At 37.7% G+C, this 71,630-nt stretch overlaps 1 protein-coding gene, 1 pseudogene and 14 gene segments (V, D, J or C); 4 read left to right on the plus strand and 12 right to left on the minus strand.

The window, feature by feature from the left end:
- Positions 1 to 1,976: 1,976 nt before the first annotated feature.
- Positions 1,977 to 2,461, minus strand: LOC121913429. The segment is given in 2 exon segments: positions 1,977 to 2,320; positions 2,413 to 2,461. Coding segments are annotated over 2 exon segments (393 nt in total).
- Positions 2,462 to 6,990: 4,529 nt separating this feature from the next.
- LOC121913430 lies at positions 6,991 to 8,763 on the minus strand. The segment is given in 3 exon segments: positions 6,991 to 7,047; positions 7,281 to 7,597; positions 8,712 to 8,763. Coding segments are annotated over 3 exon segments (426 nt in total).
- A 232-nt stretch (positions 8,764 to 8,995) lies between these two features.
- On the plus strand, positions 8,996 to 10,931 carry LOC121913431. The segment is given in 3 exon segments: positions 8,996 to 8,999; positions 9,326 to 9,358; positions 10,612 to 10,931. Coding segments are annotated over 3 exon segments (357 nt in total).
- A 1,327-nt stretch (positions 10,932 to 12,258) lies between these two features.
- On the minus strand, positions 12,259 to 12,834 carry LOC121912443 (annotated as a pseudogene).
- A 3,121-nt stretch (positions 12,835 to 15,955) lies between these two features.
- LOC121913432 lies at positions 15,956 to 16,446 on the minus strand. The segment is given in 2 exon segments: positions 15,956 to 16,278; positions 16,395 to 16,446. Coding segments are annotated over 2 exon segments (375 nt in total).
- A 491-nt stretch (positions 16,447 to 16,937) lies between these two features.
- On the plus strand, positions 16,938 to 20,880 carry LOC121913433. The segment is given in 3 exon segments: positions 16,938 to 16,986; positions 19,345 to 19,377; positions 20,555 to 20,880. Coding segments are annotated over 3 exon segments (408 nt in total).
- Positions 20,881 to 22,205: 1,325 nt separating this feature from the next.
- Positions 22,206 to 22,781, minus strand: LOC121912441. The segment is given in 2 exon segments: positions 22,206 to 22,513; positions 22,730 to 22,781. Coding segments are annotated over 2 exon segments (360 nt in total).
- A 6,777-nt stretch (positions 22,782 to 29,558) lies between these two features.
- Positions 29,559 to 34,579, minus strand: LOC121913434 (signal-regulatory protein beta-2-like). The gene is made up of 4 exons (XM_042436116.1): positions 34,485 to 34,579; positions 33,964 to 34,268; positions 30,039 to 30,090; positions 29,559 to 29,913 (listed from the first exon to the last, which is right to left on the minus strand). The coding sequence occupies exons 1-4, from the start codon at positions 34,534 to 34,536 to the stop codon at positions 29,591 to 29,593; spliced, it is 732 nt and encodes a 243-aa protein (XP_042292050.1). The 5' UTR covers positions 34,537 to 34,579; the 3' UTR covers positions 29,559 to 29,590.
- Positions 34,580 to 37,314: 2,735 nt separating this feature from the next.
- LOC121913435 lies at positions 37,315 to 37,823 on the minus strand. The segment is given in 2 exon segments: positions 37,315 to 37,646; positions 37,772 to 37,823. Coding segments are annotated over 2 exon segments (384 nt in total).
- Positions 37,824 to 38,385: 562 nt separating this feature from the next.
- LOC121912448 lies at positions 38,386 to 40,022 on the plus strand (the record flags this gene model as incomplete). The annotated part of the segment is given in 2 exon segments: positions 38,386 to 38,419; positions 39,675 to 40,022. Coding segments are annotated over 2 exon segments (354 nt in total), but the record flags the coding sequence as incomplete, so codon positions are not given.
- A 5,000-nt stretch (positions 40,023 to 45,022) lies between these two features.
- LOC121913436 lies at positions 45,023 to 50,681 on the minus strand (the record flags this gene model as incomplete). The annotated part of the segment is given in 3 exon segments: positions 45,023 to 45,345; positions 45,471 to 45,522; positions 50,421 to 50,681. Coding segments are annotated over 3 exon segments (636 nt in total), but the record flags the coding sequence as incomplete, so codon positions are not given.
- A 2,810-nt stretch (positions 50,682 to 53,491) lies between these two features.
- Positions 53,492 to 54,095, minus strand: LOC121912437. The segment is given in 2 exon segments: positions 53,492 to 53,827; positions 54,044 to 54,095. Coding segments are annotated over 2 exon segments (372 nt in total).
- A 3,379-nt stretch (positions 54,096 to 57,474) lies between these two features.
- On the plus strand, positions 57,475 to 57,828 carry LOC121912451 (the record flags this gene model as incomplete). The annotated part of the segment is given in 1 exon segment: positions 57,475 to 57,828. A coding segment is annotated over 1 exon segment (354 nt), but the record flags the coding sequence as incomplete, so codon positions are not given.
- A 1,259-nt stretch (positions 57,829 to 59,087) lies between these two features.
- On the minus strand, positions 59,088 to 62,896 carry LOC121912431. The segment is given in 2 exon segments: positions 59,088 to 59,460; positions 62,819 to 62,896. Coding segments are annotated over 2 exon segments (360 nt in total).
- A 2,738-nt stretch (positions 62,897 to 65,634) lies between these two features.
- LOC121912429 lies at positions 65,635 to 66,122 on the minus strand (the record flags this gene model as incomplete). The annotated part of the segment is given in 2 exon segments: positions 65,635 to 65,945; positions 66,071 to 66,122. Coding segments are annotated over 2 exon segments (363 nt in total), but the record flags the coding sequence as incomplete, so codon positions are not given.
- Positions 66,123 to 69,619: 3,497 nt separating this feature from the next.
- On the minus strand, positions 69,620 to 70,195 carry LOC121912434. The segment is given in 2 exon segments: positions 69,620 to 69,927; positions 70,144 to 70,195. Coding segments are annotated over 2 exon segments (360 nt in total).
- Between the last annotated feature and the right edge of the window lie 1,435 nt (positions 70,196 to 71,630).

Genomic DNA, 71,630 nt, shown 5'->3' on the forward strand with positions numbered 1-71,630 from the left:
TTTTGGACGACGGTGGCAGCTGATCAGCTGTCAGTCGGTTTTAACAGCTGTAGAGACTTCTGATGGAGTTTGTGTCTACACACATGTGCACTGTGTTAACACTAATAAAGGTTCACAGTTATCACTGCCAGCAGCTGTTTTCTCTCTGCAGCCTGTTACCTGTTTAACAAACACCTGCACATGAATAAAAACCTGCATTCAGTATTTATACTGTGTCCTGCTCAGAGACACAGGAACCATTTCAACTGAATGCATTTCTATTCTTTATTCATTATTTGAGTCTGTATTTGTTTATATTCTGGTTGCAATTCATTATTTTATGATCCTAACATAATTAGGATGACCTTTGAACACTGTAAATTATTTATTAGACTAAATGTTTCAAGTAAAAAGGAAATTATATAACTCATATCACCCGATGCTCAGAGACTTTCAGCCTCACATGTGACTGAATGGAAATGACGATAAATGATGTAAAATAAAAAAGTGTTTAAAATGTGTTTCTTGCTGATAGACAGACTCTCTCTGACTTTAATTTATGTATTATAAGAGTTAATGGGGGAAATAACAGATCATGAAAAGAAAAATAAATTAAGAAAGTTGTTTATGGTTCTTTTGTTGAACAGACTGACAATTAACACAGATGTTTAACTAGATGGTGAATCAGAAAACAAATAAAATATAAAACTTGGAAGTGATACACTTGAGTTTAATCTGTAATCTGTCTCCAGTCAGTGATGTTGTGATGTATCAGATCAGTCCGATCAGCTGCAGCGTCCAATCAATGTCTGATATCCAATAAGGAGGCGTGTCAGCTGATAAATGATGCTCATGGCTCTTCAGAGATCCTTCCTCGCTCCTCGCTCCTCATAGCAGAAATAAACACCTTGAGACAACCTTCAAAACTAAAGACCGGAAGGATTTCTGGGTCTAGCGAGGAGTGAGGAGCAATCAATTAAGCGATCAATTAAGGGATCAATTAAGGGAATTGAGATGCAACTTTTGACTCATGCCTTCACACATTCTGGACTAGCTGATGCAATATCAATATGTTGGTGTTGCAGTAAAATTAAGTATTTTAAAGGCCTTTTTAAAACATCTTTACACTTTATATCAAACTATACAAGCTTTTAATAAAATAAACTATTTGTCTGTTTACAGTCAGTTGTTTGTGGGCTCATACTGTAGTCGTGGAGTGTTTGGTGTCATATAATGCAGTTTGTTCAGTGACATTTACTGAATGGATTGTGACAAAGAATACATCATGTTTGGTGTTTCTATTACTGAAAGTATTTGTTGAAGCTTCATTGTTCTGAGATTTCAGTGGAATCTGTGGACATTCATGTTTCATGTATCGTGAGTTTGTTTTGTGGGTCGACATCAGTGGAGCTCACTCTGCTGGATGTTGTTGTGGTTTTAATGGTCTGATTGGGCTTCATCACTGGATTTGTTCACTTTATTTGAGGAAACTTTCAGGATGGTGCAGGGATGGTCCATGGACATGGTCCTGTGGTTATTGCTATTATTATTACTAGTCATATCTCTATTATTATTGTTGTTGTTATTGTGTTATTGTTGTTATTGTTGTTATTATGCTTCTCTGTGTCTCTCTCCCTCCATCTTTCTTTCTCTGTCAACCCAACCAGTCAGGGCAGATGGCTGCTTGGTTCTGCTTGAGGTTTCCTCACGTTAAAGGGAAGTTTTTCCTTTCTGCTGTCACCAAGTGCTACTCATGGAGGAAAAATAAAGAGTACAGTCTAGACCTGCTATATGTGAGAAATGCCTTGAGATAACTTTTCTTATGATTTGGCGCAATATAAATAAAATAGAATTGAATTGAGTGTGTGTGTGTGTGTGTGTGTGTGTGTGTGTGTGTGTTCAGTGAACTGTATCAGTCTCTGCAGTACCTTCCAGCTGCAGCAGTCAGTTCAGTATCTGTTCAGTCTGACTGAGGGAGGTTTTTGTACGACACTTTTTCACTGTGTGAGCACAGCCTGACTGTTGATAGAGTGATGACTCTGACAGTAATAAACTCCTGAATCTTCAGCCTGAACTCCACTGATGGTCAGAGTGAAGTCAACTCCATTCCCTGCTCCACTTCCACTGAATCTGGAGGAGATTCCTGTAACTCTGTCTGATGTTCGGTGGATCAGAAGTTTAGGAACTTCTCCAGTTTTCTGATGGTACCAGGACAGCCAGTATTGTGAACCAGTGTAGTGAGTAACTTGTCTATTAGCCTTGCAGTCAATAGAGACAGTTTGACCAAGCTGCCGTGATTTGGCTGCTGGCTGAGTCAAGACAACATTTTGTCCAACAGACCCTGAGGAGAGAGAAGAAACACTGGACATGAGATGGTGAAACTCAGCTACACTCCAAATGATTTTCACATGACAGAAAAATGATTTTCCTCACCCTGAGTGAAGCAGAGGAGAGTCCAGATGAGGACGGAGATCAAAGTCATGTTTTTGATGAGGAGGATTTCTGTGGCTTCTGTTGTGATGAAGGACAGCTGTCAGTCATCTAGTGTTCAACTCTCAGGACTATAAACTCTCCCAGAGCACTGGAGCATGGTGCTGCTGATGCAAAGTGGCTCTCTATGGAAATGCTCTGACTGACTCCAACAGGGACTTGGATTACTCTGATTATGCTGTTTAATCAATGGATCAATCAGTTTATTAGAATATTATTCAGAATGTAATTTTTGCGGTTTCAGCTTTTACTCATATTTTCTTTCAGAATGTCTCATGTTTATTTATATGTATTTCTCGAGACATTAAGATCAATTTATCTTCAAAACATGAAATAAATGTACATATTCTGGAAATATCTGTCACTCAGGTGATGTTACTTGTAATTTTACTAACAGAGACTTGTTTTTTTGAGTGAGCCGTGTCTCTCTAAGGTGAGAGGTTTTTGTACGACGACTCAGTCAGTTTGTATCACTGTGGTGGACTTTTGGTGGAGGAACCAGACTGGATGTTGGAAGTAAGTTTGTACTCAAATATTACACATAATGTTGACATTTAAAGCTTTAATGTGTTTAAATGTTTGTAGTAGATACAAATATCATCTGTGTTGATTTATATCACTTATATTCTCTTCTGTTTTAATCATGATGTAACTCAGACCAGCTTCAATAAACTGGTCTTTACACATTATTGTCAAACTAAAATGTGAACAGCTTGAGAAGAAAAAAGATTAAAGAACAATACTTCTACTTTTAAAATGTTAACAAAAATTAGTATTTAAATTTCCACTTAATAGTTAACTATTATGAAGTTGAATTAAAATTTATTTCAACGATGTAAAAATGAAAAAATGTTTTCATATCTCTGATCCTCTTACTGTGATTGGTTTCTTACTGTAAGATAATATTTAGTGTGATTTATATTTTTTGGTGGTGGGAGCTGTGATTATGAAAGTTTCTGATGCTGGTTTGTGTTTTCATATTTTCTGTTAACAGGATATAATTGAGATAGATGTGATCCAGTATGAGGCCGAGGTCAAAGGTCATGACCAAGTAATTTCTAACCAAAAGTCTCCGGCCAGTCTCTCTCCTCATTGGTCAGTAAATGGGTTGATTATCATTTTAAAACATTGGATCAAATCATAATATGGTAAGAATTGATGGAGAGAAGCTGTGATGGAAAACTTAATTGATTTCCCCCGAGACAATCATTGTCCAGAAACTGTTTTCCTTAAAGTGTTCTGACATATTTTCATTTATCTTAAAAGCTGCAATGCACAAATTATTTAATCTATTTAATATGTGTGTGTGTGTGTGTGTGTGTGTGTGTGTGTGTGTGTGTGTGTGTGTGTGTGTGTGTGTTCAGTGAACTGTATCACTGTAACTGTATCAGGGAGGTTTTTGTACGACGCTTTTTCACTGTGTGAACACATGCTGACTGTTGATATATTTATAACTCTGACAGTAATAAACTCCTGAATCTTCAGCCTGAACTCCACTGATGGTCAGCGTGAAGTCAGTCCCAGATCCACTTCCACTAAAACGATCTGAAACTCCAGGCTGACGGTTTGTAGCTGCATAAATCAGGAGTTTAGTAGCTTCTCCAGGTTTCTGAAGGTACCAGTGGAGGTTAGTACTAACAGTTGAACTGGTTTTACATCTGATGGAGACAGTCTGTCCTGGAACAACAGACTGAGATCCAGGAGACTGAGTCACAGTGATTTGTCCTGATGAACCTGGAAAACATGAAAAAGAGGAGAAGGGTTATTGAGACAAATCCAGCTTGGAGAAAGATGATCAACATGAAAACAGAAGAGTATCATTTCTTTAACATGGAGAATAGATGGAAGAAGGTAAATGCTGCTTGTTTCAGTGTTTCTCCATCACAGCAGAACATCATTGTGGTGAACCTGGTTGCATCCTGAAGCAAAGTTTTCACAAGAGAGTCTCACCCTGAACAAGGAGCCCCAGGGTGGCCAGCAGTAGAGTCAGTGACATCATCATTGTGCTGCCGGCGTGTCAGTGGCTCTGAAAGGTCTGGACAGCCACTGATCAACACTGGCCTCTTAACGGCTGGGAGCAGAGAGGCAGGACAGATATGCAAACACACAGAGTCAGTCAACTGTAGCTGTCCTCAACATATCATGCTGTTTCCTCCTCACTGCTGGGAAAACTCAACATTTACATCATCCTCATGTAGATTAAAAAACTAAAGATGTTGTCATTTGTTATCCTCAACAATCAAATCCTAACAGCAAATGATCTTTTATGTGAAATTGTTTTTCTTATTTAATCAGATCAAACTCCAACAAAAAATAAATCTGGCCATGAAGGAAGCACAAAAACATTTTTACAGCATCAAACACAATACAGGCAATAAAAAGGAGCCAAGAAACCTGTCACTCATTACACTAAAAATTATATATAATATACAGTTAAATTGCACATTGTACAGATATTTTAACTTTAAACAATGGAGCTTAGCATAAGTTCAAGCAGGAAGACTATCTACTACTCATTCATTCATTCTCATTCCTCTCTCTCTCTCTCTCACTGCTTCTCCTGCTCTCGTATCAGTTGTTCATGGACGTTACTCTTAGTTAACAAATCAGATTCTGCCAGTATTTCTATCAGACTATCATGTCTTAGCTGCCAAACTTTAAATCTGATCTTCTCTCTGTCGTTGTCAGCTGACATTTCAGTGTGAATCGTTGTGACCTTCCTCCACCCTGTTCACCTCCACTTCATCACGTCAGCACACAAGATCACCAGAAGCAGCTCCTCTTCTCATCATCCAGATCCCAATATTCCCATATTCATCACCACCACCAGTGTCTAGACTCCATCGAGGGGATATCCTATTCTACTCACGCCTTAACTGCCCCTTTATAAATGACATCACAATGGGGTCTAATCACCAAAGACTTTTCACATTATGCATGTTCAATAAAATCATTGTCACTTAAAAAATTGAAGTCTCTCATGATTGAAATATTTTTAAGCAGATAACTGCATTTAACATCAATCCCACTCCCACTAAAATGATCTGAAGCTCCAGATGTAAGGCTTGTAGCTCCATAAATCAGGAGTTTAGGATCTCCTCCAGATTTCTGAAGGTATCAGTGCAGGTAGTAGGGATGTACAGAGAGTCCAGTATTTGTATTTGTATCTATATTTGTTGAGGCAGCAAAATTATTTGTATTTGTATTTGTAATCTAATAAAAGTTGAAAGAGGCTTAAAAATCCTGTTTTTGTTTTTATTACTCTTTTAATTTTAGAAAATTAAAGTGTTACAATAAGTGTTCATGAATAAACTACCTTACGATGGAGGTCCCCACACCAGGTCTCGAACTGCAGTCTCCTAGATCATAGACGACTGTGCTGACTACTGAGCTAAAACTTTACTCATCACCTCATCGAAGACAGACCTCTACCTATTTATACACCCATTATTTTTATTTCCTTCCCGACAGCACAGTGTGTAACGTATACGAGAGTACTTCAATGGCGATTCTTGCTTTCCACTTTTCATTTATTGCTTATTTTTTACAACCTAACATTTTTGAAAAGAGAAGGGGAACAACAGGTTATGGAGAGTCCCTTGAAAGCACTTCAGTAGTTCAGCTTTATCTCTGGGGAACACCCCCAACTCCAGGAGTGATGTCCAAATTAGGAAATGTGCGTCATGTAGCAGGTGGATGTGACTCCCCTCGTTGAGACCTGCTGATAGACGTAACAGCGGAGCAGAGGAGAGACACTGAGATAGTGATGTAACCGACCTGCACGCTGGTATTTGACATGTTTTTTTTTCTTCTCAAAAACAAATACTGTTTAAAATATTTGTATGGAACAAATATTCATAAACAAAAAAACAAAAAAAACAATATTTGTGCTTTGCTGAATAGCGTATTTGTATTTGGGCCCAACCCTAGCAGGTAGTCATTATATGATCTGACTTCACATGCACTGCTGGGAAAATTCACGGTTCAAATGTCTACATTGTATTTAAATGAATGAACTATAATCACATTATTTTCTTTTAGTGATTTTTGTATTGGGTTGAATACACTGTAATTAATTTGTAGCTGATACATCAGATTTTTACGTTGCACATACTGTAAATAATTGAAGTTTAAAAATCTTCAAGAGGAATGAAAGAATCTAGCTCGGGGCAGTTTACACTTCATTTAATTTTATCAGATGAAGAGTATCTGGAGCAAATTCTGCCAAGTTTACTATGTACTTTAGTTTACTAGATTGAAATGAGAGAAGACGTGAGGTAGTTTGGAAGCTTTTACAGTTGACTTTTATGAGTGAACATCATGAGATGATTATTCTATCTTGTCAGTTATGAAGTTCATCCAACTTTTTTATACAGAGAAAGATGATGAGTGTGAGATGTGTCATAACATAATGTGATGAAGAGGATTTAACAGCTGAGGTGATGATGGGGCAGCATGAAAGAACAGAATGTCTCTGTTTGATAGATTTTACATTTTTGAGTCAAGATGAATCTTGAATGATTAAATATTTGTTTGACTCAGTAAGAGGTTGTTGAGGTGGGAGGTGGACTGTTTGACCTTCAGGAGGAAAACTGATAGAGACACTATGTACATCATAAATCATCTGTGTGTGTGTGTGTGTGTGTGTGTGTGTGTGTGTGTGTGTGTGTGTGTGTGTGTGTGTGTGTGTGTGTGTGTTCAGTGAACTGTATCAGTCTCTGCAGTAGCTTCCAGCTGCAGCAGTCAGTTCAGTTTCTGTTCAGTCTGACTGAGGGAGGTTTTTCTACGACGCTTTTTCACTGTGTGAACACCCACTGACTGTTGATATAGTGATAACTCTGACAGTAATAAACTTCTGCATCTTCAGCCTGAACTCCACTGATGGTCAGAGTGAAGTCAGAATTTGATCCACTGCCTGAAAAACGATCTGGAATCCCTGATGCTCGATAGGTAGCACCATAAATGAGAAGTTTAAGAGCTTCTCCATCTTTCTGTTGGTACCAGGCTAAATAGTGGTATGGGCTACTATAATAAACATCCTGACTGGTCCTACAGCTGATGGTTGTGGATCCTCCCAGAGCAGATCTCACTGCTGCAGGCTGAGTCACTGTGATCTGGCCTCTGGACTCTGAGGATACAGAGACAAAAACATAAAGCAGCGTCATGGTTTTGATGGTTTTGATGGTTTTGTCGGCTTCATTTCAGAGGGACGGATGTTGATAGAGGAGAGGAGTTTGATTCTCTGGACTTTCCCTTTACACTTAAATGTGTTTTTGTGTGTTTAAATAACCTTTGCCTTGACTTATATGAATGATCTTCTGTTTTAATTTCAACACTTTGGTCAATTAGTTTAACTCAGACCACCTTCAATGAACTGGTCTTTACACATTATTGTCAAACTGAAACGTGAACAGCTTGAAATTAAGAAAAGATAAAAGAAAAATAAATACAATTTAAAAATGATTATCAAGTTTACTTTTATGTTTTACACTTAATACTTAACTATTATTAAGTTAGATTGAAATTAATTTCAACAATGTACATTAAAATTAAACATTTGTCCAAATCTCTGATCCACTTACTGTAATTAGTTTATTACTGTAAGATAATATTTAGTGTGATTTATATTTTCATTTATCTTAAAAGATACAACATGAGTTGTTTAATCCATTTAATGAAATGTGTGTGTTCAGTGAACTGTATCAGTCTCTGCAGTGGCTTCCAGCTGCAGCAGTCAGTTCAGTTTCTGTTCAGTCTGATTGAGGGAGGTTTTTGTACGACGCTTTTTCACTGTGTGGACACCCACTGACTGTTGGGATAGTGAAGACTCTGACAGTAATAAACTGCTGAATCTTCAGCCTGAACTCCACTGATGGTCAGAGTGAAGTCAGAGTTTGATCCACTGCCTGTAAAACGATCTGGAATCCCTGATGCTCGAGTGGTAGCACGGTAAATGAGCAGTTTAGGAGTTTCTCCATCTCTCTGTTGGTACCAGGCTAAATAGTGGTAGCTCCCAATGTAAACCTGTGGACTGGTTTTACATCTGATGGTTGTGGAGCCTCCCAGAGCAGATCTCACTGCTGCAGGCTGAGTCACTGTGATCTGGCCTCTGGACTCTGAGGATACAGAGACAAAAAACATAAAGCAGCGTCATGGTTTTGATGGTTTTGATGGTTTTGTCAGCTTCATTTCAGAGGGACGGATGTTCATAGAGGAGAGGAGTTTGATTCTCTGGACTTTACCTGTGAAGCAGCAGCAGAGGAGAGTCCAGATGAGGACGGAGATCAAAGTCATGTTTTTGATGAGGAGGATTTCTGTGGCTTCTGTTGTGATGAAGGACAGCTGTCAGTCATCCAGTGTTCAACTCTCAGGACTATAAACTCTCCCAGAGCACTGGAGCATGGTGCTGCTGATGCAAAGTGGCTCTCTATGGAAATGCTCTGACTGACTCCAACAGGGACTTGGATTACTCTGATAATGCTGCTTAATCAATGGATCAATCAATTTACCAGATTATTGATTAACTATGTGTCAGTGATCATTTTATGTGTTTCATTTATGTTCTGTGAACAGATTGTCTTCAGAAATGTCTGTTTTGATTCATTTTACATCTACAACACTCAGTTTTAATTCAAGACATAATTAAAATACAGTAAACATGAAACAAATTTATTAATTTTAGAATAAAAATATAAATTATTGGCCTACTGTTATATATTTTCATATCATCCAGTTGTGTTTCACAGACTGAGACTGTTTTTGTTGAGTTTGTTGTGTTCAAAGTCAGAGAGCCGTGTCTCTCTACAGTGAGAGGTTTTTGTACGACGACTCAGTCAGTTTGTATCACTGTGGTGGACTTTTGGTGGAGGAACCAGACTGGATGTTGGAAGTAAGTTAAACTTTTGAAGTATTTTATTTAATCCTGAGTGATATTTAGTTTTTGCACATATGTTTTCTCTAGAAATTGAAATTTCTGATTTTATATCTGAATTTCTAATTTTTGACCAACAGTTGTCCACCAGCAACAAAAATAAGAGTTTTGTGTTTGAAATTTAAATGATGAATCAATATATTCTAAGTGTTTGGTCCACAGTAGAAATCATGTAATGTTTTAGATTAAGGCTGAAATTTGAGGACTTGTAGTTTTAGTTTAATGTGACAAAGTCAGAGAGCCGTGTCTCTCTACAGTGAGAGGTTTTTGTACGACGACTCAGTCAGTTTGTATCACTGTGGTTGACTTTTGGTGGAGGAACCAGACTGGATGTTGGAAGTAAGTTTTTGCTCAAATATTAAATATCGAATCATCAGTTAAGTTTATAATTTCTGTGTCTGAACATTTGTAGTCGATATAAGTTTCCACTGAGCTGATCTAAAACACTTTAAAGTCTCAATTTTATTGTTCATTTCTCCTCTTTAACCTTGAAGTTGAACTCAAAGCAGCTTTACTGAACTTTTCTTTACATGTTCCAGTTAGTTTGTTAAATGTGAACAGCAGAAAGATTAAAGTACAACAATCCTACTTTAAACATGTTTTTCAATTTAACCTTTAAATCTCCAATTTGAGTGAAAGTTGAGTTAAATTTATTCTGAACAGTGTGGGTGATGATAAAAAAAAATGCTGAACGTCTCTCATCATTTAAAATGACAGAAATTGTCTTTTAACCTCAGTTTGAAATATTTCTTTGTTCTTAAAGATATTTGTTTCTTTAATATGTCTCAACATGTTGTGTATATTACGGCTGTCTGTTCGTTTTTCCTCATAATGTCCTTTAACACTGAATCTGATTAACTGTTGCTCATTTGATAGTTTTGTCAGTAACGTTGTTGGTATAAATTCTAAAATTAAATCAATGATGTCTAAGATATATTTACAAACTTTATATCTTTATTTTCAGTAAATAGTGTAAAATAAAATGCAGTAAAGAGTCATATGAGGACTCTTTCTGTGCTGATCTGCATGAGAGGTTTCTTGAAGGGAAGTGAAACAATGTGTGAGTGAGTGACTGGTGGAGCAGAAAAAACATCTGACAGAAACTCCTTAAAGGGGAAAATCCACTCTCACACAGTAAAGGTGTCCAAGTGTCTGGTGTTCGATTGACAGATGTGTGGTCCCTGTCCTCTAATGTGATTGGTGTATCCTAGGTGATGTCCGTCCCACCCTGACGGTGCTGCCCCCCTCCAGCGAGGAGCTGCAGCAGGGGAAGGCCACGCTCATGTGTCTGGCCAACGATGGCTTCCCCTCAGACTGGAGTCTGGCCTGGAAGGTGGACGGCAGGAGCAGCAGCAGCTTGGAGCAGAGCAGGAGCCCCGGGGTGCTGCAGAAGGACGGCCGCTACAGCTGGAGCAGCACCCTGAGGCTCCCTGCAGACCAGTGGAGGAAGGTGGGCTCTGTGACCTGTGAGGCCACCCAGGGCTCCCAGACTCCAGTCTCAGAGACACTGAGGAGAGACCAGTGTTCCTAGTCCTGACCTGACTCACTGCTACTGCTTTTACTCTGCTACTGCTCTCACTCTGATCTCTGCAACTATCTCTCTCTTTTATTTCACATGTTTCAGTAACAATATTTACTTGCTTGTTGTAATGTTTCAATATAATTTCAGTATTTCCAGACAATAAAGATCTGTTCATCAAATCACTTGTTTTCATCTTTATTATTATAAAAGTGTCTTAATTATTTTCACTTAATGGTTACAGTAATGATATTAAATCCTGATAAAAACTGAGTTATAAATGTTTCAACTGCTCTATGAAGACTTCAAAAAGAAAATGTAAGATCACATAATGTATTGATTCATATACTGTATATTAGGAAAGTATTTACACTCAAACAACACTCTTAGATATTATGTGATTAATGCTACACAGTCATGGTGGTAGTAAGTCCATAATTTGTTTTCATAGTTTACAGTAAAGTCATAAGAATTGTAGAAAATGCTTTGCTGGAGTCACTTCAGATTTGTCTGTAATAATTAGTAATTGAGTAATTTTAATGAAAGATCCTCCGATCATCTTATGTTACTGAAGTGTGTCAGTGCAAAGAGTCTAATATTTTTATTTTTTCAGATGTATTAAAAGCATATACATAAACTATTAAACAAATTCACAAAACCGTCAGAAATATGTTCTAATTCTGAAATAAAAAGCAAAATATCATCAGCATAAAGAGATATAAAATGAGTGTGATCTGACAGTTTAACCCTGGACATTTTTACAAACTGCTTCTGCTGAAGAGCTGAAACACAAAGACAAGTGAAAGAGATGAAAAAGGGAAAGAATTCAAGTTTTAATTAATTACGTAATCAATTAAATGTTTTTCGGTTTATATTATAAATACTTGCTGTTGGAATAAAAACATGCAAGATGACAAATATATGTCACATGACATGATTAGTAATTTTACAACACAAATGATAGTAAATTTTATCATGATAACATTTTGTAATTTATTTCTAAAAAATTGTATGTTTGAGTATCTATGAAAAATAGTAAGAGATGAAATAAATAAATAATAATAGTTTTAGTGTTCATGTGTTGTAGTCAGTAGATTAAACTTATTAAATAATTGAAATCATACTTCAACAGAGGTTAGATTTGTTGTTCAGCCAAATGTTTCATATTCTGTATTAATGAAAGCATTAAAATAAATCTTTTTTTGTTGTTAAATACAGAATATTTAGTGTTAAAATGTTCAAATTACATTATTAAAACCTCTGTTGTTTTTGTTTGAGTGCAGCTGTTGAGTCAGATCAGTTCCTCTTCAGCTGAGCGAGGTTTTTGTACGACGTTGTATCACTGTGTGAACGGGAAGCCGTTACTCTGCTGACAGTAATAAACTCCTGAATCTTCAGCCTGAACTCCACTGATGGCCAGAGTGAAGTCAGTGCCGTATCCACTTCCACTAAAACGATCTGAAACTCCAGGCTGACGGGATTGAGCATTATAAATCAGGAGTTTAGGAGCTTCTCCAGATTTCTGAAGGTACCACTGGAGGTCGTTATAAACTCTTGAACTGGTTTTACATCTGATGGAGACAGTCTGTCCTGGAACAACAGACTGAGATCAAGGAGACTGAGTCACAGTGATTTGTCCTGATGAACCTGGAAAACATGACAAAGAAGAGAAGGGTTATTGAGACAAATCCAGCTTGGAGAGAGATGATCAACATGAAAACAGAAGAGTATCATTTCTTTAACATGGAGAATAGATGGAAGAAGGTAAATGCTGCTTGTTTCAGTGTTTCTCCATCACAGCAGAACATCATTGTGCTGAACCTGGTTGCATCCTGCAGCAAAGTTTTCACAAGAGAGTCTCACCCTGAACAAGGAGCCCCAGGGTGGCCAGCAGTAGAGTCAGTGAAATCATCATTGTGCTGCCGGCGGCGTGTCAGTGGCTCTGAAAGGTCTGGACAGCCACTGATCAAGACTGGCCTCTTAACGGCTGGGAGCAGAGAGGCTGGACAGATATGCAAACACACAGAGTCAGTGAACTGTAGCTGTCCTCAACATATCATGCTGTTTCCTCCTCACTGCTGGGAGAACTCACTGTAATTTGTAGCCAATACCTCAGATTTTTACATTGTACATACTGTAAATAATTAGATGTAGACATGCTGATGTAATTGATGGCTTGTTTTGGGACTCTCACATGTGTTGAATCAGGTGGAGTTTATATACAGACCTTCTTGGTCAAATGCTGAGCCAGGTCACAACCAACGATCACATTCATTTTATGTGACGGTATGCTGATGATATTATGTTTTTTATTTCTAACACTACAACAGTTTCACAAGCTCACATTCGTTCAGAAGGTCAAAGACGTCATGTCAAAATGTCCTAGGTGCACTCAATAAAACATTAATGGGAGAATAATTCAGAGGGCTTCCTCTTGATGTTAAAGCACCTGATATAATAGTTTAACACACAGTATATACACAATTTTATGGCCTTCAAAAAATTGAAAAAATGTGGGATTTAACAAGTTTTCAGACCTTGAAAGACATGTTTACAATATCTGACAGTATATCACATGGAATATGTGCACTCACAAGTAACTGTATGTAGACTCTCATTGCTCTGTGTTATTTAAAACATTTCATTCAATCTGAATTTTAATACTTTCAGAGTTTCATTCTGGTTGTTTAAAATGGAATTAAATGCTATTTCCTCTTTGTGAAAGTTACATTTTTATCTCAGCCTTCATCCCTCCTCTGATGTCTCATTTGAGGTAAAATACAAGAAACATGAAGGTAAAACTCTCCATCCAATTGTTACAATTTAGAGCTGAAAACACAAAAAGTCTTAGCGGTGGATTTTTGTCTCTGAGTCTGTCTGAGTCTTTGGGTGAATCCCAATTTCCTTAAATTGCATCCACGTTTCCCTCACTTGCATCTTTTCTTTGTATCCTAGTTCTTCCCACTAAAGATGCAAGGAAAAGATGTGAGGAGAGAGGAAGTGCGAAAATATGGTTTTAGAGAAATGAGACGTCCTTTCCTCTGAAGTGTCACATGAGGCAACATTGGTTTTGGACGACGGTGGCAGCTGATCAGCTGTCAGTCGGTTTTAACAGCTGTAGAGACTTCTGATGGAGTTTGTGTCTACACACATGTGCACTGTGTTAACACTAATAAAGGTTCACAGTTATCACTGCCAGCAGCTGTTTTCTCTCTGCAGCCTGTTACCTGTTTAACAAACACCTGCACATGAATAAAAACCTGCATTCAGTATTTATACTGTGTCCTGCTCAGAGACACAGGAACCATTTCAACTGAATGCATTTCTATTCTTTATTCATTATTTGAGTCTGTATTTGTTTATATTCTGGTTGTGAATTCATTATTTAATGACTCAGAACATAATTAGGATGACCTTTGAACACTGTAAATTATTTATTAGACTAAATGTTTCAAGTAAAAAGGAAATTATATAACTCATATCACCCGATGCTCAGAGACTTTCAGCCTCACATGTGACTGAATGGAAATGACGATAAATGATGTAAAATAAAAAAGTGTTCAATATGTGTTTCTTGCTGATAGACAGACTCTCTCTGACTTTAATTTATGTATTATAAAAGTTAATGGGGGAAATAACAGATTATGAAAAGAAAAATCTTTCTAATAAATGAAGAAAGTTGTTTATGGTTCTTTTGTTGATCAGACTGACAATTAACACAGATGTTTAACTGGATGGTGAATCAGAAAACAAATAAAATATAAAACTTAGGAGTGGTACACTTGAGTTTAATCTGTAATCTGTCTCCAGTCAGTGATGTTGTGATGTATCAGATCAGTCCGATCAGCTGCAGCGTCCAATCAATGTCTGATATCCAATAAGGAGGCGTGTCAGCTGATAAATGATGCTCATGGCTCTTCAGAGATCCTTCCTCGCTCCTCGCTCCTCATAGCAGAAATAAGCACTTTGAGACAACCTTCAAAACTAAAGACCGGAAGGATTTCTGGGTCTAACGAGGAGTGAGGAGCAATCAATTAAGGGAATTGAGATGCAGCTTTTGACTCATGCCTTCACACATTCTGGACTAGCTGGTGCAATATTAATATGTTGGTGTTGCAGTAAAATTGAGTATTTTAAAGGCCTTTTTAAAAAATCTTTACACTTTATATCAAACTACACAAGCTTTTAATAAAATAAACTATTCGTCTGTTTACAGTCAGTTGTTTGTGGGCTCATACTGTAGTCGTGGAGTGTTTGGTGTCATATAATGCAGTTTGTTCAGTGACATTTACTGAATGGATTGTGACAAAGAATACATCATGTTTGGTGTTTCTATTACTGAAAGTAAGATTTCATTGCAATCTTGACATTCATGTTTCATGTATTGTGAGTTTGTTTTGTGGGTCGACATCAGTGGAGCTAACTCTGCTGGATGTTGTTGTGGTTTTAATGGTCTGATTGGGCTTCATCACTGGATTTGTTCACTTTATTTGAGGAAACTTTCAGGATGGTGCAGGGATGGTCCATGGACATGGTCCTGTGGTTATTGCTATTATCATTACTAGTCATATCTCTATTATTATTATTGTTGTTATTGTATTATTGTTGTTATTGTTGTTATTATGCTTCTCTGTGTCTCTCTCCCTCCATCTTTCTTTCTCTGTCAACCCAACCAGTCAAGGCAGATGGCTGCTTGGTTCTGCTTGAGGTTTTCTCACGTTAAAGGGGAGTTTTTCCTTTCTGCTGTCACCAAGTGCTACTCATGGAGGAAAAACAAAGAGTACAGTCTAGACCTGCTATATGTGAGAAATGCCTTGAGATAACTTTTGTTATGATTTGGCGCTATATAAATAAAATAGAATTGAATTGAGTGTGTGTTTGTGCGTGTGTGTGTGTGTGTGTGTGTGTGTGTGTGTGTGTGTGTGTGTGTGTGTGTGTTCAGTGAACTGTATCAGTCTCTGCAGTAGCTTCCAGCTGCAGCAGTCAGTTCAGTTTCTGTTCAGTCTGACTGAGGGAGGTTTTTGTACGACGCTTTTTCACTGTGTGAACACATATCCACTGTGATAACTCTGACAGTAATAAACTGCTGCATCTTCAGCCTGAACTCCACTGATGGTCAGAGTGAAGTCAGAGTTTGATCCACTGCCTGAAAAACGATCTGGCGTCCCTGACATTCGCTCATTAGTGTAGCGAATGAGGAGTTTAGGAGTTTCTCCATCTTTTTGTTGGTACCACTGTAAACAGTAAGCACTGCTACAGCCTGCAACCTGACGACTGACCCTACAGCTGATGGTTGTGGAGCCTCCCAGAGCAGATCTCACTGCTGCAGGCTGAGTCACTGTGACCTGGCCTCTGGACTCTGAGGATACAGAGACAAAAACATAAAGCAGCATCATGGTTTTGATGGTTTTGTCGGCTTCATTTCAGAGGGACAGATGTTAATAGAGGAGAGGAGTTTGATTCTCTGGACTTTACCTGTGAAGCAGCAGCAGAGGAGAGTCCAGATGAGGACGGAGATCAAAGTCATGTTTTTGATGAGGAGGATTTCTGTGGCTTCTGTTGTGATGAAGGACAGCTGTCAGTCATCCAGTGTTCAACTCTCAGGACTATAAACTCTCCCAGAGCACTGGAGCATGGTGCTGCTGATGCAAAGTGGCTCTCTATGGAAATGCTCTGACTGACTCCAACAGGGACTTGGATTACTCTGATGATGCGGTTTCATCAATGGATCAATCAGAGTATTGATTAACTATGTGTCAGTGATCATTTTTATGTGGATTTGGTTTGATAACTGCAGACAGATTTTTTTTCAGAACGTCTTCTGTCTGGTTTAATTTAATGCTAAGGGGATCAATTTTATTCTCAGACAAATTGAACAATAAATATGCAAATACCCCCACTGCTTTCTCTCCAAAAAAACTTAGGCCTCCTAAATATAAGATCCATTAGTAACAAATCTTTTATCATTAGTGATTTTATTGTCTTTAATTACTGGACTTTTTTTATGACCAGTGAGACATGGCTGTCGCAGGGGGACACTGTTCCTCTGAACGACGCCACGCCAACTGTATTTGCTTATTTTAATATATTTGGAGGAGGAGGTGGTCTTGCTGTGTTTTATAAGTCAGGTCTTAAATGCCATCTTGTTACTCCGTTCTTTTAACCTCACTCAATCTGTTCATGAGCCTACACATTCTAAGGGCCATACCTTGGATTTAGTTCTCTCTTCTGGTCTCTCTTTTGAGTATCTTAGTTTGTTGTCTTTAAAGTTCCACTCCTGATCTGCACTACTAGTCCCAACCCTACAATTAGCTCTCGCATTCTTAATGCTGGTTCCACTGTTAAATTCTGTGATGCTTTGAATTCTTTATCTTTTCATTTGTTTTTATCTTCTCTTAATCCTAATGCTCTTTTAAATTCTTTTAACGATCAGAGTCTATCCATCCTAGATCAAATTGCACCATTTAAAACAAGGACACAAGACTCAACTGGATGTTGAGCTCTCTGACAAATTTCTTGCTCATTTTATTAGCAAGGTGGAGATTATAAGGTCCCAAATCCAGCCTGCCCCCTGCATTCTCTCCATTCAACATGATACTCCTGACACTTTTACCCAGTTCCAACCCATTACATTGTCAGAGTTACATTTCCCACTGCTAGTCCTGTTATTCTGCACATTTTTAATAATTCCCTGACCTCCGGTTCTTTTCCTGATAGTTTTAAGCATGCTATTGTCCACCCTCTACTTAAAAAACCCAATTTGGACCTTCTGTCCTTAAGCAACTACAACGGCCTATCTCCAAACTGTCTTTTTTATCCAAGGTTCTGGAGAAATTCATTTAAAATCAGGTCACTAATGACCTACTTCCAGCTGCAGACAGAGGTGACTGCTCGATTTTAGTGCTTTTAGATTTAAGTGCCACATTTGACACTGTCAAATACAGTATCCTCCTAAATCGCCTGGAGACTTGGGTTGGCATCAAAGGCCCGGCTCTTAGTTAATTACGAACATACGTTCTCAATCAAACTTTTTCTGTCGCTCTGGGTATCTCCACCTCCACAACAGCTCAGTTTAATTGTGGGGTCCCTCAAGGCTCAGTTCTTGGCCTCCTTCTGTTTTCCTTATACATGCTGCCCCTTGGCCAACTTATTCGGAATCATGATGTGCTTTATCACTTTTATGCTGATGACATACAGTTATACTTACCATTAAAACCCTCAGATCCAAACAGCCTACTCAAATCTTGCCTTTCTGACATTATATCCTGGATGTCCCAAAATTTTCTTAAATTTAATGATGACAAGTCTGAGGTCATGCTGTTTGGTCTCCCAAATTCTATCAGCTCTTTTGGTGCAAACCTTGGAGATTTGTCAAACAACATTACACAGGCTGCTAGGAATCTGGGGGTAATATTTGATGCCAACCTCTGTTATGATAAGCAAGTCAAAAAATATTGTCAAGCTGTGTTTCTCTAAAATTAGGTAATTTTTATCTCTTGCCGATCCTCAAATAATTATACATGCTTTTATCTACTCTCGGCTTGATTACTGCAGCGCACTTTATTCAGGTATCAGCCAGGGCTCCTTCCTCCATCTCAAGTTGGTCCAAAATGCTGCTGCTTGTCTCATTACTGGGACTAAAAGGTATGAGCACATTACTCCTGTGCTTGCCTCCCTATACTGGCTCCCAGTTAGCTTTTGCATTGATTTTAAAATTTTATTACTCACCTTTAAGGCATTAAACAGCCTTGCTCCTTGTTACATATCTGCTTTATTGACCTGGTATGTGCCCCCTCGACCCTTCAGATCTGCAGATGGAGCCCTGTTGGTCACTCCCAGGTCACAGTTTGTGACAAAGAGTGATCGGGCTTTTACTTTTAGAGCCCCCACAGTCTGGAACTCCTTGCCTACTGAAATCAGACACACTAAGTCTCTAGTTTCTTTTAAAACTAATCTAAAATTTCTTTCTTTGTGAAAGCTTTTGGAAATGTCTGATATTTCATTTACTGTTTTTACACCTATTAATTGATCTTACTCTTTATTGTTTTTGTTTTGTTTTTTTTTTAACTTTTGAGCATTTTATTGTTTTATTATTACTATTATTGTGCATCTCTATTGTTACTTCTGTGCTTCTGTCTTTACATCTTTACTTGCCTTATTTTTATCTGCCATGTTTTGTTTTATTTTCTTTTGTAAGGCACTTTGTTACATTGTTAAAAAAAGTGTTATATGAATAAAGTTTACTATTATTATTATTTATTACATGATTAACTGTGAAACATTGGGGACTTTTTAAACAAAAATCATATAAAATAAAACAGGAACTTTCTGTAGAGTTTGTTGTGTTCAAAGTCAGAGAGCCGTGTCTCTCTACAGTGAGAGGTTTTTGTACGACGACTCAGTTAGTTTGTATCACTGTGGTTGACTTTTGGTGGAGGAACCAGACTGGATGTTGGAAGTAAGTTAAACTTTTAAAGTATTTTATTAAATCCTGAGTGATATTTAGTTTTTTGCACATATGTTTTCTCTGGAAATTGAAATTTCTGATTTTATATCTGAATTTCTAATTTTTGACCAACAGTTGTCCACTAGTAACAAAAATAAGAGTTTTATGTTTGAAATTTAAATGATGAATCAATATATTCTAAGTGTTTGGTCCACAGTAGAAATCATGTAATGTTTTAGATTCAGGCTGAAATTTGAGGACTTGTAGTTTTAGTTTAATGTGACAAAGTCAGAGAGCCGTGTCTCTCTACAGTGAGAGGTTTTTGTATGACGACTCAGTCAGTTTGTATCACTGTGGTGGACTTTTGGTGGAGGAACCAGACTGGATGTTGGAAGTAAGTTTCTGCTCAAATATTAAATATCGAATCATCAGTTAAGTTTATAATTTCTGTGTCTGAACATTTGTAGTCAATATAAGTTTCCACTGAGCTGATCTAAAATACTTTAAAGTCTCAATTTTATTGTTCATTTCTCCTCTTTAACCTTGAAGTTGAACTCAAAGCAGCTTTACTGAACTTTTCTTTACATGTTCCAGTTAGTTTGTTAAATGTGAACAGCAGAAAGATTAAAGAACAACAATCCTACTTTTAAACATGTTTTTAAATTTTAATCTTTAATCTCCAATTTGAGCGAATGTTGAGTTAAATTTGTTCTGAACAGTGTGGATGATGATAAAAAAAAATGCTGCACATGTCTCATCATTTAAAATGACAGAAATTGTCTTTTAATGTCTGTTAGTTTTTCCTCATAATGTCCTTTAACACTGAATCTGATTAACTGTTGCTCTTTTGATAGTTTTGTCAGTAAAGTTGTTGGTATAAATTCTAAAATTAAATCAAGGATGTCTAAGATATATTTACAAACTTTATATCTTTATTTTCAGTAAATAGTGTAAAATAAAATGCAGTAAAGAGTCATATGAGGACTCTTTCTGTGCTGATCTGCATGAGAGGTTTCTTAAAGGGAAGTGAAACAATGTGTGAGTGAGTGACTGGTGGAGCAGAAAAAACATCTGACAGAAACTCCTTAAAGGGGAAAATCCACTCTCACACAGTAAAGGTGTCCAAGTGTCTGGTGTTCGATTGACAGCTGTGTGGTCCCTGTCCTCTAACGTGATTGGTGTCTCCTAGGTGATGTCCGTCCCACCCTGACGGTGCTGCCCCCCTCCAGCGAGGAGCTGCAGCAGGGGAAGGCCACGCTCATGTGTCTGGCCAACGATGGCTTCCCCTCAGACTGGAGTCTGGCCTGGAAGGTGGACGGCAGCAGCAGCAGCAGCTTGGAGCAGAGCAGGAGCCCCGGGGTGCTGCAGAAGGACGGCCGCTACAGCTGGAGCAGCACCCTGAGGCTCCCTGCAGACCAGTGGAGGAAGGTGGGCTCTGTGACCTGTGAGGCCACCCAGGGCTCCCAGACTCCAGTCTCAGAGACACTGAGGAGAGACCAGTGTTCCCAGTCCTGACCTGACTCACTGCTACTGCTTTTACTCTGCTACTGCTCTCACTCTGATCTCTGCAACTATCTCTCTCTTTTATTTCACATGTTTCAGTAACAATATTTACTTGCTTGTTGTAATGTTTCAATATAATTTCAGTATTTCCAGACAATAAAGATCTGTTCATCAAATCACTTGTTTTCATCTTTATTATTATAAAAGTGTCTTAATTATTTTCACTTAATGGTAACAGTAATGATATTAAATTCTGATAAAAACTGAGTTACAAATGTTTCAACTGCTCTATGAAGACTTCAGAAGGAAAATGTAAGATCACATAATGTATTGATTCATATACTGTATATTAGGAAAGTATTTACACTCAAACAAGACTCTTAGATATTATGTGATTAATGCTACACAGTCATGGTGGTAGTAAGTCTATAATTTGTTTTCATAGTTTACAGTAAAGTCATAATAATTGTAAAAAAATGCTTTGCTGGAGTCACTTCAGATTTGTCTGTAATAATTAGTAATTGATTAATTTTAATGAAAAATCCTCCAATCATCTTATGTTACTGAAGTGTGTCAGTGCAAAGAGTCTAATATATTTTATTTGTTCAGATGTATTAAAAGCATATACATAATCTTTTAAACAAAATCACAAAACCCTCAGAAATATGTTCTATTTCTGAAATAAAAAGCAAAATATCATCAGCATAAAGAGATATAAAATGAGTGTGATCTGACATTTTAACCCTGGACATTTTTACAAACTGCTTCTGCTGAAGAGCTGAAACACAAAGACAAATGAAAGAGATGAAAAAGGGAAAGAATTCAAGTATTAATTAATTACATAATCAAATAAATGTTTTTTTGGTTTATATTATAAATACTTGCTGGAATAAAAACATGCAAAATGACAAATATATGTCACATGACATGATTAGTAATTTTACAACACAAATGATAGTAAATTTTATCATGATAACATTTTGTAATTTATTTCTAAAACATTGTATGTTTGAGTATCTATGAAAAATGGTAAGAGATGAAATAAATAAATAAATAATAATAGTTTTAGTGTTCATGTGTTGTAGTCAGTAGATTAAACTTATTAAATAATTGAAATCATACTTCAACAGAGGTTAGATTTGATGTTCAGCCAAATGTTTCATATTCTGTATTAATGACAGTATTTAAAATAAATCTTTTTTGTTGTTAAATACAGAATATTTAGTGTTAAAATGTTCAAATTACATTATTAAAACCTCTGTTGTTTTTGTTTTACTGCAGCTGTTGAGTCAGATCAGTTCCTCTTCAGCTGAGGGAGATTTTTGTACGACATTGTATCACTGTGTGAACGGGAAGCTGTTATCCTGCTGACAGTAATAAACTCCTGAATCTTCAGCCTGAACTCCACTGATGGTCAGAGTGAAGTCAGTCCCAGATCCACTTCCACTAAAACGATTTGAAACTCCAGGCTGAAGGTTTGAAATTTGATAAATCAGGAGTTTAGGAGCTTCTCCAGGTTTCTGAAGGTACCAGCCGAGGTTAGTACCAACACCTGAACTGCTTTTACATCTGATGGAGACAGTCTGTCCTGGAACAACAGACTGAGATCCAGGAGACTGAGTCAGGATTTTTTGTCCTGATGAACCTGGAAAACATGAAAAAGAGGAGAAGGGTTATTGAGACAAATCCAGCTTGGAGAAAGATGATCAACATGAAAACAGAAGAGTATCATTTCTTTAACATGGAGAATAGACGGAAGAAGGTAAATGCTGCTTGTTTCAGTGTTTCTCCATCACAGCAGAGCATCATTGTGGTGAACCTGGTTGCATCCTGAAGCAAAGTTTTCACAAGAGAGTCTCACCCTGAACAAGGAGCCCCAGGGTGGCCAGCAGTAGAGTCAGTGACATCATCATCGTGCTGCCGGCGTGTCAGTGGCTCTGAAAGGTCTGGACAGCCACTGATCAACACTGGCCTCTTAACGGCTGGGAGCAGAGAGGCAGGACAGATATGCAAACACACAGAGTCAGTCAACTGTAGCTGTCCTCAACATATCATGCTGTTTCCTCCTCACTGCTGGGAGAACTCAACATTTACATCATCCATAACATAAAGGAGGGAAAATCTGAGGGAGAGAATTTCATTTGATTTCCATCAAGCAGTTAGAAAGACTGATGTGGATTCTGTAATTTTGAGGCTTATTATAGAAAAAATGTTTTCAGTTCATCATTTTGTCTATTGTGCAATTGTTTTTTTCCAAAGTACAAAATGCGAAACTACTCGTGTGAAAGTCCTCAAAATCACCACATAGATAAATAAAAAGTTTATAGATAAATTTAGGAGTTTTCCTCATTAAAATCTATTGAATACACTCAACATTATTATTATTGGTTTTGATCTTAACAAACCTTGAGCTGAATAATGCAACGATGTACAAAAATTAAAAACATAGAAGTCATATCAGTCCGACCCTCCCTCCATCCCTCCCATTCCCACCCACCCCTTCCATCCTGGTCGCCAAAATACAACGTTGGCAGTTTACATTTCTGCAAACCACAGAAACGTTGAACATCTACGTTTTAACATGTGTAATACGTAGCATATTAACATTTCAACAATACGTATCATCTCAACATTTCTAAAGTGACATAGTTCACATGTGATCTATATGAGCTGATCTTTCCTATTATTAGGAGGAGGAGGGGTCGGTGGATGGTTAGTAAGTTCCTTGGCAGCAAGTTTGAAATCAGCAGAGAACACGGTTCGAGACCACCTCAAAACCAATGTCTGCTTCCAGTTTCAACCGACAAAAGCAGGTGTTTTTAGCGAGACGTCAGGACATTTGCAGCCGTTTTTCTGGTGAGAAAACTGGCTTTTTTTAGTGAGACATCAGCTGTTTCTATTTTATTTTTTATTTTTATTTTAACCCAAACCATGATCTTTCCCTAACCCTAGTGGTCTTTGTACCTAAACCTAACCAGACCTTAACCACAGCATTGTCACACCATAAAACATCATTATTCAACGGGTAGAAATGTTAATATGCTACGTTTGTAGAAATGTTGATATGATACGTATTACGCGTGTTGTAACGTATATATTCAACGTTTCTGTGGTTTGCAGAAACGTTCAATGCCAACGTTTTCTTCTGGTGATTGGGTTTCCCCTTCAGGTCCAACTCCTAATTACTTCAGGATATGTACCTATACAAAGAGAGAGGGATAAGTTACAACAGTTCAGACTATTAAGATGAAACAAAAAAACAGTATAGTTGCAGAGAGGGAATAGATGACAGCTCTTGTGTATCAGTTTAGTTAAAAGAGTGGGATAGAGCAATAAATAAATAAATAAAATATAAATTAAAAAAGAGGAAACAAAAAAACTGACTCACACATGACAGTTGGATTCAATACTTATGTTGAATGTTAGAAAACCTCCCCAAATCTTTTTAAACTCTCCAGGCTTTCCCTTCAAGTTATACATTATCTTTTCATTTGGTAGACACGATGCTAATTCATCAGTCCATCTAGCAGATGTAGGTGGATGTTCATCTTTCCATTGCATAGCTATACATTTGTTGGCTATGATGAGGGCAATTCTAATAAATTTGAGGTTGTTTTTATTGACTTTTATCATGGAGGTATCACCCAATAGAATTATTCTTGGTTCTGTGGGGATGGTTGTTCCTATGATGTCACTTAGCTCATTAACTATAGAGATCCAGGATGTATTTAGACATGGGCAGGACCAGAACATCAATCAATCAATCAATCAATCTTTATTTATATAGCGCCATATCACAACAGAAGTCATCTCAAGGCACTTTTCACATAGAGCAGGTCAAGACCGTACTCTTTAATTTACAGAGACCCAACAATTCCCCCATGAGCAAGCACTTGGCGACAGCGGTAAGGAAAAACTCCCCTTTAACGGGTAGAAACCTCAAGCAGACCCCGGCTCTTGGTGGGCGGCCATCTGCTTTGACCGGTTGGGTTGAGTATGTATCAGTGTTCCTGTTCCAGTTTTACATCTTGGGCAGAACTCGGAATACTGAGGTTTTATTCTGTGCAACCTGTCAGGGGTGTAGTATATTCTATGAATGAGACTGTATTGTATAATTTTATATCTACTGTTAAAAGAGAAATACTGACTACCAATACACAGTGATTCCCATTCCGCTTCTTCAAAATTACACTCAAGGTCTTCTTCCCATTTGCGTTTCACTCCTAACAATTCCCACCCTATGATTTGATAAATTCCTGAGTAAGTATATGATATAAACCCTCTTACTCCTGAATACACTTTTAAGAGAGCCAGTTTGAATGTGGGATGGAGCTGGTGAAGCAAATAAGAAATTGATTCTAGGACAGACATGAAGACATCTATCAAGTCAGACAACAGGAAAAATGATTCCAACATTCATATTGATCTGTGATATCTTTGACATCAGGGAAATACTGGAGTTGTAACTATTTTATCTCAGTTTATTGAAATGTGGATTCCAAAGGATGTAGGAAGGACGATGACAGGAAGCTTGTAGACAGATTGTGTGATTGATTGGTGTAATGCTGTACTGATGTGCTGCTGAATAATAAAGGTTGAGCGTCTATATTTACACCAGCAGATGTTTGTGCTTCATCTGTTGGAGCTCAGAGGATCATAATGTAAGTTATCTGCAACTTTTTAAACAATAATCTTCATGTAGCTGCGATTCACAACCTGTAGACACCACGAGAGCTTTGATCAGTCTGCAGCTGCTTCCACATGTTCAGTGTTCTCACTGAATATCTGCTCTTCCAGTGGATCTTTTTCTCTTCATTAATGCTGCAACAATTATATTATCCTCATCTAACAGATCCACTACTGCCAGTCCAAACTTTCTCTTCAGCAGCGTTGTTACTGCTCTGTATAACAAAGTGAATATGAGAGAAAGTAAACACAGCTAGAACAGGTAACAGGTAGAGTCTACACAGAACTGTCAATCACCTGCTGAGCTGTGGAGACACCTTGATACAGAAGATTATTTCAAGCTTTAAGGAATCTGATGTTCTCAATGTATAACTTCATATCACATTTCATATGTTTTAATAAAGGAACAAAATACCTGTTTCGCCTCTTTTTTCATTTACTTCAATGTAACTAATTTGTTTCCTTCAGTTTCTATCAGGTCATCAGTACAAAGTTGTTACTGTGTTTGTACCACTGTGAGACCAATTCGTTATTATAGACATATGAATCAATTGTCTAATGGTTTAATCTGAAAGTTGTATGTGTGTGTGTGTGTGTGTGTGTGTGTTCAGTGAACTGTATCAGTCTCTGCAGTAGCTTCCAGCTGCGGCAGTCAGTTCAGTTTCTGTTCAGTCTGACTGAGGGAGGTTTTTGTACGACGATTTTTCACTGTGTGAACACCCACTGACTGTTGATATCATGATAACTCTGACAGTAATAAACTACTGCATCTTCAGCCTGAACTCCACTGATGGTCAGAGTGAAGTCAGAGTCTGATCCACTGCCTGAAAAACGTTCAGGAATCCCTGATTCTGGAGTGGTAGCACCGTAAATGAGAAGTTTAGGAGCTTCTCCATCTTTTTGTTGGTACCAGGCTAAACAGGGGTCGGAAAAAGAACTGCCACAATATCCATAAACATTCTGACTGGTCTTACAGCTGATGGTTGTGGATCCTCCCAGAGTAGAGCTCACTGCTGCAGACTGAGTCACTGTGACCTGGCCTCTGGACTCTGAGGATACAGAGACAAAAACATAAAGAAGCGTCATGGTTTTGATGGTTTTGATGGTTTTGATGGTTTTGTCGGCTTCATTTCAGAGGGACGGATGTTGATAGAGGAGAGGAGTTTGATTCTCTGGACTTTACCTGTGAAGCAGCAGCAGAGGAGAGTCCAGATGAGGACGGAGATCAAAGTCATGTTTTTGATGAGGAGGATTTCTGTGGCTTCTGTTGTGATGAAGGACAGCTGTCAGTCATCCAGTGTTCAACTCTCAGGACTATAAACTCTCCCAGAGCACTGGAGCATGGTGCTGCTGATGCAAAGTGTCTCTCTATGGAAATGCTCTGACTAATTAACATAATCATCACATTCTCAAGTGATACTTTTTTAATGCTTGCAGTAATGCTGATCATTTTTGTATGTATGAACAATAAAGAAACTTTCATCAAATCATCTGTGTACAAACATATTATTACAATAATAAACTGCTGTCACATGTTACTGTGTTCAATTAATCAAAAGATACTGAGTTTGTCTCTGGGTATATTCACAGGGATTTTATCATTTTTGTCACCATTTTACTCTTAAATTATGGTAGTTTTTAAAGCCTGTCAAAGTAAAGGATGAAAGGAGAACATTTTAACAGAAACAGTGAGTCTGTTCTACATGGTGTCCCTCACATGTGTCCTCTCTGTCCTGCTCTGTACTATATTGTTCTGTATTTCAGCATGGGGATGGAGGAGCAGAGACAGGAAGCTTGTAGGCAGATTGTGGGATTGACTGGTGTAATGCTGTATTGATGCTGATTTATACCTCTGTGTCTGAGTGTCTGTATTTGCACTACCAAATGTTTGTCGTTCATCTGTTGGAGCTCAGAGGATCATAATGTAACTTATGTGCAACTTTTCAAACAATAATCTTCATGTAGCTGCGATTCACAAACTGTAGACACCACGAGAGCTTTGATCAGTCTGCAGCTGCTTCCACATGTTCAGTGTTCTCACTGAATATCTGCTCTTCCAAGTCATGTCACATTTTCTAATAGAGCAAATTTCATACAGAAAGCAACACAATGAGCTTCACAAGGGCAAGAGCAATACAATTATAAATACATAAAATACAAGCATACATATCATCAAACATAAAAGCAAGCAAACATATGATTGTATACATGGACGCATAGGTAATTAAAGTGCATAATAATTCAGTTAAAACAGGAGCAGATAGTTGCTCAACCTAGTTAAGCACAACAGTAAACAGAAATGTTTTAAGTCTACTTTTAAAGGAACTAAGTGTTGGGGCATCTCTAATATCACTTGGAAAGTCAGTCCATCTGTATGGAGCATAATAGCTGAATGCAGCTTCTCCTGCTTTAGAGCACTCACATGGAGGACAACAAGGAGACCACTGGCTGATGATGTGAGGCTTCTTGTTGGTTCATATGGCAAAAGCAATTCCTTAATATAATTTGGAGCAGTGCCAATCAGTGCCTTGTAGACGAGTAGGAGGACTTTAAAATCAATTCTAGCATTTACTGGAAGCCAGTGCAAGGAATTAAGAACAGGTGTGATATGTGCACTTTTCTTAGTCTTGTCTAAAATACGTGCAGCATCATTCTGTATAAGCTGCAGGCGCTTAACAGTTTTTCGAGAGTCCAGAAAAAATAGTATTGCAATAGTCAAGTCTGCTTGTGACAAATGCATGTACTAGTTCTTCAGTGTCTGAATTTGACAGAAAGCCTCTGATTTTTGAGATATTTTTTGAGGTGATAGAAACCTGATGTTGTGACATTATTGATATGACAGTGAAAGTTAAGCTCAGCATCTATGATAACATCAATGTATCATGTCATGTAGCAGGTGGATGTGACTCCCCTCGTTGAGACCTGCTGATAGACGTAACAGCGGAGCAGAGGAGAGACACTGAGATAGTGATGTAACCGACCTGCACGCTGGTATTTGACATGTTTTTTTGTTCTTCTCAAAAACAAATACTGTTTAAATTATTTGTATGGAACAAATATTCGTAAAAAAAAACCAATAAAAAACCAATATTTGTGCTTTGCTGAATAACGTATTTGTATTTGGGCCCAACCCTAGCAGGTAGTCATTATATGATCTGACTTCACATGCACTGCTGGGAAAATTCACTGGTCAAATGTCTACATTGTATTTAAATGAATGAACTATAATCACATTATTTTCTTTTAGTGATTTTTGTATTGGGTTGAATACACTGTAATTAATTTGTAGCTGATACATCAGATTTTTACGTTGCACATACTGTAAATAATTGAAGTTTAAAAATCTTCAAGGGGAATGAAAGAATCTAGCTCGGGGCAGTTTGCACTTCATTTAATTTTAACAGATGAAGAGTATCTGGAGCAAATTCTGCCAAGTTTACTATGTACTTTAGTTTACTAGATTGAAATGAGAGAAGACGTGAGGTAGTTTGGAAGCTTTTACAGTTGACTTTTATGAGTGAACATCATGAGATGATTATTCTATCTTGTCAGTTATGAAGTTCATCCAACTTTTTTATATAGAGAACGATGATGAGTGTGAGATGTGTCATAACATAATGTGATGAAGAGGATTTAACAGCTGAGGTGATGATGGGGCAGCATGAAAGAACAGAATGTCTCTGTTTGATAGATTTTACATTTTGGAGTCAAGATGAATCTTGAATGACTAAATATTTGTTTGACTCAGTAAGAGGTTGTTGAGGTGGGAGGTGGACTGTTTGACCTTCAGGAGGAAAACTGATAGAGACACTATGAACATCATAAATCATCTGTGTGTGTGTGTGTGTGTGTGTGTGTGTGTGTGTGTGTGTGTGTGTGTGTCTGTGTGTGTGTGTGTGTGTGTGTGTGTGTGTGTGTGTGTGTGTGTGTGTGTGTGTTCAGTGAACTGTATCAGTCTCTGCAGTAGCTTCCAGCTGCAGCAGTCAGTTCAGTTTCTGTTCAGTCTGACTGAGGGAGGTTTTTGTACGACGCTTTTTCACTGTGTTAACACATCCTGACTGTTGATATAGTGATAACTCTGACAGTAATAAACTCCTGCATCTTCAGCCTGAACTCCACTGATGGTCAGAGTGAAGTCGGAGTTTGATCCACTGCCTGAAAAACGATCTGGAATCCCTGATGCTCGACTGGTAGCCCTGTAAATGAGAAGTTTAGGAGTCTCTTCATCTCTCTGTTGGTACCAGGCTAAGAAGTCCCCATTATAAACATCCTGACTGGTCCTACAGTTGATGGTTGTGGATCCTCCCAGAGCAGATCTCACTGCTGCAGGCTGAGTCACTGTGACCTGGCCTCTGGACTCTGAGGATACAGAGACAAAAACATAAAGCAGCGTCATGGTTTTGATGGTTTTGATGGTTTTGTCGGCTTCATTTCAGAGGGACGGATGTTCATAGAGGAGAGGAGTTTGATTCTCTGGACTTTACCTGTGAAGCAGCAGCAGAGGAGAGTCCAGATGAGGACGGAGATCAAAGTCATGTTTTTGATGAGGAGGATTTCTGTGGCTTCTGTTGTGATGAAGGACAGCTGTCAGTCATCCAGTGTTCAACTCTCAGGACTATAAACTCTCCCAGAGCACTGGAGCATGGTGCTGCTGATGCAAAGTGGCTCTCTATGGAAATACTCTGACTGAGGTTTTAACAAAATGCGTCAGTGTTCATGTTTATGCTGATTTCTATCAGTTAATTCACGTCTACAAATGTCTACTATCTTATCCAGAACTGTAAAGGCTGTCAGTTTCATTTTACCACAAATTTAACATCATATATGAAACATAATTATTAAGTTTGGAAATTTGTGGGGTTTTGCTTTAGTGAGTTTCTGTATAAACCAGCTGTGTTTTACAAATACATAACGGTTTTAATGAGTTTCTTGACTTCATAACCAGAGAGCCTGCCTTTAAAACACCTCTCTTATTACAATTACTGTCCCTCAGGTTTCTTCATCTGCACATTTTAAAGCTTCTGATCACACTGATATCATCATATATTGTTTTATATCACAACATTCTTTAGATACAAACATGATGGAATCACTGGTTAATTCACTGACAGACTTCATTCACGTCAATGTTGCTCTGACCTCAGTTTGGTCTCACAGAAAGTCAAAGTACAAACCTGCTGCTACATGATAAACAGTATATGTAAGGTCTGACCACACAATTCCTTATTCTGTAGTAACTACTTTCTTATCTAGTTCTGTGAAGACTGTAAACATGCGATAGTGCTCAAAAATAAAAATAAAAATAAAAAATGTTTCATTGTTTTCTGTGCAGCCAGTTGATTTAAAAGCATCTTTCTCATATCTCAGTGTGTTACTGCTAATGATGAAAAAAACCCCAAAGTTTTGCGTTTATGCAGATGATATAATTTTCTACACTGAAATAGTTTAATTGATTGACATTTGAATGATTTGCAATTACACTGAGGCTGGTTTTAGTGAAAGTGATGTAAGGTTTGATAAAACTAAGAATATATATTTTTCTGGCTGTTGCCAAAATAGAAAATAAACATACGTTCTCTGTATTTGACTTTGTTGACATCTAGTTCCTGCCTCTGTTGCTACAGTATAAATCATCATCTCATTGATTGTGGTATGAATGTGAACTGCCTGAGCTTAGATTTGTAGATTTGTCAGTCTGGGTAATGTCCACAGATGAGTGATGCAGGGATGATAAATAACAGGAGTGAAGTACTGACAAGGTATTGTTATTTGTCTGTTATTAAAAGTGCCCTTTGCTGAAAGAACCACAGTTTATGTCCTCAAATGGAAATATGGATCTTAAAAGAACAGTTTTTTTCAGTGTAGTGAAAGAGTTAGGGTTAGGCTGTTGGTTGCGATGGTTAAGTTGAGGTTAAGGGGCAGAAAAATGCATTATTTCAATTAATGTCCTCAGTGTGATTGTGTGTGTGTGTGTTCAGTGAACTGTATCAGTCTCTGCAGTAGCTTCCAGCTGCAGCAGTCAGTTCAGTTTCTGTTCAGTCTGACTGAGGGAGGTTTTTGTACAACGCTTTTTCACTGTGTGAACACATACTGACTGTTGATATAGTGACGACTCTGACAGTAATAAACTCCTGAATCTTCAGCCTGAACTCCACTGATGGTCAGAGTGAAGTCAACTCCATTCCCTGCTCCACTTCCACTGAATCTGGAGGAGATTCCTGTAACTCTGTCTGATGTGAAGTAGATCAGAAGTTTAGGAGTTTCTCCAGTTTTCTGATGGTACCAGGACAGAAGGTATTTTGAACCAGACCAGTGTTCAACTTGTCTATTGGTTTTACAGTCAATAGAGACAGTTTGACCAAGCTGCAGTGATTTGGCTGCTGGTTGAGTCAAGACAACATTTTGTCCAACAGACCCTGAGGAGAGAGAAGAAACACTGGACATGAGATGGTGAAACTCAGCTACACTCCAAATGATTTTCACATGACAGAAAAATGATTTTCCTCACCCTGAGTGAAGCAGAGGAGAGTCCAGATGAGGACGGAGATCAAAGTCATGTTTTTGATGAGGAGGATTTCTGTGGCTTCTGTTGTGATGAAGGACAGCTGTCAGTCATCCAGTGTTCAACTCTCAGGACTATAAACTCTCCCAGAGCACTGGAGCATGGTGCTGCTGATGCAAAGTGGCTCTCTATGGAAATGCTCTGACTAATTAACATAATCATCACATTCTCAAGTGATATTTTTCTTTGCTTGCAATAATGCTGATATTCTCTTTATGTTAAATTATTTAAGACATAGTCATCTAATCATATGTGTCCAAGGCAACATATAATTTAAAGAATGACTGCTGTCACATGTTACTGTGTTCAGTGAATCTACAGACACTGAGTTTGTCTCTGGGTATATTCACAAGGATTTTATCATTTTTTTGTCACCATTTTACACATAAATGATGATATATTTTTTAAAGCCTGTCAAAGTAAAGGATGAAAGAAGAACATTTTAACAGAAGTATTGAGTCTGTTCTACATGGTGTCTTTCACATCTGTCCAGCTGTGTACTACTACAGGAGACATGGATTACTCTGATGATGCTGTTTGATCAATGGATCAATCAACTTTCAGAGTATTGGTATGGACGTGTTTATATTCATTTTGATGTGGTTTGGGCTTTTTTTAGGATGTAATTTCTTCCATCTAAATGTATTACCACAAAATACATCACACCAATTAAATTTAAAATGGATATGGATCAATCAAGTTATGAGGTTAATGTACAGAATGTTTTTATGGTTTCAGTTTCCTCTCACTGAAAGAAAGTTATTTTACAATGTTTCATATTTATTTCAATATATTTCTACAGAAATTAAAATCAAATTCACTTCACACTACAATATAGAAAATATAATGACACTCAGTTGATGTCAGAGAGCCGTGTCTCTCTACAGTGAGAGGTTTTTGGTGAAGGAACCAGACTGGATGTTGGACATATGTTTCTCTGCAAATATCACATATAATTTTCCATGTAATACATAAATGTGTTTTTGTGTGTTTAAATAACCTTTGCCTTGACTTATATGAAAGATCTTCTGTTTTAATTTTAACACTTTGGTCATTTAGTTTAACTCAGACCACCTTCAATGAACTGGTCTTTACACATTATTGTCAAACTGAAATGTGAACAGCTTGAAATGAAGAAAAGATTAAAGAAAAATAAATACAATTTAAAAATGATTACCAAATTTACTTTTACATTTACACTCAATAGTTAACTATTATTAACTTAAATTGAAATTAATTTCAACAATGTACATTAAAAATAAAAATGTTTTCATATCTCTGATCCTCTTACTGTGATTAGTTTCTTACTGTAAGATAATATGTAGTGTGATTTATATTTTTTGGTGGTGGGAGCTGTGATTATGAAAGTTTCTGATGCTGATTTGTGTTTTCATAATTTCTCTTAAGGGGACATATTTGAGATAGATGTGATCCAGTAGGAGGCTGAGGTCAAAGGTCATGACCAAGACATTTCTTACCAGTCAGGTCAAGAAATGGGTTCATTATCATTTAAAGACATTGGATGAAACCGTAACAGGCTAAGAATGAATGATGAGAAGCTGTGATGAAGAACTTTGTTGATTTCCACAAAGACAATCATTGTCCAGAAACCATTTTACTTTATACGTAATACGTTTTTACATATTTTTATTTGTCCTAAATGCTACAATGTGCGAGTTGTTAAATCCATTTAAAGAAATGTGTGTGTGTGTGTGTGTGTGTGTGTGTGTGTGTTCAGTGAACTGTATCAGTCTCTGCAGTAGCTTCCAGCTGCAGCAGTCAGTTCAGTTTCTGTTCAGTCTGACTGAGGGAGGTTTTTGTACGACGCTTTTTCACTGTGTGAACACAAGCTGACTGTTGATAAAGTGATAACTCTGACAGTAATAAACTCCTGAATCTTCAGCCTGAACTCCACTGATGGTCAGAGTGAAGTCAGTGCCGTATCCACTTCCACTAAAACGATCTGAAACTCCAGGCTGAAGGTTTGTAGCATCATAAATCAGGAGTTTAGTAGCTTCTCCAGGTTTCTGAAGGTACCAGTGGAGGTAGCTATAAGCATCTGAACTGGTTTTACATGTGATGGAGACAGTCTGTCCTGGAACAACAGACTGAGATCCAGGAGACTGAGTCACAGTGATTTGTCCTGATGAACCTGGAAAACATGAAAAAGAGGAGAAGGGTTACTGAGACAAATCCAGCTTGGAGAAAGATGATCAACATGAAAACAGAAGAGTATCATTTCTTTAACATGGAGAATAGATGGAAGAAGGTAAATGCTGCTTGTTTCAGTGTTTCTCCATCACAGCAGAACATCATTGTGGTGAACCTGGTTGCATCCTGAAGCAAAGTTTTCACTAGAGAGTCTCACCCTGAACAAGGAGCCCCAGGGTGGCCAGCAGTAGAGTCAGTGACATCATCATTGTGCTGGCGGCGTGTCAGTGGCTGTGAAAGGTCTGGACAGCCACTGATCAACACTGGCCTCTTAACAGCTGGGAGCAGAGAGGCAGGACAGATATGCAAACACACAGAGTCAGTGAACTGTAGCTGTCCTCAACATATCATGCTGTTTCCTCCTCACTGCTGGGAGAACTCAACATTTACATCATCCTCATGTAGATTAAAAAACTAAAGATGTTGTCATTTGTCATCCTCAACAATCAAATCCTAACAGCAAATGATCTTTTATGTGAAATAGTTTTTCTTATTTAATCAGATCAAAGTCATGAAGGAAGAACAAAAAACATTTTTACAGCATCAAATACAATACAGGCAATAAAAAGGAGCAAAGAAAACTGTCACTCATTACGCTAAAAATTATATATAATATACAGTTAAATTGCACATTGTACAGATATTTTAACTTTAAAGAATGGAGCTTAGCATAAGTTCAAGCAGGAAGACTATCTACTACTCATTCATTCATTCTCATTCCTCTCTCTCTCTCTCTCCCTGCTTCTCCTGCTCTCGTATCAGTTGTTCATGGACGTTACTCTTAGTTAACAAATCAGATTCTGCCAGTATTTCTATCAGACTATCATGTCTTAGCTACCAAACTTTAAATCTGATCTTCTCTCTGTCGTTGTCAGCTGACATTTCAGTGTGAATCGCTGTGACCTTCCTCCACCCTGTTCACCTCCACTTCATCACGTCAGCACACAAGATCACCAGAAGCGGCTCCTCTTCTCATCATCCAGATCCCAATATTCCCATATTCAGCACCACCACCAGTGTCTAGACTCCATCGAGGGGATATCCTATTCTACTCACGCCTTAACTGCCCCTTTATAAATGACATCACAATGGGGTCTAATCACCAAAGACTTTTCACATTATGCATGTTCAATAAAATCATTGTCACTTAAAAAATTGAAGTCTCTTATGATTGAAATATTTTTAAGCAGATAACTGCATTTAACATCAATCCCACTCCCACTAAAATGATCTGAAGCTCCAGATGTAAGGCTTGTAGCTCCATAAATCAGGAGTTTAGGATCTCCTCCAGATTTCTGAAGGTATGAGTGCAGGTAGTAGGGATGTGCAGAGAGTCCAGTATTTGTATTTGTATCTATATTTGTTGAGGCAGCAAAATTATTTGTATTTGTAATCTAATAAAAGTAGAAAGAGGCTTAAAAATCCTGTTTTTGTTTTTATTACTCTATTAATTTTAGAAAATTAAAGTGTTACAATAAGTGTTCATGAATAATCTACCTTACGAAGGAGGTCCCCACACCAGGTCTCGAACTGCAGTCTCCTAGATCATAGACGACTGCGCTGACTACTGAGCTAAAACTTTACTCATCACCTCATTGCAGACAGACCTCTACCTATTTATACACCCATTATTTTTATTTTCTTCCTGACAGCACAGCGTGTAACGTATAGGAGAGTACTTCAAAGGCAATTCTTGCTTTCCACTTTTCATTTATTACCTATTTTTTACAACCTAACTTTTTTAAAAGGAGAAGGGGAACAACAGGTTATTGAGAGTCCCTTGAAAGCACTTTGCCTGTGTCAGTAGTTCAGCTTTATCTCTGGGGAACACCCCCAACTCCAGGAGTGATGTCCAAATTAGGAAATGTGCGTCATGTAGCAGATGGATGTGACTCCCCTCGTTGAGACCTGCTGATAGACGTAACAGCGGAGCAGAGGAGAGACACTGAGATAGTGATGTAACCGACCTGCACGCTGGTATTTGTCATGCTTTTTTTTTCTTCTCAAAAACAAATACTGTTTAAAATATTTGTATGAAACAAATATTCGTAAAAAACAAACAAAAAAACAAACAATATTTGTGCTTTGCTGAATAACGTATTTGTATTTGGGCCCAACCCTAGCAGGTAGTCATTATATGATCTGACTTCACATGCACTGCTGGGAAAATTCACTGTTCAAATGTCTACATTGTATTTAAATGAATGAACTATAATCACATTATTTTCTTTTAGTGATTTTTGTATTGGGTTGAATACACTGTAATTAATTTGTAGCTGATACATCAGATTTTTACGTTGCACATACTGTAAATAGTTGAAGTTTAAAAATCTTCAAGGGGAATGAAAGAATCTAGCTCGTGGCAGTTTGCACTTAATTTAATTTTAACAGATGAAGAGTATCTGGAGCAAATTCTGCCAAGTTTACTATGTACTTTAGTTTACTAGATTGAAATGAGAGAAGACATGAGGTAGTTTGGAAGCTTTTACAGTTGACTTTTATGAGTGAACATCATGAGATGATTATTCTATCTTGTCAGTTATGAAGTTCATCCAACTTTTCTATACAGAGAAAGATGATGAGTGTAAGATGTGTCATAACATAATGTGATGAAGAGGATTTAACAGCTGAGGTGATGATGGGGCAGCATGAAAGAACAGAATGTCTCTGTTTGATAGATTTTACATTTTTGAGTCAAGATGATTCTTGAATGATTAAATATTTGTTTGACTCAGTAAGAGGTTGTTGAGGTGGGAGGTGGACTGTTTGACCTTCAGGAGGAAAACTGATAGAGACACTATGAACATCATAAATCATCTGTGTGTGTGTGTGTGTGTGTGTGTGTGTGTGTGTGTGTGTGTGTGTGTGTGTGTGTGTGTGTGTGTGTGTTCAGTGAACTGTATCAGTCTCTGCAGTAGCTTCCAGCTGCAGCAGTCAGTTCAGTTTCTGTTCAGTCTGACTGAGGGAGGTTTTTGTACGACGCTTTTTCACTGTGTGAACACATACTGACTGTTGGGATAGTGGAGACTCTGACAGTAATAAACTGCTGCATCTTCAGCCTGAACTCCACTGATGGTCAGAGTGAAGTCAGAGTTTGATCCACTGCCTGTAAAACGATCTGGAATCCCTGATTCTGGAGTGGTAGCACCGTAAATGAGAAGTTTAGGAGCTTCTCCATCTTTCTGTTGGTACCAGGCTAAGTAGTAGTCAGTGTAATCATAGTACACAGCAGGATTAGTTTTACAGTTGATGGTTGTGGATCCTCCCAGAGCAGATCTCACTGCTGCAGGCTGAGTCACTGTGACCTGGCCTCTGGACTCTGAGGATACAGAGACAAAAACATAAAGCAGCGTCATGGTTTTGATGGTTTTGATGGTTTTGTCGGCTTCATTTCAGAGGGACGGATGTTCATAGAGGAGAGGAGTTTGATTCTCTGGACTTTACCTGTGAAGCAGCAGCAGAGAAGAGTCCAGATGAGGACGGAGATCAAAGTCATGTTTTTGATGAGGAGGATTTCTGTGGCTTCTGTTGTGATGAAGGACAGCTGTCAGTCATCCAGTGTTCAACTCTCAGGACTATAAACTCTCCCAGAGCACTGGAGCATGGTGCTGCTGATGCAAAGTGGCTCTCTATGGAAATGCTCTGACTGACTCCATCAAGGACTTGGATTACTCTGATGATGCCGTTTCATCAACGGATCAATCAGTTTACCAGAGTATTGATTAACTATGTGTCAGTGATCATTTTCTGTGTTTCATTTATGTTCTGTGAACAGATTGTCTTCAGAAATGTCTGTTTTGATTCATTTTACATCTACAACACTCAGTTTTAATTCAAGACATAATTTAAAATACAGTAAACATGAAACAAAATTATTAATTTTAGAATAAGAATATAAACTATTGGCCTACTGTTATATATTTTCATATCATCCAGCTGTGTTTCACAGACTGAGGCTGTTTTTGTAGAGTTTGTTGTGTTCAAAGTCAGAGAGCCGTGTCTCTCTACAGTGAGAGGTTTTTGTACGACGACTCAGTTAGTTTGTATCACTGTGGTACACGTTCGGTGGAGGAACCAGACTGGATGTTGGAAGTAAGTTAAACTTTTAAAGTATTTTATTAAATCCTGAGTGATATTTAGGTTTTTGCACATATGTTTTCTCTAGAAATTGAAATTTCTGATTTTACATCTTCACTTCTAATTTTTTACCAACAGTTGTACACCAGCAACAAAAATAAGAGTTTTGTGTTTTAAATTTAAATGATGAATCAATATATTCTAAGTGTTTGGTCCACAGTAGAAATCATGTAATGTTTTAGATTCAGGCTGAAATTTGAGGACTTGTAGTTTTAGTTTAATGTGACAAAGTCAGAGAGCCGTGTCTCTCTACAGTGAGAGGTTTTTGTACGACGACTCAGTCAGTTTGTATCACTGTGGTACACGTTCGGTGGAGGAACCAGACTGGATGTTGGAAGTAAGTTTCTGCTCAAATATTAAATATCGAATCATCAGTTAAGTTTATAATTTCTGTGTCTGAACATTTGTAGTAGATATAAGTTTCCACTGAGCTGATCTAAAACACTTTAAAGTCTCAATTTTATTGTTCATTTCTCCTCTTTAACCTTGAAGTTGAACTCAAAGCAGCTTTACTGAACTTTTCTTTACATGTTCCAGTTAGTTTGTTAAATGTGAACAGCAGAGAGATTAAAGAACAACAATCCTACTTTTAAACAAGTTTTTAAATTTTAATCTTTAATCTCCAATTTGAGTGAATGTTGAGTTAAATTTATTCTGAATAGTGTGGGTGATGATAAAAAAAAATGCTGCACATCTCTCATCATTTAAAATGACAGAAATTGTCTTTTAACCTCAGTTTGAAATATTTATTTGTTCTTAAAGATATTTGTTTCTTTAATATGTCTCAACATGTTGTGTATATTACGGATGTCTGTCAGTTTTTGCTCATAATGTCCTTTAACACTGAATCTGATTAACTGTTGCTCTTTTGATAGTTTTGTCAGTAAAGTTGTTGGTATAAATTCTAAAATTAAATCAAGGATGTCTAAGATATATTTACAAACTTAATATCTTTATTTTCAGTAAATAGTGTAAAATAAAATGCAGTAAAGAGTCATATGAGGACTCTTTCTGTGCTGATCTGCATGAGAGGTTTCTTAAAGGGAAGTGAAACAATGTGTGAGTGAGTGACTGGTGGAGCAGAAAAAACATCTGACAGAAACTCCTTAAAGGGGAAAATCCACTCTCACGCAGTAAAGGTGTCCAAGTGTCTGGTGTTTGATTGACAGATGTGTGGTCCCTGTCCTCTAATGTGATTGGTGTCTCCTAGGTGATGTCCGTCCCACCCTGACAGTGCTGCCCCCCTCCAGCGAGGAGCTGCAGCAGGGGAAGGCCACGCTCATGTGTCTGGCCAACGATGGCTTCCCCTCAGACTGGAGTCTGGCCTGGAAGGTGGACGGCAGCAGCAGCAGCAGCTTGGAGCAGAGCAGGAGCCCCGGGGTGCTGCAGAAGGACGGCCGCTACAGCTGGAGCAGCACCCTGAGGCTCCCTGCAGACCAGTGGAGGAAGGTGGGCTCTGTCACCTGTGAGGCCACCCAGGGCTCCCAGACTCCAGTCTCAGAGACACTGAGGAGAGACCAGTGTTCCTAGTCCTGACCTGACTCACTGCTACTGCTTTTACTCTGCTACTGCTCTCACTCTGATCTCTGCAACTATCTCTCTCTTTTATTTCACATGTTTCAGTAACAATATTTACTTGCTTGTTGTAATGTTTCAATATAATTTCAGTATTTCCAGACAATAAAGATCTGTTCATCAAATCACTTGTTTTCATCTTTATTATTATAAAAGTGTCTTAATTATTTTCTCTTAATGGTAACAGTAATGATATTAAATCCTGATAAAAACTGAGTTATAAATGTTTCAACTGCTCTATGAAGACTTCAGAAGGAAAATGTAAGATTACATAATGTATTGATTCATATACTGTATATTAGGAAAGTATTTACACTCAAACAACACTCTTAGATATTATGTGATTAATGCTACACAGTCATGGTGGTAGTAAGTCCATAATTTGTTTTCATAGTTTATAGTAAAGTCATAATAATTGTAGAAAATGCTTTGCTGGAGTCACTTCAGATTTGTCTGTAATAATTAGTCTACTCAAAGAGACTCAAAGAGTCTAATATTTTTATTTTTTCAGATGTATTAAAAGCATGTACATAATCTTTTAAACAATATCACAAAACCCTCAGAAATATGTTCTAATTCTGAAATAAAAAGCAAAATATCATCAGCATAAAGAGATATAAAATGAGTGTGATCTGACATTTTAACCCTGGACATTTTTACAAACTGCTTCTGCTGAAGAGCTGAAACACAAAGACAAATGAAAGAGATGAAAAAGGGAAAGAATTCAAATATTAATTAATTACATAATCAATTAAATGTTTTTTGGTTTATATTATAAATACTTGCTGCTAGAATAAAAACATGCAAAATGACAAATATATGTCACATGACATGATTATTAATTTTACAACACAAATGATAATAAATATTATCATGATAACATTTTGTAATTTATTTCTAAAAAAATATGGATGTTTGAGTATCTATGAAAAATAGTAAGAGATTAAATAAATAATAATAGTTTTAGTGTTCATGTGTTGTAGTCAGTAGATTAAACTTATTAAAGAATTGAAATCATACTTCAACAGAGGTTAGATTTGATGTTCAGCCAAATGTTTCATATTCTGTATTAATGAAAGTATTTAAAATAAATCTCTTTTTTTGTTGTTAAATACAGAATATTTAGTGTTAAAATGTTCAAATTAAATTAATAAAACCTCTCTTGTTTTAATTTCGGTGCAGCTGTTGAGTCAGATCAGTTCCTCTTCAGCTGAGGGAGGTTTTTGTATGACGTTGCATCACTGTGTGAACGGGAAGCTGTAACTCTGCTGACAGTAATAAACTCCTGAATCTTCAGCCTGAACTCCACTGATGGTCAGAGTGAAGTCAGTGATGTATCCACTTCCAGTAAAACGATCTGAAACTCCAGGCTGACGGTTTGAAATTTGATAAATCAGGAGTTTAGGAGCTTCTCCAGATTTCTGAAGGTACCAGTGGAGGGAGCTAATAACAGCTGAACTGGTTTTACATCTGATGGAGACGGTCTGTCCTGGAACAACAGACTGAGATCCAGGAGACTGAGTCAGGATGATTTGTCCTGATGAATCTGGAAAACATGAAAAAGAGGAGAAGGGTCATTGAGACAAATCCAGCTTGGAGAAAGATGATCAACATGAAAACAGAAGAGTATCATTTCTTTAACATAGAGAATAGATGGAAGAAGGTAAATGCTGCTTGTTTCAGTGTTTCTCCATCACAGCAGAACATCATTGTGGTGAACCTGGTTGCATCCTGAAGCAAAGTTTTCACTAGAGAGTCTCACCCTGAACAAGGAGCCCCAGGGTGGCCAGCAGTAGAGTCAGTGACATCATCATTGTGCTGCCGGCGTGTCAGTGGCTCTGAAAGGTCTGGACAGCCACTGATCAACACTGGCCTCTTAACGGCTGGGAGCAGAGAGGCAGGACAGATATGCAAACACACAGAGTCAGTCAACTGTAGCTGTCCTCAACATATCATGCTGTTTCATCCTCACTCAATCAAACACTAATTGCAAATTATCTTTTAAGCAAAAAAAAAAATCCTTATTTAATCATATAAACATTGTTACAGCAGTAAATACAATACAGACAATAAAAACAAGCCAAGAAAACGGTCACATACTACATTAAAAATCATATATAATACACAGTAAAAGTTACCTTGCGAGGTTGCTGGATTCGCGAGATCACAACATCATGAGATCAAGCGAGAATCCATCTTGTCAGGCTTCAGTTTATTCGCTTGTGTCCGAACCACCGGTGGTTTGGACCAATCAGTGTCCTATAAGGATTCTCCAGCTGCCTCACAAGGAAAGACGGTGATAGATGTAGATAGACAGATGGTTCATCCAATCACCTGCCAAGTATTTTTTTAGTGTCTACGCTTTTCCAAACAGTTTCCAAGGATGTCTTGTCAGATGGTTCTGTGTAATAAACTATCTAGCGTGTCAGGTTATCAGTAAAAGTGCACATACAGATATTTAAAATGACAAACCAGTTTTTAAGCAAATGACTGCATTCAATATTGTTACTTCCAGCAGTTTGACTGTAAAGTTGTAAAGGACCTGACATTGAACATGGATAATAAGACACTATCAGTGGTGTACTTTCATATTAAAGTGCTGCCATTGATGCTGTTAACTACAATGTACTTCTACATAGACTGTTAAATAGACATGGTTCATTGTTGTGTTTTTTTAACAATTCTTGAATGTCATGAAAATTTTCAAGCAGCTGAAAAGAAATAAGACTAAAGGTCTCCTTGTTGGGGCATCTTAAACTCTCAGACAATAAACATCAAATCCTTTGCTGATGGTCTTGACACACTGTTTGTGTCCAAACTTGAATTTGACCCTCTTCCCAAAAACAATTTGTTCATGACATTTGCTGAATGTTGTGGCAAACAATACATCAAGTTTGGTTTTTTGTAACACATAAAATGACAGTCAGGTTTCATATATTGTGAGTTTGTTTTGTGTATCGACATCAGTGGAGCTGACTCAGATGGATGTGGTAGTGGGAGGTGGACTGTTTGAACTTCACAAGGAAAACTGGTATACACACTATGAACATCATAAATCATCTGTGTGTGTGTGATATAGTGATATAGTGTTGACTCTGACAGTAATAAACTCCTAAATCTTCAGCCTGAACTCCACTGATGGTCAGAGTGAAGTCAACTTTATTCCCTGCTCCACTTCCACTGAATCTGGAGGAGATTCCTGTAAATCTGTCTGATGTTCCATAGATGAGAAGTTTAGGAACTTCTCCAGTTTTCTGATGGTACCAGGACAGAAAGTATTGTGGCCCAGTCCAGTGATCAACTTGTCTATTAGCCTTACAGTCAATAGAGACAGTTTGACCAAGCTGCAGTGATTTGGCTGCTGGCTGAGTCAAGACAACATTTTGTCCAACAGACCCTGAGGAGAGAGAAGAAACACTGGACATGAGATGGTGAAACTCAGCTACACTCCAAATGATTTTCACATGACAGAAAAATGATTTTCCTCACCCTGAGTAAAGCAGAGGAGAGTCCAGATGAGGACGGAGATCAAAGTCATGTTTTTGATGAGGAGGATTTCTGTGGCTTCTGTTGTGATGAAGGACAGCTGTCAGTCATCCAGTCTTCAACTCTCAGGACTATAAACTCTCCCAGAGCACTGGAGCATGGTGCTGCTGATGCAAAGTGGCTCTCTATGGAAATGCTCTGACTGACTCCAACAGGGACTTGGATTACTCTGATGATGATGCTTAATCAATGGATCAATCAGTTTATTAGAATATTGTTCAGAATGTATTTTTTATGGTTTCAGCTTTTACTCATATTTTCTTTCAGAATGTCTCATGTTTATTTATATTATTTCTAAAGAAATTAACATCAATTTATCTTTAAAACATGAAATAAATGTACATATTCTGGAAATATCTGTCACTCAGGTGATGTTACTTGTAATTTTACTAACAGAGACTTGTTTTTTTGAGTGAGCCGTGTCTCTCTACAGTGAGAGGTTTTTGTACGACGACTCAGTCAGTTTGTATCACTGTGGTTCACGTTCGGTGGAGGAACCAGACTGGATGTTGGAAGTAAGTTTGTACTCAAATATTACACATAATGTTGACATGTAAAGCTTTAATGTGTTTAAATGTTTGTAGTAGATACAAATATCATCTGTGTTGATTTATATCACTTATATTCTCTTCTGTTTTAATCATGATGTAACTCAGACCAGCTTCAATAAACTGGTCTTTACACATTATTGTCAAACTGAAATGTGAACAGCTTGAGAAGAAAAAAGATTAAAGAACAATACTTCTACTTTTAAAATGTTAACAAAAATTAAAATTTCCACTTAATAGTTAACTATTATGAAGTTGAATTAAAATTTATTTCAACGATGTAAAAATAAAAAATGTTTTCATATCTCTGATCCTCTTACTGTGATTGGTTTCTTACTGTAAGATAATATTTAGTGTGATTTATATTTTTTGGTGGTGGGAGCTGTGATTATGAAAGTTTCTGATGCTGATTTGTGTTTTCATATTTTCTGTTAACAGGATATAATTGAGATAGATGTGATCCAGTATGAGGCCGAGGTCAAAGGTCATGACCAAGTAATTTCTAACCAAAAGTCCCCGGCCAATCTCTCTCATTGGTCGGTAAATCGATTGATTATCATTTTAAAACATTGGATCAAATCATAATATGGTAAGAATTGATGGAGAGAAGCTGTGATGGAAAACTTAATTGATTTCCCCCGAGACAATCATTGTCCAGAAACTGTTTTCCTTAAAGTGTTCTGACATATTTTCATTTATCTTAAAAACTGCAATGTGCGAATAATTTAATCTATTTAATATGTGTGTGTGTGTGTGTGTGTGTGTGTGTATGTGTGTGTGTGTGTGTGTGTTCAGTGAACTGTATCAGTCTCTGCAGTAGCTTCCAGCTGCAGCAGTCAGTTCAGTTTCTGTTCAGTCTGACTGAGGGAGGTTTTTGTACGACGCTTTTTCACTGTGTGAACACCCACTGACTGTTGATAGAGTGAAAACTCTGACAGTAGTAAACTGCTGCATCTTCAGCCTGAACTCCACTGATGGTCAGAGTGAAGTCAGTTTTTGATCCACTGCCTGAAAAACGATCTGGAATCCCTGATGCTCGAGTGGTAGCACGGTAAATGAGAAGTTTAGGAGCTTCTCCATCTTTCTGTTGGTACCAGGCTAAGCGATTAGAAACAAAAACATTCTGACTGGTCCTACAGCCGATGGTTGTGGAGCCTCCCAGAGCAGATCTCACTGCTGCAGGCTGAGTCACTGTGACCTGGCCTCTGGACTCTGAGGATACAGAGACAAAAACATAAAGCAGCGTCATGGTTTTGATGGTTTTGATGGTTTTGTCAGCTTCATTTCAGAGGGACGGAGGTTGATAGAGGAGAGGAGTTTGATTCTCTGGACTTTACCTGTGAAGCAGCAGCAGAGGAGAGTCCAGATGAGGACGGAGATCAAAGTCATGTTTTTGATGAGGAGGATTTCTGTGGCTTCTGTTGTGATGAAGGACAGCTGTCAGTCATCCAGTGTTCAACTCTCAGGACTATAAACTCTCCCAGAGCACTGGAGCATGGTGCTGCTGATGCAAAGTGGCTCTCTATGGAAATGCTCTGACTAATTAACATAATCATCACATTCTCAAGTGACACTTTTTTAATGCTTGCAGTAATGCTGATCATTTTTGTATGTATGAACAATAAAGAAACTTTCATCAAATCATCTGTGTACAAACATATTATTACAATAATAAACTGCTGTCACATGTTACTGTGTTCAATGAATCTACAGATACTGAGTTTGTCTCTGGGTATATTCACAGGGATTTTATCATTTTTTGTCACCATTTTACTCTTAAATTATGGTAGTTTTTAAAGCATGTCAAAGTATAGGATGAAAGGAGAACATTTTAACAGAAACAGTGAGTCTGCTCTACATGGTATCCCTCACATGTGTCCTCTCTGTCCTGCTCTTTACTATATTGTTCTGTATTTCAGCATGGGGATGGAGGAGCAGAGACAGGAAGCTTGTAGGCAGATTGTGGGATTGACTGGTGTAATGCTGTATTGATGCTGATTTATACCTCTGTGTCTGGGTGTCTCTATGTGCACTACCAAATGTTTGTGGTTCATCTGTTGGAGCTCAGAGGATCATAATGTAACTTATGTGCAACTTTTCAAACAATAATCTTCATGTAGCTGCGATTCACAAACTGTAGACACCACGAGAGCTTTGATCAGTCTGCAGCTGCTTCCACATGTTCAGTGTTCTTACTGAATATCTGCTCTTCCAAGTCATGTCACATTTTCTTATACAGCAAATTTCATACAGAAAGCAACACAATGAGCTTCACAAGGGAAAGAGCAATACAATTATAAATACATAAAATACAAGCATACATATCATCATACATAAAAGCAAGCAAACATATGATTGTATACATGGATGCATAGGTAATTAAAGTACATAATAATTCAGTTAAAACAGGAGCAGAGAGTTGCTCAACCTAGTTAAGCACAACAGTAAACAGAAATGTTTTAAGTCTACTTTTAAAGGAACTAAGTGTTGGGGCATCTCTAATATCACTTGGAAAGTCAGTCCATCTGTATGGAGCATAATAGCTGAATGCAGCTTCTCCTGCTTTAGAGCACTCACATGGAGGACAACAAGGAGACCACTGGCTGATGATGTGAGGCTTCTTGTTGGTTCATATGGCAAAAGCAATTCCTTAATATAATTTGGAGCAGTGCCATTCAGTGCCTTGTAGACGAGTAGGAGGACTTTAAAATCAATTCTAGCATTTACTGGAAGCCAGTGCAAGGAATTAAGAACAGGTGTGATATGTGCACTTTTCTTGGTCTCGTCTAAAATACGTGCAGCATCATTCTGTATAAGCTGCAGGCGCTTAACGGTTTTTCGAGAGTCCAGAAAAAATAGTATTGCAATAGTCAAGTCTGCTTGTGACAAATGCATGTACTAGTTCTTCAGTGTCTGAATTTGACAGAAAGCCTCTGATTTTTGAGATATTTTTTGAGGTGATAGAAATCTGATCTTGTGACATTATTGATATGACAGTGAAAGTTAAGCTCAGCATCTATGATAACATCAATGTATCATGTCATGTAGCAGGTGGATGTGACTCCCCTCGTTGAGACCTGCTGATAGACGTAACAGCGGAGCAGAGGAGAGACACTGAGATAGTGATGTAACCGACCTGCACGCTGGTATTTGACATGTTTTTTTTTTCTTCTCAAAAACAAATACTGTTTAAAATATTTGTATGGAACAAATATTCATAAAAAAAACCAACAAAAAAACAAACAATATTTGTGCTTTGCTGAATAACGTATTTGTATTTGGGCCCAACCCTAGCAGGTAGTCATTATATGATCTGACTTCACATGCACTGCTGGGAAAATTCACTGGTCAAATGTCTACATTGTATTTAAATGAATGAACTATGATCACATTATTTTCTTTTAGTGATTTTTGTATTGGGTTGAATACACTGTAATTAATTTGTAGCTGATACATCAGATTTTTACGTTGCACATACTGTAAATAATTGAAGTTTAAAAATCTTCAAGAGGAATGAAAGAATCTAGCTCGGGGCAGTTTGCACTAAATTTAATTTTAACAGATGAAGAGTATCTGGAGTAAATTCTGCCAAGTTTACTATGTACTTTAGTTTACTAGATTGAAATGAGAGAAGACGTGAGGTAGTTTGGAAGCTTTTACAGTTGACTTTTATGAGTGAACATCATGAGATGATTATTCTATCTTGTCAGTTATGAAGTTCATCCAACTTTTTTATACAGAGAAAGATGATGAGTGTGAGATGTGTCATAACATAATGTGATGAAGAGGATTTAACAGCTGAGGTGATGATGGGGCAGCATGAAAGAACAGAATGTCTCTGTTTAATAGATTTTACATTTTTGAGTCAAGATGAATCTTGAATGATTAAATATTTGTTTGACTCAGTAAGAGGTTGTTGAGGTGGGAGGTGGACTGTTTGACCTTCAGGAGGAAAACTGATAGAGACACTATGAACATCATAAATCATCTGTGTGTGTGTGTGTGTGTGTGTGTGTGTGTGTGTGTGTGTGTGTGTGTGTGTGTGTGTGTGTGTGTGTTCAGTGAACTGTATCAGTCTCTGCAGTAGCTTCCAGCTGCAGCAGTCAGTTCAGTTTCTGTTCAGTCTGACTGAGGGAGGTTTTTGTACGACGCTTTTTCACTGTGTGAACACATACTGACTGTTGATAACATGGAAACTCTGACAGTAATAAACTCCTGAATCTTCAGCCTGAACTCCACTGATGGTCAGAGTGAAGTCAGAGTTTGATCCACTGCCTGAAAAACGATCTGGAATCCCTGATGCTCGATAGGTAGCATAGTAAATGAGAAGTTTAGGAGTTTCTCCATCTCTCTGTTGGTACCAGCCTAAGTAGTTCCCACTATAAACATTCTGACTGGTCCTACAGCTGATGGTTGTGGAGCCTCCCAGAGCAGATCTCACTGCTGCAGGCTGAGTCACTATGATCTGGCCTCTGGACTCTGAGGATACAGAGACAAAAACATAAAGCAGCGTCATGGTTTTGATGGTTTTGATGGTTTTGTCGGCTTCATTTCAGAAGGACGGATGTTCATAGAGGAGAGGAGTTTGATTCTCTGGACTTTACCTGTGAAGCAGCAGCAGAGGAGAGTCCAGATGAGGACGGAGATCAAAGTCATGTTTTTGATGAGGAGGATTTCTGTGGCTTCTGTTGTGATGAAGGACAGCTGTCAGTCATCCAGTGTTCAACTCTCAGGACTATAAACTCTCCCAGAGCACTGGAGCATGGTGCTGCTGATGCAAAGTGGCTCTCTATGGAAATGCTCGGACTGAGGTTTTAACAAAATGCGTCAGTGTTCATGTTTATGCTGATTTCTATCAGTTAATTCACATCTTCAAATGTTTACTATCTTATCTAGAACTGTAAAGGCTGTCAGTTTCATTTTACCATAAATTTAACATCATATACGAAACATAATTATTAAGTTTGGAAATTTGTGGGGTTTTGCTTTAGTGAGTTTCTGTATAAACCAGCTGTGTTTTACAAATACATAACGGTTTTAATGAGTTTCTTGACTTCATAACCAGAGAGCCTGCCTTTAAAACACCTCTCTTATTACAATTACTGTTCCTCAGGTTTCTTCATCTACACATTTTAAAGCTGCTGATCACACTGATATCATCATATATTGTTTTATATCACAACACTCTTTAGATACAAACATGATGGAATCACTGGTTAATTCACTGACAGACTTCATTCACGTCAGTGTTGCTCTGAGCTCAGTGTGGTCTCACAGAAAGTCACAGTACAAACCTGCTGCTACACGATAAACAGTACATGTAAGGTCTGACCATACAAGTCCTTATTCTGTAGTAACTACTTTCTTATCTAGTTCTGTGTAGACTGTGAACATGCGAAAGTGCTCAAAAATAAAAATAATGTGAAAAAATGTTTCATTGTTTTCTGTGCAGCAGTTGATTTAAAAGCATCTTTCTCATATCTCAGTGTGTTACTGCTAATGATGAAAAAACCCCAAAGTTTTGCCTTTATGGAGATGATATAATTTTCTACACTGAAGTAGTTTAATTGATTAACATTTGAAGGATCTGCAATTACACTGAGGCTGGTTTTAGTGAAAGTGATGTAAGGTTTGATAAAACTAAGAATATATATTTTTCTGGCTTCTGCTGCCAAAATAGAAAATAAACATACATTCTCAGTATTTGACTTTATTGACATCTAGTTTCTGCCTCTGTTGCTACAGTATAAATCATGTCTCATTGATTGTGGTATGAATGTAAACTGCCTGAGCTTAGATTTGTAGATTTGTCAGTCTGGGTAATGTCCACAGATGAGTGATGCAGGGATGATAAATAACAGGAGTGAAGTACTGATAAGGTATTGTTCTTTGTCTGTTATTAAAAGTGTCCTTTGCTGAAAGAACCACACTTTATGTCCTCAAATGGAAATATGGATCTTAAAATAACAGTTTTTTCAGTCTAGTGAAAGAGTTAGGGTTAGGCTGTTGGTTGCGATGGTTAAGTTTATGTTAAGGGGCAGAAGAATGCATTATTTCAATTAATGTTCTCAGTAAGATAGAAATACAAACATGACTGTTCATGTTTGTTTGTTATTTGTGTTGTTTGTGTGTGTGTGTGTGTGTGTGTGTGTGTGTTCAGTGAACTGTATCAGTCTCTGCAGTAGCTTCCAGCTGCAGCAGTCAGTTCAGTTTCTATTCAGTCTGACTGAGGGAGGTTTTTGTACGACGCTTTTTCACTGTGTGAACACAAACTGACTGTTGATAACATGTGCACTCTGACAGTAATAAACCCCAGAATCTTCAGCCTGAACTCCACTGATGGTCAGAGTGAAGTCAGTCCCAGATCCACTGCCTGAAAAACGATCTGAAACTCCAGGCTGAAGGTCTGTAGCATCATAAATCAGGAGTTTAGGAGCTTCTCCAGGTTTCTGAAGGTACCAGCCGAGGTTGCTATAAGCATATCTACTGGTTTTACATGTGATGGAGACAGTCTGTCCTGGAACAACAGACTGAGATCCAGGAGACTGAGTCACAGTGATTTGTCCTGATGAACCTGGAAAACATGAAAAAGAGGAGAAGGGTTACTGAGACAAATCCAGCTTGGAGAAAGATGATCAACATGAAAACAGAAGAGTATCATTTCTTTAACATGGAGAATAGATGGAAGAAGGTAAATGCTGCTTGTTTCAGTGTTTCTCCATCACAGCAAAACATCATTGTGGTGAACCTGGTTGCATCCTGAAGCAAAGTTTTCACTAGAGAGTCTCACCCTGAACAAGGAGCCCCAGGGTGGCCAGCAGTAGAGTCAGTGACATCATCATTGTGCTGCCGGCGTGTCAGTGGCTCTGAAAGGTCTGGACAGCCACTGATCAACACTGGCCTCTTAACGGCTGGGAGCAGAGAGGCAGGACAGATATGCAAACACACAGAGTCAGTCAACTGTAGCTGTCCTCAACATATCATGCTGTTTCCTCCTCACTGCTGGGAGAACTCAACATTTACATCATCCATAACATAAAGGAGTGACAATCTGAGGGAGAGAATTTCATTAAGCAGTTAGAAAGACTGATGTGAAATGTGTAAAGGAAGAATTTTGAGGCTAATTTCACAGAATTGTTTTCAGTTTTTTTAACATGTTGATATTTTGTTTTTCTCAAGTGCAGAATGTGCAACTAGTGATGTGAAAGGCCTCAAATCCAGAGTTTTACAGATAGATGGAGGTGTTTCTTCATTAAATGTGTTTGATTTCTTAAATGTGTATTCTATTGAATACACATTTATTTAAGATATGTATCATTTCTTTATGTTCTTTGAGAATATAACTTCTCATCCATATTATTTTCAAACATATTGGAATGATGTGTTTGATACTCCTCTTCCTTGGTTAAACATTTTTAGATGTATTTACTCGTCATTTTGCTCTACTTATTTATGGGCCTTTGAGTTAAAAAAATGTATAAGATGTTACCACCAAGAAAAATGCTTAAGATATGGAGAATGACTGAGGATAATATCTCTAGATTTTGTGGTGATGAGGAGGAGGATATTCTGTGTTTATTTTGGTATTGTCCAGTGGTTTCATCCTTTTGGCAGCAGGTGGCAAATTGGTTATCTGAACAAGCAATCCTTTTACCTTTATCCCCTCTCAATATTATTTGGGGTTATCAAGATGATAAAAATATGTTATTGAATATTATTGTATTGCTTGGCAAGCTTTATATATTGGATTCTCCAAAAAAGCTGGTTTTGAGTTCCTTCATATTACATTTAAAACTTTAATATTTGCAGGAAAAGATCATTATTAAATAATAATATTTTATTATTAAAGGCAGAGCAAAAAGCTCAGACATAAATAAATGGGAGATCTTGACAATATCAAAAACTTGGGATACAGAACTATGATTATTCTATGTTATCATAAATTAACATTATCTCTTTTTTATTCAGTTCCTTCTATAAAATTATGTGTTTAATTTAAATTGCTGTATAAGTGAATGTTTTTGAACCACAATCACATATAGTGCTAGACATATATGAACATATATGTACGTTTGTATATGTGTATATATATGTATATATGTGGTATATCTGTTGTTTTTGTTTATGTGTGTGAGTATTGAATATGTGTTTTCTGTTTGTGTAAAATAAAACAAGAAAAAAAAAAGATCTAATGCAAATTTAAAAATAGGAGTGAGAATAGTTAAAACACTTCTTATAACTTCTGATCTGATTAGTAACCGAAAGAAGGAAAAATTAGGATTTTGTGATGTTTGGTCGGATGTCATCAGCATACAAGCTGATCTTTTTAATGGTGTGAATGAAATGATGCCTGAGATGCCAGCCCGTTCTCACTCCCAACTCGTCACATATTGAAGCTTGGTCAGGACCCTGTACTGTCACATTTTAACGCACTGGGTACCCCTTTAGTGTCATTTTTCAACGTGCAGGGTAGTCCGATAGACTTCTGTTGAACTCCCACAATGTCTGAAATAGACGCCATGAGACCGATGACGTCTATATAAGGTGACAAATTTCAGCCTGGTCGCCAGAATAAAACGTTGGCATTGTATGTTTGTGCAAACCACAGATACGTTGAACATCTACATTTCAACACCTGTAATACGGAGCATATTAACATTTCAACAATACGTTTCATATCAACATTTCTGAAGTGACGTACTTCACATGACATCTATATAAGCTGACTTTCTTATTAGGAGGTGGAGGGGTTGTAACGTTGTTGGCAGAAAGTTGGAAAACAGCACAGAGCACGGTTCCTTGCCGGTTTTATTTTATTTTATTTTTATTTTAACTCAAATCATGATCTTTCCCTAACCCTAACCCAGTGGTTTTTGTGCCTAAACCTCACCAGACCTTAACCACGGTGTTGTCACACCATAAAATATGATTATTTTTTAACAGTGACTGCTGTGATACTGCACATTGAAAAACGACACTAAAGGGGTACCCAGTGCATTAAAAAGTGAGGCTACGGGGTCCTGACCAAGCTTCCATATGTGACCAGTTGGGAGTGAGAACGTGTTGGAGATGCTGATGCATTTCCTAACGGAAGAAACCAGGAGTCCAAAAAAATCTAAAGAAGAGAAGAGAAACAAGTCCTCCATGTCTAATAAACATTTGTAATTATATTTGTGTTGATATATATTTACAATTATGATGAAAGATAGTGAACGATCTGTATATACTTGTTAAAGACCTACTGGTGTGTGTGTGTGTGTGTGTGTGTGTGTGTGTTCAGTGAACTGTATCAGTCTCTGCAGTAGCTTCCAGCTGCAGCAGTCAGTTCAGTTTCTGTTCAGTCTGACTGAGGGAGGTTTTTGTACGACGCTTTTTCACTGTGTGAACACCCACTGACTGTTGATATATTGTGCACTCTGACAGTAATAAACTCCTGAATCTTCAGCCTGAACTCCACTGATGGTCAGAGTGAAGTCAGTCCCAGATCCACTTCCACTAAAACGATCTGAAACTCCAGGCTGAAGGTTTGTAGCATAATAAATCAGGAGTTTAGGAGCTTCTCCAGATTTCTGAAGGTACCAGTGGAGGTTGTTACTAACACTTGAACTGGTTTTACATCTGATGGAGACAGTCTGTCCTGGAACAACAGACTGAGATCCAGGAGACTGAGTCACAGTGATTTGTCCTGATGAACCTGGGAAACATGGAAAAAAGGAGAAGGGTTATTGAGACAAATCCATCTTGGAGAAAGATGATCAACATGAAAACAGAAGAGTATAATTTCTTTAACATGGAGAATAGATGGAAGAAGGTAAATGCTGCTTGTTTCAGTGTTTCTCCATCACAGCAGAACATCATTGTGGTGAACCTGGTTGCATCCTGAAGCAAAGTTTTCACAAGAGAGTCTCACCTTGAACAAGGAGCCCCAGGGTGGCCAGCAGTAGAGTCAGTGACATCATCATTGTGCTGCCGGCGTGTCAGTGGCTCTGAAAGGTCTGGACAGCCACTGATCAACACTGGCCTCTTAACGGCTGGGAGCAGAGAGGCAGGACAGATATGCAAACACACAGAGTCAGTCAACTGTAGCTGTCCTCAACATATCATGCTGTTTCCTCCTCACCGCTGGGAGAACTCAACATTTACATCATCCTCATGTAGATTAAAAAACTAAAGATGTTGTCATTTGTCATCCTCAACAATCAAATCCTAACAGCAAATAATCTTTTCTGTGAAATAGTTTTTCTTATTTAATCAGATCAAAGTCCAACAAATAAATCTGGCCATGAAGGAAGCACAAAAACATTTTTACAGCATCAAAAACAATACAGGCAATAAAAAGGAGCAAAGAAAACTGTCACTCATTACACTAAAAATTATATATAATATACAGTTAAATTGCACAATGTACAGATATTTTAGCTTTAAAGAATGGAGCTTAGCGTAAGGTCAAGTCTATTTCCTCTTTGTGAAAGTTACATATTTATCTCAGCCATCATCCCTCCTCTGATGTCTCATTTGAGGTAAAATACACGAAACATGGAGGTAAAACTTTTCAACCAATTGTTACGATTTAGAGCTGAAAACACAAAAAATCTTGACAGAAGACTTGTGAACTTCTACAGAATGTTTGACTCGTGTCTGCACACATTTGGGACTAACAGGTACAAAATGAATCTCTCAATTTCTTGAAGGCCTTTTTAAAAACATCTTTATATTTTATTTCAAATTACACAATCTTTTCATAAGAATAAACCTCACAGATAAAAAGTATCTCTGTATTTACAGTCAGTTGTTATCATGGGCTCATCAGTGTGGAGTGTTTGATGTCTTTAATGCATTTGGTCCACAAACACAGTTTGTTCAGTGACATGTAATGTATGAATTGCTGAACACAATAAATTATGATCATGATGATCTGCACATGTTGATGCTACATATATTATGGCTCTGCTAGATGTGATTGACACTTTTAGTACCTTCATTTATGTCATCAGTCAGTGTCATTGAGATACAGATCTGTTGTGACAAGAGAGACCAGAGAGCAAGAAACAAATATGGTCAGAAAACCAAACAACCAGCAAACAAGAACAACACGCCTAAAGTCAGACAACCAACAATAAAGCAACAATTACAATTAATATCAATTATTACAGGAATCAGGAAAACATCAGATAAAGGTTAAAAATCTTCAAGGGAAATGAAAGAATCTAGCTCGGGGCAGTTTGCACTTCATTTAATTTTAACAGATGAAGAGTATCTGGAGTAAATTCTGCCAAGTTTACTATGTACTTTAGTTTACTAGATTGAAATGAGAGAGGACGTGAGGTAGTTTGGAAGCTTTTACATTTGACTTTTATGAGTGAACATCATGAGATGATTATTCTATCTTGTCAGTTATGAAGTTCATCCATTTTTTTATACACAGAGAGATGATGAGTGTGAGATGTGTCATAACATAATGTGATAAAGAGGGTTTAAGAGCTGAGGTGATGATGGGGCAGCACGAAAGAACAGAATGTCTCTGTTTGATAGATTTTACATTTTTGAGTCAAGATGAATCTTGAATGATTAAATATTTGTTTGACTCAGTAAGAGGTTGTTGAGGTGGGAGGTGGACTGTTTGACCTTCAGGAGGAAAACTGATAGAGACACTATGAACATCATAAATCATCTGTGTGTGTGTGTGTGTGTGTGTGTGTGTGTGTGTGTGTGTGTGTGTGTGTGTGTGTGTGTGTGTGTGTTCAGTGAACTGTATCAGTCTCTGCAGTAGCTTCCAGCTGCAGCAGTCAGTTCAGTTTCTGTTCAGTCTGACTGAGGGAGGTTTTTGTACGACGCTTTTTCACTGTGTGAACACAGCCTGACTGTTGATATAGTGTGCACTCTGACAGTAATAAACTCCTGAATCTTCAGCCTGAACTCCACTGATGGTCAGAGTGAAGTCAGTTTTTGATCCACTGCCTGAAAAATGATCTGGAATCCCTGATGCTCGATAGGTAGCACCGTAAATGAGAAGTTTAGGAACTTCGCTATCTCTTTTTTGGTACCAGAATAAACAGGGGTAGGAAGGGGAACTGCCACAACCACCATCAACCCCATGACTGACCCTACAGCTGATGGTTGTGGAGCCTCCCAGAGCAGATCTCACTGCTGCAGGCTGAGTCACTGTGACCTGGCCTCTGGACTCTGAGGATACAGAGACAAAAACATAAAGCAGTGTCATGGTTTTGATGGTTTTGTCGGCTTCATTTCAGAGGGACGGATGTTCATAGAGGAGAGGAGTTTGATTCTCTGGACTTTACCTGTGAAGCAGCAGCAGAGGAGAGTCCAGATGAGGACGGAGATCAAAGTCATGTTTTTGATGAGGAGGATTTCTGTGGCTTCTGTTGTGATGAAGGACAGCTGTCAGTCATCCAGTGTTCAACTCTCAGGACTATAAACTCTCCCAGAGCACTGGAGCAAGGTGCTGCTGATGCAAAGTGGCTCTCTATGGAAATGCTCTGACTGACTCCAACAGGGACTTAGATTACTCTGATGATTCTGCTTAATCAATGGATCAATCAATTTGCCAAAGCATTGATTAATTATTAAAGTGTACAGCTGCTTATTTGAAGACAATATAATTCCGTTCTTAGGGTCTGAATTAAATAAAATATTCTTGATTCATTTAACGTACTGATTATATAATTTCATCTGAAGAAATCTACCAGACATTTATTTAGTGAGTGTTTTATCTGAAAACATTTCATGTGTTTAACTCAATCTTCCTCTCAGAGCAATGAATTTCATGACATGTCACATCCTCATTATAACCAGTGAATACCATAATATCACTGTAGCTGATTTAACCTCATGTTGTATTAATAGGATTAATTTTGTAAGTTGGAAAAAGTATTTTAGTGCTTAAAATATTTGTCATTAGTGAAGTCTGTCTGTTTTCATAGTTCAGTAGTGATGGCTGTGTAAATGAGGAGATTAAACACAAACTGTCTCTTTAACGTTTTGGCTTCAATTTAAAAATATGGATGATTAAATAAAAGTATTTCTGCCTTTCTATAATGCATAATATTTACTTCTTTAACATTGATGTTTAAGTTTTTGAGTAAATTAAAGTAGCTGAAGAGTTGTTTGCTTGGAACTTATTATCTTTAGTATTGAAACCTGTCTGTTGCCATGGTTCATCAGTGATGCCTGTCTGTTGCCATGGTTACTGAGCTCAGAGAGGGAAGTGAAACACTGAAGACCAGTTTTATCCAGTCTGAGGAAGACCAACAGAACCAGCAGCCTCCTCTGCTGCAACCAACAGGGTGGACTTTATTTTCTCTTTGTATGAACTTTCTTCATGTTGTCTCTCTGTCTCCTCCTCCAGTGGGTCGAGTCACCCCCACCCTGACGGTGCTGCCCCCCTCCAGCGAGGAGCTGCAGCAGGGGGAGGCCACGCTCGTGTGTCTGGCCAACAAGGGCTACCCCTCAGACTGGAGTCTGGCCTGGAAGGTGGACGGCAGCAGCAGCAGCAGCTTGGAGCAGAGCAGGAGCCCCGGGGTGCTGCAGAAGGACGGCCGCTACAGCTGGAGCAGCACCCTGAGGCTCCCTGCAGACCAGTGGAGGAAGGTGGTCTCTGTGACCTGTGAGGCCACCCAGGGCTCCCAGACTCCAGTCTCAGAGACACTGAGGAGAGACCAGTGTTCCCAGTCCTGACCTGACTCACTGCTACTGCTTTTACTCTGCTACTGCTCTCACTCTGATCTCTGCAACTATCTCTCTCTTTTATTTCACATGTTTCAGTAACAATATTTACTTGCTTGTTGTAATGTTTCAATATAATTTCAGTATTTCCAGACAATAAAGATCTGTTCATCAAATCACTTGTTTTCATCTTTATTATTAGAAATGTGTTTTAATTATTTTCTCTTAATGGTAACAGTAATGATGGTAAATCCTGATAAAAACTGAGTTATAAATGTTTCAACTGCTCTATGAAGACTTCAGAAGGAAAATGTAAGATCACATAATGTATTGATTCATATACTGTATATTAGGAAAGTATTTACACTCAAACAACACTCTTAGATATTATGTGATTAATGCTACACAGTCATGGTGGTAGTAAGTCCATAATTTGTTTTCATAGTTTACAGTAAAGTCATAATAATTGTAGAAAATGCTTTGCTGGAGTCACTTCAGATTTGTCTGTAATAATTAGTAATTGAGTAATTTTAATGAAAAATCCTCCAATCATCTTATGTTACTGAAGTGTGTCAGTGCAAAGAGTCTAATATTTTTATTTTTTCAGATGTATTAAAAGCATATACATAATCTTTTAAACAAAATCACAAAACCCTCAGAAATATGTTCTAATTCTGAAATAAAAAGCAAAATATCATCAGCATAAAGAGATATAAAATGAGTGTGATCTGACATTTTAACCCTGGACATTTATACAAACTGCTTCTACTGAAGAGCTGAAACACAAAGACAAATGAAAGAGACGAAAAAGGGAAAGAATTCAAGTAATAATTAATTACATAATCAATTAAATGTTTTTTGGTTTATATTATAAATACTTGCTGCTGGGATAAAAACACGCAAAATGACAAATATACGTGACATGACATGATTAGTAATTTTACAACACAAATGATAATAAATATTATCATGATAACATTTTGTAATTTATTTCTAAAAACTTGTATGTTTGAGTATTTATGAAAAATGGTAAGAGATTAAATAAATAAATAAATAATAATAGTTTTAGTGTTCATGTGTTGTAGTCAGTAGATTAAACTTATTAAAGAATTGAAATCATACTTCAACAGAGGTTAGATTTGATGTTCAGCCAAATGTTTCATATTCTGTATTAATGAAAGTATTTAAAATAAATCTTTTTCTGTAAAATACAGAGTATTTAGTGTTAAAATGTTGAAAATTACATTATTAAAACCTCTGTTGTTTTAGTTTGAGTGCAGCTGTTGAGTCAGATCAGTTCCTCTTCAGCTGAGGGAGGTTTTTGTACGACGTTGTATCACTGTGTGAGTGGCCAGCTGCTACCCTGCTGACAGTAATAAACTCCTGAATCTTCAGCCTGAACTCCACTGATGGTCAGAATGAAGTCAGTCCCAGATCCACTTCCACTAAAACGATCTGAAACTCCAGGCTGACGGTTTGTAGCTGAATAAATCAGGAGTTTAGGAGCTTCTCCAGATTTCTGAAGGTACCAGTTGAGGTAGTTACTAACACTTGAACTGCTTTTACATCTGATGGAGACAGTCTGTCCTGGAACAACAGACTGAGATCCAGGAGACTGACTCAGGATTTTTTGTCCTGATGAACCTGGAAAACATGAAAAAGAGGAGAAGGGTTATTGAGACAAATCCAGCTTGGAGAAAGATGATCAACATGAAAACAGAAGAGTATCATTTCTTTAACATGGAGAATAGATGGAAGAAGGTAAATGCTGCTTGTTTCAGTGTTTCTCCATCACAGCAGAACATCATTGTGCTGAACCTGGTTGCATCCTGAAGCAAAGTTTTCACAAGAGAGTCTCACCCTGAACAAGGAGCCCCAGGGTGGCCAGCAGTAGAGTCAGTGACATCATCATTGTGCTGCCGGCGGCGTGTCAGTGGCTCTGAAAGGTCTGGACAGCCACTGATCAACACTGGCCTCTTAACGGCTGGGAACAGAGAGGCAGGGCAGATATGCAAACACACAGAGTCAGTCAACTGTAGCTGTCCTCAACATATCATGCTGTTTCCTCCTCACTGCTGGGAGAACTCAACATTTACATCATCCATAACATAAAGGAGTGACAATCTGAGGGAGAGAATTTCATTAAGCAGTTAGAAAGACTGATGTGAAATGTGTCAAGGAAGAATTTTGAGGCTTATTTCACGGAACTGTTTTCAGTTTTTTTAAACATGTTGATATTTTGTTTTTCTCAAGTGCAGAATGTGCAACTAGTGATGTGAAAGGCCTCAAATCCAGAGTTTTACAGATATATGGAGGTGTTTCTTCATTAAATGTGTTTGATATAATAATTGTTTGTAAATTCTATTGAATACACATTTATTTAAGATATGTATCATTTCTTTATGTCCTTTGAGAATATAACTTCTCATCCATATTATTTTCAAACATATTGGAGTGATGTGTTTGATACTCCTCTTCTTTGGTTAAACATTTTTAGATGTATTTAATCCTCATTTTGCTCTACTTATTTATGGGCCTTTCTGTTAAAAAAATGTATAAGATGTTACCAACAAGCAAAATGTTTAAGATATGGAGAATGACTGAGGATAATATCTGTAGATTTTGTGGTGATGAGGAGGAGGATATTATGTGTTTATTTTGGTATTGTCCAGTGGTTTCATCCTTTTGGCAGCAGGTGGCAAATTGGTTATCTGAACAAGTAATCCTTTTACCTTTATCCCCTCTCAATATTATTTGGGGTTATCAAGATGATAAAAACATGTTATTGAATATTATTGTGTTGCTTGGCAAGCTTTATATATTTGATTCTCTAAAAAAGCTGGTTTTGAGTTCCTTCATTTTACATTTAAAATGTTAATATTTGCAGGAAAAGATCATTATTAAATAATAATATATTATTATTAAAGGCAGAGCAAAAAGCTCAGACATAACTAAGTGGGAGATCTTGACAATATCAAAAACTTGGGATACAGAACTATGATTATTCTATGTTATCATAAATTAACATTATCTCTTTTTTATTTAGTTCCTTCTATAAAATTATGTGTTTAATTTAAATTGCTGTATAAGTGAATGTTTTTGAACCACAATCACATATAGTGCTAGACATGTATGTACATATATGTATGTTTGTATATGTGTATATATATGTATATATGTGGTATATCTGTTGTTTTTGTTTATGTGTGTGAGTATTGAATATGTGTTTTTGTTTGTGTAAAATAAAACAAGAAAAAAAAGATCCAATGCAAATTTAAAAATAGGAGTGAGAATAGTTAGAACACTTCTTATAACTTCTGATCTGATTAGTAACTGAAAGAAGGAAAAATTAGGATTTTGTGATGTTTGGTTGGATGTCATCAGCATACAAGCTGATCCTTTTGATGGTGTGAATGTAATGATGCTTGAGATGCCAGCCCGTTCTAACTCCCAACTCGTCACATATTGAAGCTTGGTCAGGACCCTGTACTGTCACATTTTAACGCACTGGGTACCCCTTTAGTGTCATTTTTCAACGTGCAGGGTAGTCCGATAGACTTCTGTTGAACTCCCACAACGTCTGAAATAGACGCCATGAGACCAATGACGTCTATATAGGGTGACAAATTTCAGCCTGGTCACCAGAATAAAACATTGGCATTGTATGTTTGTGCAAACCACAGATACGTTGAATATCTACATTTTAACACCTGTAATACGGAGCATATTAACATTTCAACAATACGTTTCATATCAACATTTCTGAAGTGACGTACTTCACATGACATCTATATAAGCTGACTTTCTTATTAGGAGGTGGAGAGGTTGTAACGTTGTTGGCAGAAAGTTGGAAAACAGCACAGAGCACGGTTCCTTGCCGGTTTTATTTTATTTTTATTTTAACTCAAATCATGATCTTTCCCTAACCCTAACCAAGTGGGTTTTGTGCCTAAACCTCACCAGACCTTAACCACCGTGTTTTCACACCATAAAATATAATTATTTTTTAACAGTGACTGCTGTGATACTGCACGTTGAAAAACGACACTAAAGGGGTACCCAGTACGTTAAAAAGTGAGGCTACGGGGCCCTGACCAAGCTTCCATATGTGACGATTTGGGAGTAAGAACGTGTTGGAGATGCTGATGCTTTTCCTAACGGAAGAAACCAGGAGTCCAAAAAAATCTAAAGAGGAGAAGAGAAACAAGTCCTCCATGTCTAATAAACATTTGTAATTATATTTGTGTTGATATATATTTACATTTATGATGAAAGATAGTGAACGATCTGCATATACTTGTTAAAGAACTACTGCTGTGTGTGTGTGTGTGTGTGTGTGTGTGCGTGTGTGTGTGTGTGTGTGTGTGTTCAGTGAACTGTATCAGTCTCTGCAGTAGCTTCCAGCTGCAGCAGTCAGTTCAGTTTCTGTTCAGTCTGACTGAGGGAGGTTTTTGTACGATGCTTTTTCACTGTGTGAACACATCCTGACTGTTGATATATTGATAATTCTGACAGTAATAAACTCCTGAATCTTCAGCCTGAACTCCACTGATGGTCAGAGTGAAGTCAGTCCGAGATCCACTTCCACTAAAACGATCTGAAACTCCAGGCTGAAGGCTTGTAGCTCCGTAAATCAGGAGTTTAGGAGCTTCTCCAGGTTTCTGAAGGTACCAGTGGAGGGCGCTACTAACATCTGTACTGGTTTTACATCTGATGGAGACAGTCTGTCCTGGAACAACAGACTGAGATCCAGGAGACTGAGTCACAGTGATTTGTCCTGATGAACCTGGAAAACATGAAAAAGAGGAGAAGGGTTATTGAGACAAATCCAGCTTGGAGAAAGATGATCAACGTGAAAACAGAAGAGTATCATTTCTTTAACATGGAGAATAGATGGAAGAAGGTAAATGCTGCTTGTTTCAGTGTTTCTCCATCACAGCAGAACATCATTGTGGTGAACCTGGTTGCATCCTGAAGCAAAGTTTTCACAAGAGAGTCTCACCCTGAACAAGGAGCCCCAGGTTGGCCAGCAGTAGAGTCAGTGACATCATCATTGTGCTGCCGGCGGCGTGTCAGTGGCTTTGAAAGGTCTGGACAGCCACTGATCAACACTGGCCTCTTAATGGCTGGGAGCAGAGAGGCAGGACAGATATGCAAACACACAGAGTCAGTGAACTGTAGCTGTCCTCAACATATCATGCTGTTTCCTCCTCACTGCTGGGAGAACTCAACATTTACATCATCCTCATGTAGATTAAAAAACTAAAGATGTTGTCATTTGTCATCCTCAACAATCAAATCCTAACAGCAAATGATCTTTTATGTGAAATAGTTTTTCTTATTTAATCAGATCAAAGTCATGAAGGAAGCACAAAAACATTTTTACAGCATCAAATACAATACAGGCAATAAAAAGGAGCAAAGAAAACTGTCACTCATTACACTAAAAATATATATAATATACAGTTAACTTGCACATTGTACAGATATTTTAATTTTAAAGAATGGAGCTTAGCATAAGTTCAAGCAGGAAGACTATCTACTACTTATTCATTCATTCTCATTCCTCTCCCTCTCTCTCTCACTGCTTCTCCTGCTCTCGTATCAGTTGTTCATGGACGTTACTCTCAGTTAACAAATCAGATTCTGCCAGTATTTCTATCAGACTATCATGTCTTAGCTGCCAAACTTTAAATCTGATCTTCTCTCTGTCGTTGTCAGCTGATATTTCAGTGTGAATCGCTGTGACCTTCCTCCACCCTGTTCACCTCCACTTCATCACGTCAGCACACAAGATCACCAGAAGCAGCTCCTCTTCTCATCATCCAGATCCCAATATTCCCATATTCATCACCATCATCAGTGTCTAGACTCCATCGAGGGGATATCCTATTCTACTCACGCCTTAACTGCCCCTTTATAAATGACATCACAATGGGGTCTAATCACCAAAGACTTTTCACATTATGCATGTTCAATAAAATCATTGTCACTTAAAAAATTGAAGTCTCTCATGATTGAAATATTTTTAAGCAGATAACTGCATTTAACATCAATCCCACTCCCACTAAAATGATCTGAAGCTCCAGATGTAAGGCTTGTAGCTCCATAAATCAGGACTTTAGGATCTCCTCCAGATTTCTGAAGGTATCAGTGCAGGTAGTAGGGATGTGCAGAGAGTCCAGTATTTGTATTTGTATCTATATTTGTTGAGGCAGCAAAATTATTTGTATTTGTATTTGTAATCTAATAAAAGTTGAAAGAGACTTAAAAATCCTGTTTTTGTTTTTATTACTCTTTTAATTTTAGAAAATTAAAGTGTTACAATAAGTGTTCATGAATAAACTACCTTATGAAGAAGGTCCCCACATCAGGTCTCGAACTGCAGTCTCCCAGATCATAGACGACTGCGCTGACTACTGAGCTAAAACTTAACTCATCACCTCATTGCAGACAGACCTCTACCTATTTATACACCCAGTATTTTTATTTTCTTCCCGACAGCACAGCGTGTAACGTATAGGAGAGTACTTCAAAGACGGTTCTTGCTTTCCACTTTTCATTTATTGCCTATTTTTTACAACCTAACTTTTTTGAAAGGAGAAGGGGAACGACAGGTTATGGAGAGTCCCTTGAAAGCACTTTGCGTGTGTCAGTAGTTCAGCTTTATCTCTGAGGAACACCCCCAACTCCAGGAGTGATGTCCAAATTAGGAAATGTGCGTCATGTAGCAGGTGGATGTGACTCCCCTCGTTGAGACCTGCTGATAGACGTAACAACGGAGCAGAGGAGAGACACTGAGATAGTGATGTAACCGACCTGCACGCTGGTATTTGACATGTTTTTTTTTCTTCTCAAAAACAAATACTGTTTAAAATATTTGTATGGAACAAATATTCATAAAAAAACACAAGAAAAACAATATTTGTGCTTTACTGAATAACGTATTTGTATTTGGGCCCAACCCTAGCAGGTAGTCATTATATGATCTGACTTCACATGCACTGCTGGGAAAGTTCACTGTTCAAATGTCTACATTGTATTTAAATGAATGAACTATAATCACATTATTTTCTTTTAGTGATTTTTGTATTGGGTTGAATACACTGTAATTAATTTGTAGCTGATACATCAGATTTTTACGTTGCACATACTGTAAATAGTCGAAGTTTAAAAATCTTCAAGGGGAATGAAAGAATCTAGCTCGGGGCAGTTTGCACTTCATTTAATTTTAACAGATGAAGAGTATCTGGAGCAAATTCTGCCAAGTTTACTATGTACTTTAGTTTACTAGATTGAAATGAGAGAAGACGTGAGGTAGTTTGGAAGCTTTTACAGTTGACTTTTATGAGTGAACATCATGAGATGATTATTCTATCTTGTCAGTTATGAAGTTCATACAACTTTTTTATACATAGAGAGATGATGAGTGTGAGATGTGTCATAACATAATGTGATGAAGAGGATTTAACAGCTGAGGTGATGATGGGGCAGCATGAAAGAACAGAATGTCTCTGTTTGATAGATTTTACATTTTGGAGTGAAGATGAATCTTGAATGATTAAATATTTGTTTGACTCAGTAAGAGGTTGTTGAGGTGGGAGGTGGACTGTTTGACCTTCAGGAGGAAAACTGATAGAGACACTATGAACATCATAAATCATCTGTGTGAGTGTGTGTGTGTGTGTGTGTGTGTGTGTGTGTGTGTTCAGTGAGCTGTATCAGTCTCTGCAGTAGCTTCCAGCTGCAGCAGTCAGTTCAGTTTCTGTTCAGTCTGACTGAGGGAGGTTTTTGTACGACGCTTTTTCACTGTGTGAACACACTCTGACTGTTGATTTCATGATAACTCTGACAGTAGTAAACTGCTGCATCTTCAGCCTGAACTCCACTGATGGTCAGAGTGAAGTCAGAGTTTGATCCACTGCCTGTAAAACGATCTGGAATTCCTGATGCTCGAGTGGTAGCATAGTAAATCATCAGTTTAGGAGTTTCTCCATCTCTCTGTTGGTACCAGGCTAAGTAGCTCCCACCATAAACACTTTGACTGGTCCTACAGCTGATGGTTGTGGATCCTCCCAGAGCAGAGCTCACTGCTGCAGGCTGAGTCACTGTGATCTGGCCTCTGGACTCTGAGGATACAGAGACAAAAACATAAAGCAGCATCATGGTTTTGATGGTTTTGATGGTTTTGTCGGCTTCATATCAGAGGGACGGATGTTCATAGAGGAGAGGAGTTTGATTCTCTGGACTTTACCTGTGAAGCAGCAGCAGAGGAGAGTCCAGATGAGGACGGAGATCAAAGTCATGTTTTTGATGAGGAGGATTTCTGTGGCTTCTGTTGTGATGAAGGACAGCTGTCAGTCATCCAGTGTTCAACTCTCAGGACTATAAACTCTCCCAGAGCACTGGAGCATGGTGCTGCTGATGCAAAGTGGCTCTCTATGGAAATGCTCTGACTGACTCCAACAGGGACTTGGATTACTCTGATGATGCTGCTTAATCAATGGATCAATCAATTTACCAGATTATTGATTAACTATGTGTCAGTGATCATTTTATGTGTTTCATTTATGTTCTGTGAACAGATTGTCTTCAGAAATGTCTGTTTTGATTCATTTTACATCTACAACACTCAGTTTTAATTCAAGACATAATTTAAAATACAGTAAACATGAAACAAATTTATTAATTTTAGAATAAAAATATAAATTATTGGCCTACTGTTATATATTTTCATATCATCCAGTTGTGTTTCACAGACTGAGACTGTTTTTGTAGAGTTTGTTGTGTTCAAAGTCAGAGAGCCGTGTCTCTCTACAGTGAGAGGTTTTTGTACGACGACTCAGTCAGTTTGTATCACTGTGGTTGACGTTCGGTGGAGGAACGAGACTGGATGTTGGAAGTAAGTTAAACTTTTAAAGTATTTTATTAAATCCTGAGTGATATTTAGTTTTTTGCACATATGTTTTCCCTAGAAATTGAAATTTCTGATTTTACATCTTCACTTCTAATTTTTGACCAACAGTTGTCCACCAGCAACAAAAATAAGAGTTTTGTGTTTGAAATTTAAATGATGAATCAATATATTCTAAGTGTTTGGTCCACAGTAGAAATCATGTAATGTTTTAGATTAAGGCTGAAATTTGAGGACTTGTAGTTTTAGTTAAATGTGACAAAGTCAGAGAGCCGTGTCTCTCTACAGTGAGAGGTTTTTGTACGACGACTCAGTCAGTTTGTATCACTGTGGTGGACTTTTGGTGGAGGAACCAGACTGGATGTTGGAAGTAAGTTTCTGTTCAAATATTAAATATCGAATCATCAGTTAAGTTTATAATTTCTGTGTCTGAACATTTGTAGTCGATATAAGTTTCCACTGAGCTGATCTAAAACACTTTAAAGTCTCAATTTTATTGTTCATTTCTCCTCTTTAACCTTGAAGTTGAACTCAAAGCAGCTTTACTGAACTTTTCTTTACATGTTCCAGTTAGTTTGTTAAATGTGAACAGCAGAAAGATTAAAGAGAAACAATCCTACTTTAAACATGTTTTTCAATTTAACCTTTAAATCTCCAATTTGAGTGAAAGTTGAGTTAAATTTATTCTGAACAGTGTGGGTGATGATAAAAAAAAATGCTGCACATCTCTCATCATTTAAAATGACAGAAATTGTCTTTTAACTTCAGTTTCGAATATTTATTTGTTCTTAAAGATATTTGTTTCTTTAATATGTCTCAACATTTTGTGTATATTACGGATGTCTGTTCGTTTTTCCTCATAATGTCCTGTAACACTGAATCTGATTAACTGTTGCTCATTTGATAGTTTTGTCAGTAAAGTTGTTGGTATAAATTCTAAAATTAAATCAAGGATGTCTAAGATATATTTACAAACTTCATATCTTTATTTTCAGTAACTAGTGTAAAATAAAATGCAGTAAAGAGTCATATGAGGACTCTTTCTGTGCTGATCTGCATGAGAGGTTTCTTAAAGGGAAGTGAAACAATGTGTGAGTGAGTGACTGGTGGAGCAGAAAAAACATCTGACAGAAACTCCTTAAAGGGTAAAATCCACTCTCACACAGTAAAGGTGTCCAAGTGTCTGGTGTTCGATTGACAGCTGTGTGGTCCCTGTCCTCTAATGTGATTGGTGTCTCCTAGGTGATGTCCATCCTACCCTGACGGTGCTGCCCCCCTCCAGCGAGGAGCTGCAGCAGGGGAAGGCCACGCTCATGTGTCTGGCCAACGATGGCTTCCCCTCAGACTGGAGTCTGGCCTGGAAGGTGGACGGCAGGAGCAGCAGCAGCAGCTTGGAGCAGAGCAGGAGCCCCGGGGTGCTGCAGAAGGACGGCCGCTACAGCTGGAGCAGCACCCTGAGGCTCCCTGCAGACCAGTGGAGGAAGGTGGTCTCTGTGACCTGTGAGGCCACCCAGGGCTCCCAGACTCCAGTCTCAGAGACACTGAGGAGAGACCAGTGTTCCCAGTCCTGACCTGACTCACTGCTACTGCTTTTACTCTGCTACTGCTCTCACTCTGATCTCTGCAACTATCTCTCTCTTTTATTTCACATGTTTCAGTAACAATATTTACTTGCTTGTTGTAATGTTTCAATATAATTTCAGTATTTCCAGACAATAAAGATCTGTTCATCAAATCACTTGTTTTCATCTTTATTATTATAAATGTGTCTTAATTATTTTCTCTTAATGGTAACAGTAATGATATTAAATCCTGATAAAAACTGAGTTATAAATGTTTCAACTGCTCTATGAAGACTTCAGAAGGAAAATGTAAGATCACATAATGTATTGATTCATATACTGTATATTAGGAAAGTATTTACACTCAAACAACACTCTTAGATATTATGTGATTAATGCTACCACAGTCATGGTGGTAGTAAGTCTATAATTTGTTTTCATAGTTTACAGTAAAGTCATAATAATTGTAGAAAATGCTTTGCTGGAGTCACTTCAGATTTGTCTGTAATAATTAGTAATTGAGTAATTTTAATGAAAAATCATCTTATGTTACTGAAGTGTGTCAGTGCAAAGAGTCTAATATTTTTATTTTTTCAGATGTATTAAAAGCATGTACATAATCTTTTAAACAAATTCACAAAACCCTCAGAAATATGTTCTAATTGTGAAATAAAAAGCAAAATATCATCAGCATAAAGAGATATAAAATGAGTGTGATCTGACATTTTAACCCTGGACATTTATACAAACTGCTTATGCTGAAGAGTTGAAACACAAAGACAAATGAAAGAGATGAAAAAGGGAAAGAATTCAAGTATTAATTAATTACATAATCAATTAAATAAATTTTGGTTTATATTATAAATACTTGCTGCTGGAATAAAAACATGCAAAATGACAAATATATGTCACATGACATGATTAGTAATTTACAACACAAATGATAATAAATATTATCGTGATAACATTTTGTAATTTATTTCTAAAAAAATTTGAATGTTTGAGTATTTATGAAAAATGGTAAGAGATTAAATAAATAAATAAATATATAATAGTTTTAGTGTTCATGTGTTGTAGTCAGTAGATTAAACTTATTAAAGAATTGAAATCATACTTCAACAGAGGTTAGATTTGATGTTCAGCCAAATGTTTCATATTCTGTATCAATGAAAGTATTTAAAATAAATCTTTTCTTGTTAAAAACAAAATATTTAGTGTTAAAATGTTCAAATTAAATTATTAAAACCTCTGTTGTTTTTGTTTGAGTGCAGCTGTTGAGTCAGATCAGTTCCTCTTCAGCTGAGGGAGGTTTTTGTACGACGTTGTATCACTGTGTGAACGGTCTGCTGTTACTCTGCTGACAGTAATAAACTCCTGAATCTTCAGCCTGAACTCCACTGATGGTCAGAGTGAAGTCAGTCCCAGATCCACTTCCACTAAAACGATCTGAAACTCCAGGCTGAAGGTTTGTAGCCCAATAAATCAGGAGTTTAGGAGCTTCTCCAGATTTCTGAAGGTACCAGTGGAGGTTGTTACTAACACCTGTACTGGTTTTACATCTGATGGAGACAGACTGTCCTGGAACAACAGACTGAGATCCAGGAGACTGAGTCAGGATGATTTCTCCTGATGAATCTGGAAAACATGAAAAAGAGGAGAAGGGTTATTGAGACAAATCCAGCTTGGAGAAAGATGATCAACATGAAAACAGAAGAGTATCATTTCTTTAACATGGAGAATAGATGGAAGAAGGTAAATGCTGCTTGTTTCAGTGTTTCTCCATCACAGCAGAACATCATTGTGGTGAACCTGGTTGCATCCTGAAGCAAAGTTTTCACTAGAGAGTCTCACCCTGAACAAGGAGCCCCAGGGTGGCCAGCAGTAGAGTCAGTGACATCATCATTGTGCTGCCGGCGTGTCAGTGGCTCTGAAAGGTCTGGACAGCCACTGATCAACACTGGCCTCTTAACGGCTGGGAGCAGAGAGGCAGGACAGATATGCAAACACACAGAGTCAGTCAACTGTAGCTGTCCTCAACATATCATGCTGTTTCATCCTCACTCAATCAAACACTAATTGCAAATTATCTTTTAAGCAAAAAAAAAAAATCCTTATTTAATCATATAAACATTGTTACAGCAGTAAATACAATACAGACAATAAAAACAAGCCAAGAAAACGGTCACATACTACATTAAAAATCATATATAATACACAGTAAAAGTTACCTTGCGAGGCTGCTGGATTCGCAAGATCACAACATCATGGGATCAAGCGAGAATCCATCTTGTCAGGCTTCAGTTTATTCGCTTGTGTCCGAACCACTGGTGGTTTGGACCAATCAGTGTCCTATAAGGATTCTCCAGCTGCCTCACAAGGAAAGACGGTGATAGATGTAGATAGACAGATGGTTCATCCTTCTACATAGACTGTTATATAGACATGGTTCATTGTTGTGTTTTTTTATCAATTCTTGAATGTCATGAAAATTTTCAAGCAGCTGAAAAGAAATAAGACTAAAGGTCTCCTTGTTGGGGCATCTTAAACTCTCAGACACTAAACATCAAATCCTTTGCTGATGGTCTTGACATACTGTTTGTGTCCAAACTTGAATTTGACCCTCTTCCCAAAAACAATTTGTTCATGACATTTGCTGAATGTTGTGGCACACAATACATCATGTTTGTTTTTTTGTAACACATAAAATGACAGTCAGGTTTCATATATTGTGAGTTTGTTTTCTGTATTGACATCAGCGGAGCTGACTCAGATGGATGTTGTTGTGGGAGGTGGACTGTTTGAACTTCACAAGGAAAACTGGTATACACACTATGAACATCATAAATCATCTGTGTGTGTGTGTGTGTATGTGTGTGTGTGTGTGTGTGTGTGTGTGTGTGTGTGTGTGTGTGTTCAGTGAACTGTATCAGTCTCTGCATTAGGGAGGTTTTTGTACGACGCTTTTTCACTGTGTGAACACAAGCTGACTGTTGATAGAGTGACGACTCTGACAGTAATAAACTCCTGAATCTTCAGCCTGAACTCCACTGATGGTCAGAGTGAAGTCAACTTTATTCCCTGCTCCACTTCCACTGAATCTGGAGGAGATTCCTGTAAATCTGTCTGATGTTCCATAGATGAGAAGTTTAGGAACTTCTCCAGTTTTCTGATGGTACCAGGACAGAAAGTATTTTGAACCAGTCCAGTGATCAACTTGTCTATTAGCCTTACAGTCAATAGAGACAGTTTGACCAATCTGCCGTGATTTGGCTGCTGGCTGAGTCAAGACAACATTTTGTCCAACAGACCCTGAGGAGAGAGAAGAAACACTGGACATG

The sequence above is a fragment of the Thunnus maccoyii genome, chromosome 15 (genome assembly GCF_910596095.1).
Source record: "Thunnus maccoyii chromosome 15, fThuMac1.1, whole genome shotgun sequence".
In the NCBI taxonomy this organism is placed as follows: Eukaryota; Metazoa; Chordata; class Actinopteri; order Scombriformes; family Scombridae; genus Thunnus; species Thunnus maccoyii.

Excerpts from the sequence above, each read along its gene's own strand:
- LOC121913434 (XM_042436116.1), bottom strand. The coding sequence starts at position 34,536 with ATGATGATGTCACTGACTCTACTGCTGGCCACCCTGGGGCTCCTTGTT. Across the intron at positions 30,091-33,963 it reads ACTTTATCAACAGTCAGCTT|ATGACTTTGATCTCCGTCCT; the intron begins GTGTTCACACAG and ends CTCATCAAAAAC. Across the intron at positions 29,914-30,038 it reads CCTCTGCTGCTGCTTCACAG|AGTCCAGAGGCCAGGTCACA; the intron begins GTAAAGTCCAGA and ends CTGTATCCTCAG.